This window comes from Amphiura filiformis, chromosome 8 (genome assembly GCF_039555335.1).
Source record: "Amphiura filiformis chromosome 8, Afil_fr2py, whole genome shotgun sequence".
Classification (NCBI taxonomy): domain Eukaryota; kingdom Metazoa; phylum Echinodermata; class Ophiuroidea; order Amphilepidida; family Amphiuridae; genus Amphiura; species Amphiura filiformis.
Window position 1 is genome coordinate 26,694,680 of NC_092635.1, and position 72,089 is coordinate 26,766,768.

The 72,089-nt window shown below is 36.8% G+C and overlaps 2 protein-coding genes across 2 annotated transcripts; both read right to left on the reverse strand.

Moving 5' to 3' along the window:
- Nucleotides 1-6,381: 6,381 nt before the first annotated feature.
- On the reverse strand, nt 6,382-20,182 carry LOC140158877 (uncharacterized). Its single transcript, XM_072182139.1, has 13 exons — nt 20,043-20,182; nt 18,501-18,622; nt 17,568-17,716; nt 17,159-17,224; nt 16,833-16,991; nt 13,494-13,602; nt 12,464-12,574; nt 11,628-11,726; nt 10,671-10,892; nt 9,436-9,527; nt 8,220-8,298; nt 7,318-7,348; nt 6,382-6,898 (listed from the first exon to the last, which is right to left on the reverse strand). Exons 1-12 carry the CDS (start codon nt 20,076-20,078, stop codon nt 7,333-7,335), a joined length of 1,260 nt encoding a protein of 419 aa, XP_072038240.1. The 5' UTR covers nt 20,079-20,182; the 3' UTR covers nt 6,382-6,898; nt 7,318-7,332.
- A 9,731-nt stretch (nt 20,183-29,913) lies between these two features.
- On the reverse strand, nt 29,914-48,998 carry LOC140158878 (centromere protein H-like). Its single transcript, XM_072182140.1, has 6 exons — nt 48,904-48,998; nt 44,862-45,044; nt 44,034-44,144; nt 38,219-38,487; nt 37,209-37,308; nt 29,914-31,662 (listed from the first exon to the last, which is right to left on the reverse strand). Exons 2-6 carry the CDS (start codon nt 45,026-45,028, stop codon nt 31,515-31,517), a joined length of 795 nt encoding a protein of 264 aa, XP_072038241.1. The 5' UTR covers nt 45,029-45,044; nt 48,904-48,998; the 3' UTR covers nt 29,914-31,514.
- Between the last annotated feature and the right edge of the window lie 23,091 nt (nt 48,999-72,089).

The window sequence follows — 72,089 nt, forward strand, 5'->3', positions numbered from 1 at the left end:
GTCAACCTTTAGACAAGAACTGTCCAGCACGAAATGTCCCCATTGCAATTCATCCACGAAAGTTGCCAAAAATGGGGTCATTTTTTGTTTAATTCAACACAGCATAAACATTTTGGAATGTATAGGCCTCACCTGGTACCAAAATGGAGCTAAGAATATTCTCCATGCTGCTAGACTATTTATAAGTTCACAGGTTATTTTGTTAAGTCGCGTGAAATTTTTAAGTGCCAAGTTTTTTACTTCTTTTCTGTGAGTTTACTGTGTCAGTGCACTGTTTTGACCAAAAATTGACTCTTTCTTCTATCCGTGACGTGGACTAGCGCCATCCATTTTAACTCACCAGGCCCAGGAGTATTCTTGTACTATTTCTGGAACTAACAATGTCAAATACATCATGATAGGTCAAATATCAGGGTCGCGAATCTAAATTATAGTAAAAGTTTTGGTAAAACTACCAGCTACTCCCTGATTCTCAGTGACTAGCAGCTACTAGCCTCCAACACATGCATTCATAGCCAAGCATGCGTTGTATGCAGAAACAGATGACTGCAGACATAGTTAGTGGATTGGTGTAATATGAGCTTGCATGTAAGCTGCACTGGACTCTCGCTCATTCAAGGTTATGAGCTTCACTATACATTGTACATGCATTTTGCTAAATAACTTATGTTGACATTTTCAATAAAAGGATTTGATATGTTTTGAATCGTTTCAAACACCAAACCTGCAAAAAGCTCCGTGAAATGAATGGTAACGGCGCATTATTAAGTGGTGTGCTCCCGCTTTGGTAGTATGCGCCCTGATTCCCTATAGCCAGCCCGTGTGCTTTCTATACAAAACATCTATTTTTGTATACGCACTGTAAAGTACGGTAAAGTATGATGTTTTGCATATGCAAAACTACATGTTTTTCGAGTATGTGTTTTTTTGCATATGCAAAAGTACATACTTTTATAAAGTATGTAGTTTTGCATATGCAAAACATCATGTTTTGCGTAAGTATCTGCTTTTGCACGCAGCACCGGTTCAACCATAGACCGTTTTAAATGGTCTATGCGGGGGTCTATGGTTCAACAACATGTTTGACATGAGCAAATGTAATACCGGTATGGGTAACCCCCCCCCAAATAAATCTATAAGGAAAGAGGGGGAAAGACAAGAAACGAGGGGGCGGAATAAGAAGAGGAAATTGAAAGAACTGATGAAGGAAGAGAACGAAAAAACAACAACATTTTATGTCACCAACTTTAAAATCTGGAGGGGGAGGGGGCTATCATTTTACTATTTTGATTAATTTTGAAGTTGAATTTTGGTTTGATGTTTATTTCATCAAAATTTAAAATAAGAAAGCCAACTTGTAATATACATGTATGTGTCATAAGGTAGAATATGGTAAATCAGCACAACCAGAGAAGATGTAACTTCATTACATCTTCTCTGGCCAGTGGCGGCACTACGGAGGAAAAGGGGGAGCATTTACCACCCCCAATATTTTTCTTGCCCCCCCCCCCCACTTTTGAGTCAAAACCCAAAAATTATGCAAATTTCCACTTTTTGTGGCAATTTTATGCAGATTGGGCGATTCTGCCCCCCCCTGAAATTCACCCCCTCATGCCCCCTGTAACAAAACTCCTGGTGCAGCCACTGTCTCTGGCTCAACTCAAACTACAACTAACAACGTTGTGATGATTTTGCTTGCTTGGGTCACATTTCTAAACAGTATTTACTCCTTTTTACTTTCTTTTGCTGGACCATGAAGTCCAGCCTATAGAAGTGTGTGGTGTCAAATGAAAAAAAAAAATTGTTACTACATTCAAACTACAGGGGTGCTCCTCAATACGCACTACTCCTAAAGTAATAGCTTTAAAGTTCAGTGCACCAATTTTGGAGTATTTTTCAAATTAAACATCTAAAATATTTTTTAAAAAAAGAAAACATGGGTTCCACTTCTAAAAGTCTTTAAAATAGGCACCAAACTGGATTCAGCTCTGTGGTGCAACAACCGCTCTAGTTTCCTTCTTCCTTTGTTTCTCGCTTTCTTTTTCAATTATTTCTATAAACTGTTCCCTCTACACAAATTACCAAAATTAGGCGTATCCTATTTTGTGCAGTAGCTGCTAGCTCCCCTTGACAGGCTGCAAAATAATGTTTGCCCAGGTGGATACTTCTTTGGTCACAGTGGTATAAAGTGGTACATTGTTGTATTTACCTCACTAAATATAAACATTGTTGAGCCTTTTTCAAAGGTGTTCTTTGAGAACACTTTGGGTGGATTAATAATTCAAATTTATATAGATCATTGTACAAGATTATCATTCCACAGTAAACAGATTAGTATAAAAGGAGGGTTGACAACAATAACATGTTGGAATAAATTACCTTGTTACTACAATATTTATGAGTTACTTGTACTGACTGAATGAGCTTTGACAAGTGCAAAGCAAAACACTTGAATTTTGTTATGCTCATATTTTTGTGCACTTCTTGTTCTCTAATTCAAAATAAATTTACATAATAATATTAAGTAAATTTATTTTATCCTTTACATAAAATCCTGTTTATTTTCATTATTATGTCACTTTGTTGTTCCACATATCTGTGGTTGTTCATTTGTCCATGGTCTAAGGAGCAAAGAGATTGTGGAGCAGTCCCAGGAGTGGTGTCTCCCCTCCCCAGGGGTGTCTCAGACCAAAATTGAGGTTTGCTTAGGCCAAAAAAAAAAAGTTTGTCTCAAAGCTTGAGCGTGCATTTTCTACAGCCTGTTGGGTGATCAAACAGTTGTAGCTACACTGTATGTCCTTGTTTTGTAACATTAAGGTTAAATCCAGGAGGAAATGTCCTGTCAAAAATGGCAAACAAGCATTTTGAAATTGATTGATTTTGACTGAAAAAATTTAGAACATTTTCAAAATGTTTGCAAAAAATCATCAAATTTTTCGCATATTTTTAAAGCTTTCTGTGATATTTTAGGATCATTCTAGCCTCCAGAAAAAACAAAACAAAATAAACGGCCGACCAACCCTACTTGCAGAGCCATAAAACAGGGTTTTTTTCTTCACCTTATTGTACTTGACACCACACTTGATACCTTCCATAAGAAGTATTTCGACCCACCTTCACGCTTTGTAATGATCTATAATAAAAGCCAAAAATAGTATACGTCTGCCAATCCTGTCAATCAAATTCCCCATGACCTGTGATTGGTTAGTATCAAATAACTAATGAATCCACCCTCTAGCACCACCCTAGTATCTCAGACCTGCAATACTAAATCATGGGCTGTGCGGGTTTGATTTACAGAATTGTAGACACAAACTTTAGGTTTTGTATTTCTGAACTTTTATTATACTTCTAGGGAAAAATGGATTGTTTACCATTAGTCCCCCACCCAATGACCATTGTTAACAAGTTCTCTAGTAGTGGTACTTTTGGAAAAGCATATATTATACAAAACTTTTAAATTTGGCACATTCATACACATACATACAGAAATAGTGACTGCATATTATCTTTCTGAACAAGTTTAGGCAGAGACAAAAAGATATAAAGCACCACTTCCAGACCTCCCTAAAAAACGAAGCAATATGTGCATGATTTGCCTCGTGTTCTTGCTACATGATAAGAAAATATAAATATATATAAATAATGGCTGTTTGTCTAGGATATTCCACTATTAGGTGGAATATAAACACTATCAGCCATTTACAGTTTTTTAAAGAAAGCATCCCATTTGCTAGAGCTCTGTAGTGGCATAACCAGAAAGGGACAGGGACAGAGGGCATTTACACCCCAGTCAGGACTCTGCCACCAATGCTCCCTGGAAGTTTATACAAGTGTTTGTGGCAAACATCACAATTTTACCTGTGTGACACAACCTGGGGAACCAGTCTTTGCCCCCTTGCTGCCACTTGTTTATGAAAAAGCTGTTTATGCTACTGGAAATCTGTTTTATAGGACACCCTGTAATGGTCACATAAAGACATTAAATCATTAGATCTATACTATATCCATCAAATAACATTTCACCATCAAATTTTATTGCAGAAATTTTGATTGCATAAAATAACTTCCGTTTATATATTCTATTATAATATCCATATACTTTGGGTACATAAATTACCTGTACATATATTTGTATATAAAAACATATTTAATATTTTAAAAGGTGTTACTTAATTTGATTACTAGTATACTACAGTGTACATAGATATGAAAAAAATATAACCTTAACACTATCATAATGCTAATGTTTTGTTCTTTTGGGCATGTTGTTATATGTAGCTTACGTAAGTTATTACTAATACTACCAAATAAATTATTAATGCAGAATAATAAATTGGCAGGTTATTGCTAGGAAAAAACTGTTTTATATTCAGCTAAGAATTTCATTTAAAGGCAATGGTGCAGTGACAACAACAATTGTGCCAAAAATCCCGTGAAGCACACATCTTTTTAATTAATTAAACTAAAAACACATAATGCTGTAAACTGTCTTAGCCAGTTTTTTCCAAGACTTACTTCTTTTTTTATTATTGTGGCTACACACTCACAACTGACAACAGTCACTGAGTAGTAAACTTCCCAAAATTCAAAACATAGCATTTCCTGAATAAATGCCCCTTCTATAATATATTAAAGGCCGCCATAATTTTTTCAACAAAAAATTGACCAACATGTAGGAACATCTATGACATACCATGTGAGTAAGCTTAAAACTCCCTGCACAATCACAAAATGGGCATGGACAAACTTATTGTAAACTTCGACTTCCATCCAGTTCACTAACAAATTATAATAGAATTTTCATTAAAGGAACTAAGTAGATCACATTTTGGAATGAAAATGCAATTACAACAGACATTGGTTTTTGAGGAGCTCAACTGCACCAGAGCTCCTACAGCTCTCCTTAAAAACATTTCAGGAGTATGATTTACTGAGCTCCGCACTACTTGAATCCCTATGTTTTAATACAGATATTAAAAGATTGAGCTCCTTGTTGAGCATCTAAGTAAACTCAGGAGAGTGATTAACAGAGCTCCTGCAATTTTCAAAAATGAAGGCCTGTTACAAATGCAATTACCTCAAACAAATGCCCCCCTTAAAAAAAATTGCATGCCCTGGGGCGTTTACTACAGGAAATACAGTGTACAAGGTTGTCCAAAATAAAAACACAACAGATAATCATACAAATTCTCCCTTAATAAAAAAATGCTATATTAGCATCAAAAGAATCAAACTTGTTTAAAACCTAACCCTTTTCTCCTGGTTTCCAGTTATACACCTGCTTAAATATTATTTAATGGAGATATATACTCCAGCATTTAATTTTAAACAGCGCTTTTGATGACCTATAAATATTGCCCATTTGATCATTATATAAATAGCATATTTCTTGAGAAACTACTCATTTTAGAAGGAAAAGTACCTTAATTCTTTAATAGAGCCCACATTTTCATCATCTACAAATGCTTTTGTGTTGTTATATTGCTAAAGGAGATGTGCTCCATATTTTTGAGTCATTTTGTTTTTGAACACATGAGCCACTCTTTGGCAGTCACAATTAATATTTTCACTTGTTTACAGAAGTTTTCTTCTTTTTTCTTATTCATCAATATCTACCACATTCACCAAAACAATCCCATAAATGGACTTTAAAGTAATCTATAGGACTTTGAATTCTTTTTTTTAAAGTGAACTGTCAAGCCAAATAGTAAGACAGCTCCACAGGAAAACAATGCTACAAGAAAACAAATAATTACAAGAAAGTTGTCAAGAATAATGGTATTGTTCAACCTGTCTTATCTAGCCATGATAGGACCAAGCATTGGCAAATATAATTTATGAAAAATCCAGATAAGTGAATGTGTAATTAACAAAACAATTCTTATGGATGATAGCACTACACTGAAAAGATGATATTTCAGTAATAACAATGTGCTGTATACAACACAACAAAGAGATGTTCTTCCCATGCTTCAGAGCATTGAAATATTGGTGTCATGGTAGTGAAAAACAGATCTTGATTTGAAGATTATTTGCCCAGATAAAGTGAGAGATCCATATAAAAGAGGTCCAAATTTAATGAGGTTGGTCAGTGTACAAAGGTACTTACAACCATCTACTTTCCAAGGACATCAAATGTTAAAATAAGGCTGAAACAGATAAAACAGCACTTGCTCAAAATAAGCAAAAATCTTCAAGGGCCATTCAGGCCCTTGGGTTTGAAATGGGTCGAACAAATTGTGACACTTTGTAAGACTAGACTTGCCAACCAAAAACATATAATACCATGGATTGATGTTGAAGGCAACATTAAGTCCATCTTGCTGGCATTTAGACAAAGTTCCATGAGCCCTTTGGGCCCGCAGGGTAACGTAACAACGGGCCGCAGTTATTTTCATGGCCTTTTAGCTGGAGGGCCCAATTTATTTCAAGCACTGATTACGCAGTACCACTGACTGTTTTCTCATGTGATCTGTCAATAATAGTCCACAACAAGTCACTCCCAGATTTCAAATGCTGATGGCGAGCAGATAGTACTCCATGTAAAGGAACCCTGCTTTGTAGTTAAACTGGTGATCACTTAGATGCATGTGGCACATGCTACATATGCTACATGCTTAACCAAATAATACATGCAGATACAAGGGCAAGTGTAAAGAATACCTGTCATCTGGGGCCCGTTTCACAAAGACTTATGTATAAAACTCTATCAAATCAATAGTAAGATTGATCATAAGGCTTTGTGATACAGGCCCTAGGTATTCTGATTTCTGATAGTTGGTATCGCAAAGTTATTCCTTGTGAGTTGTTTATGGCAGTCAATGCAAGGTGACCATTTCCTTTGATAGTACCAACACACACAACACTTGGTCATCTAGTTCTCGGTAAGTAGACACTGTGGAAAGCAACAAAAAAGTAAATTTTTAACATTTGTGATCTTTACTTTCAATCATTGACATAGTATCAATGTTTTAATACGAGTAAGACTAATAATAACAAGTACAAAACTAAATAAAGCTATTTATTACAAACTAATAAATACCTATTTAGATTGGTATAAATGAATTTGTAATTAACTAATAATATTATTAAGATATTTTGAAATCAGGCTAAAATAATAACATTTTGAAAGGAAGTATTGAATAATGAAGGACAAAATGTGGTGTAAACCTAACATGTGTTGCATCATTTTACAGCTTATAATTTCAACATTTCAAATCCCAAAATGGAAATTATCAGACTTAGTAGTGGTTATGCGGGAGCATTTGTTATGACATTAGCAAAAGAGAAAGTGACAAAAAAATGTAACTTTACCTTTTTCTTCCTTTTTCAGTGACAACAGGCCCTGAAATATAATAAAATTTAAAAAATATTTTAAAGTAACTATTATAATAGTCTCTTGATTTAGATTTTCAAAAAATAACAACTTTCCAGTGAATGTATTGTGAACATTGTAACATTGTACTATATAGACCATTTTCCTACCAGCTCAATTTAATTTTTTAAACAAAACTTTCAAAACCCCATGTTGCTCTCCCCTATCTACCAGACCATGACCCATATACCATGTTTGCCTGGTCCATTTTGTGCTTTGAAGCGGATGAAACAGGTGCAAGTGTAGCAAGTTAAGTTCTTAGTGTCATATGGGCTCCACTTTCATATATTACCAATAGTATACATTTCTGAAAAAACAGAAGAAAACTGACACAGCCAGTCTGAATACTATTTCCTGTTTCAAATTAAAATCCTGAATTTTATTAAATAATTTTCCTTTGACACATATCCAGCAGCTTAAGGGTGAGTGTCCACAATGGTGTTTTCTACCACACATTGAAACTCATCACCCAAACATTCTTATTCCAAGTTTTGGGTTAAATTGCTCCAGTAGTTTAGATTCTAGAAGCAAAATGTGTACATCTCAGTGGCCCATAGAACAGCACACGACTTCCATGGGTGTGTACCACCCAGCTACCTTGTTTTTGTTCATCATTCAATGGGGTTACGAGAAGATAGTGAGCTTTCACCTGATACCAAAATCTGCATTTCGACATGGATTTATAAGTGGGGAGATGAGGCTGTCAATCAGGTCACTAACTGTAAACTTTCCAAATATATGGAAGAATAATACACAATTCAGGTTAATATGACTGACCCATTTTACCAACAAAACGACATATTTCAAATTTTAACCCCTATTGAAAATGTATATATCTTACCATGTTGGAGTATGTCCTGATACATACGGCACCATCTTATGACCTTTATGACAGAAATCTCGACATGATTTACACACCCCTGAATAAACAGAAACAGGCAAAAGTTATATGACATCACTATGATAATGAAAATAATGAATGATGCTTCACACCCTAATCTTAACTTCCCAAATACAATCTTGTACCGTATCGTACAAAGCAAATGAAAGGAGCGTAGAGTTTATTCTTGACATATTTTGGTTGCTTGATCAAAAAGCGATTGGCAATATATTGATAAATAAGCTGCAAGTTATGGAATATGGGGCCGCAGTGGTCAGTAATAACCTGCAAAGTGTGCCGAGGCTTGTGTTGTGGATCAACGCATTAGGCATTGTGCCTGTGGGCTAGCTAACACCCTGGTGTTGTATAATTGCTACCATCATTTGACCACTAGCGAGTTTTCTGTCACTTGCTGTTATTGCTATGGACATTAAACATTAATACATATAAGTTCTTAGTGGTATAGTACAGCCACACCTGCTAAAGATCCAGAGGTGCCAGATTCAAATCCCAGTCAAACAAATTTTCCTCCGGATGATTGGATACATTATTTCAATCATGCACACATTGATCTGTCATGGTAATTTGGTCAGCATATTTTGTGCAGTTAAAGCACATTTAACATAACAATGATTTCCATATCAATATTTTACAATAGTCCTCACTCCCAAATATGGTTTCATTTCACCACTCACTACAGTAGAAATTTCAATTGAATGAACACAGCCTGATATAGCGTGACATTTGTTTACGTACACTGCATGATGTATGCCAGCGTGTGCGATTCTGCGTTTGTAACACGGAAGTGTATCCAACCATGGCAACGCACATGTGATTGGTCGTGTGTTCGCGTTGTAGTTTGAAATACGCGAAGTACGATCGCGGTTGGATCAAATTCAGATGTTGAAAGCTGAGTTCATTCAATTGAAATTCCCAGTATAGCATATTCAATAAGCGGGTAAACTGAACATTACCACCTGCTCACCAACACTAATGCTCCATTCTTTGTTTGACACAATGTACCAAGTTTCTAAACCAAGAAAATCTGATCCTCGCATATATTAATTTGTGTCTCCATTGTCTTACGCCCTGCTAGGGTGAAGCATAATAGGCCGCCTCCTTCTTCATTATTTAAGTTTCTAAACAGATTGAAAGTCGCGCCAACACTGTAACTTACAGTTAATCTTGCATTGTTTACAGGTGAAGTAATCCATCTTCTCATTGCCTCCTTGCTTCCACACCTTCACAAAACACTTCTTAGGCATTTCACTGGAATAGTAATAAAATCACACATAATTAGATCATGCACTTCTAGTTTATCATACACATGTTTATTTCTAGCTGCTAGGAATACCATTCATTATCACTTTAACATTCTGATCAATATACTGTATGTTTCATACATGCCTGCATGTGTTGGTTTTGGAAAATAAACACTGCCATTTCATTTATGAATCAATCACGTCACCCCATTTTACTCCCACTATATAAGACCCAACCTATAGTGCAGTGCAGTATAGACCACTAGACATGTGACGTCATTGCCCGGCAGTATGCGTGCGAATTATGGCAATTTCCATTGTTCTTTACCCTGCAGTGTGCATACGCATCATACTTTGCTCAGGGCACATGCATTTTAAATCACCCACAGTAAATATACTACAAGAAAGCCATTGAACAGTATAGTGGTTCATTCAAGCATATCGATAGATCAGCGACCAGTCCCTCGCCTTTGTTGATAAACAATGATGTCAAGTGGTCTATTATATATAGTATAGTATAGTATAGTATAGTATAGTATAGTATAGTATAGTATAGTATAGTATAGTATAGTATATTAAAAGGTCATATCATAATGATCAGCCTTCAGTAATTTGATTTTAAAATCACAAGATCAAGATCAAAAGCAATAGTAATCCTAATGAGCATTCACTTGGTTATAGAGGCCGTCAGCCTTTCGCCATCTTGTGGGTACAAATGATCTGCGTGTTCATGCGTTGGACACTACGCGCAGGGCGCAGCTTGCCACGCAGCTGTTATCACGCATCAACGCGGTGATTTTGCTGTTCACGCATGGAGATCGAACGACCATCGCAGCGTGTACCCACAAGATGGCGGCATATGACGTCACGCTCACGGCCTCTATTGTCACCTGTGACTTGGTGGATCATTTCTGATACCTCATCTAATAAATAATCTGTAGCCTATATAGTCTGTCTCATCTAGAGTTGCGAGTAACACCATGTTGGACATCACAGTGGCAGATTCAAATCACCCACGCTAACCTAAGCCCATGATGCATAGTCACTTGCGTAGAAGGGCACTTTATTCACACTCTGGCAACTCAGCTACAAAATTCATCATGGCATTACTTTCAACTTGTGACGAGACACACTATAGCATATTCAGTACCTTTCTAATTTGATTGGTCCTATAAGTACTATGGAACTTGCTGGTTTGACAGCATATTCTAGTACTGGATAACATCCTGGTGGTAACAAAGTGATGTCCTTTGCTCCTGCTCCAACTCCTCCTTCTCCACTTCCTCCTTCTGCAGCCTCTACTGCCATTTCACCACTGGCAACTCTCTCAATAGTCTGCACTGGTAATGTGCCATTATTCTTTGCAAATGGTCTGTATCAGAAAGCAGGACATCAAGATAAACAGATTTAGAAACTCACTTAAAACAGGTAAAGCTTTGATATATTTAAAACATATTTTACTTTGCATCCAAAATTTGCCCTCGTGGAAAATATACATCCATAGTTACATGATGAGAACTTGGAGCATGTTTTGCTTACAAAACCAATGCAATGACCACAGATTTATAGGCTATTCATACCAGACCTTGTATACTTGCACTTCCATCACTAATTCATTTCCTCTCCAAAATTTCAAAATATTACATACATATATAATAAAGCAGTTTGCAAAGATACAAGCAGTTAGTAAATTATCTGGTGATTGATCCTAACCATCACGATACTACAAAATACTACAGTGCCAAGCTACTGCACATGCATGCATCACACATGATGCGATGATACAAGTCATATATATGCACGGTTTTGTTGGCCAGACCAGTAAAACACCCATGGGTACTGGTCAGCGACCTAGTGCTTGGCACTGGGGGTCTCAGGTTCAAATCCCAGAGGGGGGGGGACAAAACAACTTCTTTGCTCATTTTCTCTTTTTATTCCTTCCTTCTTTCCCTTCCCTTCAGTCAAAATCTCTTTGAGGGTTAGGGTTAAAGCAGGATACTATGTGGAAATATAAGTATGATAAGTGTAGTGCTCCAAATCCATCACTTGCATCCCCAACTCTCTAAACATGTTAATTGTGACACGAGTGAGTTTCACTTGTACCTACCCAACAAGGACATATTTGACTCCATCATCAGGGAAAATAACCACTGGGTCTCCTTCTCTCTGCATTCTATCAATCACTATCTCCTTCAATATTGAAAGACTACAAAAACAAACAAATAAAGTTAAATACAAGTAAATAAACATAGTATAATTTACAAATAACAATTTGTTACTTTAGCATATACCGCAAAGATATGATAAACGGTGCATATGTGCGCTCTTATATAACAGGAATTTTGGGTGAAAACTAAAAGTGCCCTCCTGTAAAGATCCCACCAGCAAATATGAGTATGTACCCTAAAGTTTTGTTGGGATTTTGAGAGGGATTTCTCTATTTTTATGTGAAATTTGCCCAAAGGCAAAGGAGCTCATGTACACCATTAGGAGAAACTTTACTTTATGTGTATTGAACAAACCGAAAGTTTAATGACATCCAGTTTCTTCAGTCACATTATTTAGCTTTAACAAGATTCTTACAATGTACCCTTGTATCAAATATGGGATACTGAAAAGAAGAAACAAGCATAGAACAAAATGTGTCTGCTTTTGGACTTGAAGTACCAAACTTCCTGCTGACTGTAAGAAGAGAATTATTGGTCTCTTGGTGGCAAAACCTACATGGCCAAACCTGACACATGTCCACCAGCCCTCAAAAACTAAGGGCATGGCATCCAGTCCCCTTAGACTTGGCCTTGGTGCCCTTCAAGTTTAAAGCATTCATTAGTATACAATGGCCTTCGTGCCTTTTGCTCAATTATGGCCTTAAAAATGAGTGCCCTTGAAAAATGAATTTCAAGGCCTGAATTGTCCACTGAAGATGTAATGAGTGTAACCTACCTGTCATGGGGCTTGAGTTTGACATCCTTGAGGGTGACTGTCTTCCCATGTAGAACTATGCTAATATTTACTGGTAACAGAGCTGGTGCAGGAACATGCTCACTTAAGTGTCTGACAACAAGAATAACATAAATGATCGTTTAGTAATAGTTGACCAACCTAGTCTGGCTGGCATTATAATGGGCTACCGTAAACGTTCGCCTAATGGCGCACCTGGGCTCCTTTGCCTTTGGGTAAATTTTATGTACAAATAGAGAGCTCTCTCCTCTAAAAATCCCAACAAGAATTAAGGGTATGTGCCCTTATTTGCTGGTGGGATTTTTATGGGAGGGCACTTTTAGTTTGTGTCAAAAATTCCAGTTATGTCAAGGGAGCCCATAGCGCCATTAGGTGAACGTTTACGGTATTTCAGTTGATGGAAGACAAGACCTTAAGCTCCTACACAGGTGTAGATTTCAAATGGCCTCACCCATTCAGGTAACCACATTTCAAATTCACACTCCCTGTGTGGAAGATGAAGGTCATGTCTTCCATAGGGGTGTATGAATTTTAACTGGAATAGCCCAATAGACTCCCAACAGACAACTGATGGGTTACGGTGCCTCTCTCATCTCTGATATTTGTTTTTCTTGTATCAATGAATGTATTAACCCTAACAAAAGCTCTGTGGCTACAGGTCGGTGATCATCTGCACGGCATGCAAGGGGTCCGAGGTTCGAATCCTGGGGGTATCAAGTGACTTCTTTCTTCACCTCCTCTCTTTTTTCATTTCTTCTTTCTCTTCCGATAGCAAAATAACCATGGGTTGGGCATGTTGGGTTAGCGTTAATGTACATGTTTTTCCTAGATTTGGGCCTTGTTTAAGTTAACCTATGTATTGGTCATGTCCAGGGTTCCTGCTACACTGTGTTTGTGACAAGATGATGGAAAACATTCTGCTGCAGATACAATTGACACATGTCCATATAATTAGTGTAACTTGGTAACTTATCTATAGATGTTATACCGATATTGTACAACAGATACTTACTTGTCATAAGATTCAACTAATAGCTTGGTGCATGCTTCCAATTCCTTTTCAAGGTGTTGTCTTCTGTTTTCGCATTCTTGAACACGTGCAGCTGCTGCCGCATCTTGAGCTTTAAAAAAATGAGAAATAAAGGTTGAAACCGTTGAATTGTCATATTCTAGTGACTATTAGCACCATAAGGCCGCTTACACCGACTTGTGTGGTTTACACTTGCACAGAGAAAACAAGAAAACTTGTGTTTCCACTCAAATGTTTTATCTCTTGACATTGATGAGGGAAGGGTGATTTCAGAGTGATTAAAGCACTTGATATGTATGGATGGGCTATTCCAGGTGAATCCACCCCCTATGGAAGACATGAGCTTAATCTCCCACACAGGGGGTGTAGATTTCAAATGGAGCCACCCATTCTGTGAACCCTATTGGAAATTCACACTCCATGTGCGGAAGATTAAGGTTGTGTCTTCCATAAGAGGTGCATGGATTTAAACTGGAATAGCCCCTGGCATGCATCATTGGTGAGTGCAGCCCCATGCTCTCCAACCTATTTGTGCGAACTATTGCCTGGTCCACACAAGTGTGTTTTGCCCCGTCAATTACGACTGTGTTACAATCATATTACTAAATGAGTATTGTGTGTCCCCTTAATACCACTTAATCATGTCATTCACAAATGAAGAAAATTTCCATTGTTGGGGCAGTTCATAGCAAATGGGAATAGGAAATGTCCAGTGTCTACATTTTTTTGTTGTATCAATCCGAGGTCAACATCCTGAAAGACAACACTTGTAAATACCTTTGTGTGTGTATGACCAGAAGTGATCACGACACGATGACGAAGTGCTGATCGTGTGAACTCTCTTATCATTCAATTATAATCATGTCATAATCAGGAAATTATGACACAATGACAAAATAATACTTGAGTGGACCAGGTCTAATTCCTATCATAGTCTTTCACAATCTATACATGTTCTAATTAAGCATTATATAATCATTTGACATGCATGGGAAATCTTGTGACTACCATGATTTGTTGAAAGTGATTTAGTATAATTATGCAGCGAATAATTTTCAAGTTAGATACAACAGCATCGGGTTGAATCACACAATTGGGAAAGAAAAAGGAAAAGAGACAATACATTAATATAGATGTTGTGGCTATACACCTGTTTTAGTAAAAAGCTGCATATATATTGTGTTTGTAACTTTATTAATAATAACATTTTGTCAAAGAAAGTTCAATAGCTATAAATGCCTACATGGAAGGGATTTAAATAGTAAGTTCCCTCCACACAAGTTAGTTCTACTACATGGCATGTTACACATCAAGGATGTACCATATCTGTATCCATGGTCTATGGAAGTACTACCAGAAACTTTATACCCAAAAGTGTTTTTATTACCACAATTTCCTAAGTTCTTTGCCATATCTGTTTGCTCATATTATTGCACAAGAAATTTTAGTAAATTATGCAACACAAGTGAAGATTGAAACAAGTGGTCGATCAAGGCCCTCCCTAAAAGCAATTCAGATAATTGTGTCTGCCCAAACTTTGGACTAACCGACACAGTGAATAATGACAACAATTTTCTCAATAAAAGACCCACCTGCTTAAATTTGAGATTCATGGTAACTTTCTGCCTTTGTAAGAGTTTTATTATAATTCATTATAGATAAGATTATTATTCGGTTATATAAAAAAATTAAAAGGTACTTCCACTGTACAACTAGTATCCAAAGATTGGCAATGCAAAATATTATTCAACTATACATTCACAAAATAAGTTGCAAATCCCTGTTGGATTTTTCTGGTTAGGACTGGTACATCCTTGATGTGGTAGTCTGAGTATATATAAATAGGAATTAGATATTGAGCATGTCGTGGCTGGGGAACTTACGGTCAGGTTGGTTGACACATGGTAATTTGGTCAAAACTGTTCTAAAACATCTTGTTTGAGAAGCTATAACTTGAAAGAATAAATAAGGAACAGAATAAACCAAAACTGTGTATCCTTAGGTAGGAAGGAAAAGAAATATATATTTGACAAAAGATGAAATCTAAGAAAGTCCCTTTTCTTTCTTTGGAAATTTGAATTCACTAAATTCCATGCTGCTGAATTCAAACATTTTAGATGTCATTTTTTGTATTTTTCAATGTGTTTAACCAATGCAACTTATCATGACATGTAATAAATCCTGCTGAAAAATATAAAAAGTGAGCTTGCTTGAACTTCTGATGGACAAAAGAACTTACTGCACACTGAGCTATTTACAATACAAAACAGCAGGAATAGATCACAGCTGTGAGGGTTTAATATAGGTTGCAATGGTATGCCACATATCAATGAATATAGGTTTTTACTAGTTTGTAGAACTTGGGTTACTGTTACTTGCAATAACAAGGCTGATTTAAGCAAAGGATACAGATGCAATGTCATGTGCAATGTATGGTTGCCATAGTCAACACATGTGAGAAGCCACTTGAACTACAGTAACCTGGTCCTGTACATGACTATCATATATGCACCTATATCCACCTCTCATCTAAGCCTCATAAATTCGTCATAAAATTCCCTGGGCCTCAAGGAAGAACAGATGATTAATTGTGTTTTCAACTGATTGAGTGTCCCAGGTTAAAGAAGAAATAAAAGAAACAAACAAAAATAAATGATATCATAAATTACACTACCCGATTCCTATTGCTGCCACCTGCACAACTACAACTTTGCCAAGGAGGTACTTGGCTGGTACTGTGCAGGGGAATACCAGTGCAGTACCATAGCTGATGGGTCCTGGGCAGTATCAGCATTGGTACTGTGTAGGTACTCTATGTGTTGTGTACCAGTCAGGTACCTTGGCGATGGTGTACCTGTGCAGATGGCCGCAATACAAATCTTGTAGTGTATGTGACATGTGGTGAGGCCTTCAGGATTTGGTATAGTTGACTGTTATAACTTATATAACTTAGTTGCCAGTGATTTGCACATACAACATCTACAATCATGGAAATAAGTCTTGGAACATTTTTGTGTCAAGAATTGAAAACTGAAATCCCCTCTCCCGGTGCAATGTTGGGAAATGCCAATGTCTTCAGCAGTTTTCCAAAGTGTTCCAACATTGATTAATGGGGAGAGGGGAAGGGTAAATCATTATTGTAGGTGTCATGTTTGTTCAAAAACAAAATATACATCATTCCCATGCTCATTGCAAATTCTGCACAGAATTACGACAACGTGTACCAAGTGTTCCAAGTACTTTTTTCCAAGATTGTAGTTCACTATGCATTATGAAATTGACAACTAAAACAAAATGAAATACACATGCAATATTTATTACCTGCTTGATTGGGTTGTTCGTCACCCATTGATGAAGTCACTTGTAGATCAGCCAATGCTACCTCTATTGAGATCTCAGCTTCCTTGATTCGTAACTCAAAATCTTTGCGTAACTCTCTGTAGTATAACTCAAATGAGGCAAGCCCCTGCTTCAAGTGCTCTGAAGAAAAAATTAACATAAAATGCAATATTTTTATGTATTTAATTGTTTACGGCTCCCTGATTGTATTATATTGTGTTACATACACTGTATTCATTTCATATACGAGGGTCATTCAAAAAGTTATAAGAGCAGAGTAGAACTTATTGAATAACCCTCATACTTACTTTGAAGGACATCTTCAATGGGTGAGATTTCTCGCTGGATTGTATCGTCAGGATTATTGGCATCACCTGTTAAAGAAATGAAATCAGAAGAAAAACATATGATCTGCAATTGAATTTTGAAAGATATGATTATTTAGATATTAAAAGATGTTCACTCCCTGCACAGGTATGCCACCTGGAGAAAATGTGGTAGAGAGAAACCAGTTCAATAACTTGCACACCATCATATTCACCCATGAGCTAGGACTAATATGATGGTGTGTGCAAGTTAAAACTTGCACAAACCATCATATTCACATGAGCCAGGAATAACTCATGGAAAATTTGACACCTCTTCTGAGTGAGGCCATTATAAACCTTTGTACAACTAAACCATAATACAATATCCCTTTGGCATGTCAGCACCTACCAGTAGCAGCATTTCTAATAAGATTGTTGAAGTAGCCATCTTCTGCTTTGCCTTTCTCTTTGTTTATCATAGCTATAAGGCCATCATAGCCTGAATCCTTAATGAGTTGATTATCTTGTACAGCTGCATTGCAACAAGGACACTTGTGCCTGAAAGTAAATACAAAAGTTATATTATAAGTAATGTTTGATGATGTATGTGTACATCTGTGATCAACTAGACTAGAATACATTATAATTGTTCTGATGGAAGCTGGATTAGCTCATTTTACCCAAATATTTTCTAGAGCATGAATAAAAGTTGCTCCAAGGATGATTACTGTGCAATTCAATTGAATTCATGATACTGGCTGCTGGCTGCAGCATGGGACAATGGTCTGTCTCGGCTCAAGTTGAGGGTAACACCATGTTGGATTTCGCAGCTTGGCAGATTCGAAATACTTACGCTAACCTAATCTCGCAGGACGTATACACAGTCAGTCAGTCACCCACACTGATACGCTGGGAATACAGCTACGTAAACGCAAAATCAAATCTGCCAAGTGCTGCAAAATCCAAAATGGAGTTTAATACTCTCTACTTGAGACAAGACACACTATAGCTGCTGAAGCTTGTTTACTCTCATGTTTGTACAGATGTAGAAGTATTCAAACAAAATATGTTATAGGAATGAGCAGAAACTATTTTTCCATAAAGCTACATGTATTTAAGTTTCTTGCATTTGGTGTATTCGTACAAAGCTTACAACAATGTACATGCTTGAAAACATTAGTTTCATGAGATATAGTTGTGAGACGTAAGTTAAAACATTCTTATACTATCATTAGTTTCACTGTTTTCCATTTTCAGTGTAGAGAGACAGGGCATGGTGAGAATGTGGACCCATGTCTTCAGACTTGGTAAACACAAACCCACCCCCCTCTGGTAAACTTACCTTCTATTGATACATTCCCTGATGCATTTTTCACAGTAGCGATGACCACATGGAGTAATGTACGTCTTGTCAAACTCACACATACAAATTGGGCATGCTAAGAATTCTTTCAAAGGCAACAGCTGTCAGTAAAACATTAACAAAGAAAATCTGTCATCACTTTATTCTGTCTTGACAATTTCAGTCAATATATGCTTAAACTGTAGGCCTAGGATCGTAGATTAAAGCCCTATGATAACATTTCCATAAAAAATAGAATTTTTTTCAAATGTTAGTTTTCACTGTCATGCAGATATGTCTTTTAATTTGGGCCCAAACAGACGAGGCAATATCACAAAGAAAATCGCTATTTATTACCAGCGCATCTATGTCGCCAATGCGAAACACTCATTCTGTTCTTTTAATATGTCACGACTGCCCGCACGCTATGTACGTATTGTGTTATGCACATCGTGTACGCATTTATATTTCCATCATAATATAAATAAACCGACGGTTCCTGCGGTTTATTCAAATCTTGATTTTGACCAAACTTCAGCACCTCAAGACTTGATTTTTGCAGGGTATGTTAATTTACTAAAGTACATTACAATCGTGAAAAAACAGAATTTTGAAAAATATTCAAGGCGTCCTCCTCAGCAAATGTTATAATATGGCTTTAAATAATTGTGTCTGTGATGCGATCAAGCAAAATGAGTTGGATGTCTGTTGTCAGGAATATTTATTTTGAAAACCAATGAATAAATAGTATTCAACTTAATTTGTATTTTATTGTTCTGAGCAACACTAAATTGGCCATAACCCTGGAACCTTAAGTCTAATGGAGTTTTCAGGGAAAAAAGCTCTGACTTAAAATAGGTCATGTGAATAAGATTGAAAACTGACTTTTGACTTTGATCGACATCAGACTCATTTTGCAGGTATGCCAGGTGAATTCAAATTCGCCATCAAACTGCATCATATCAAATTAAAGCCCTTGAGTAAAGAAAGCCAAAACTGAAAACCTTTTTGTCATAGCACTTGCACTTTCCGTAGCAAAGACAAAGTTACATCTTGTCAAAGATTGACTTTCATCAAATAGATTCAGCCAAGAAAACAGCATTTCATTATAGACAACATATTTATGTAGGTTTCCTTGACCTACCTGTTCTTTTAAATTTCTATGTAAATGTGTATTGTGTTCTAAGCGAATTTGGCTGACTAGCAAATGTGTTAATTTGAGGTTTACCTGTAATACCTACATTTTGCTTGAAATTGAATGCATCACAATTAAAAACATTTTTGCTTGACAAATCCATAGAAAAATTAATCACAAGTGACTTGGTCCACTGCTTTTCCAGCTTGAGAGAATGAGGAAATTACTCCAAACGTTCGCCAGAAAAATAAGGAACATCCCATCCCTCACACTATGAAAATTATCGGTCAATACCACTATCATGACTATGTATAAATTTTGATAAGCTTAAAATTTACATGATTTTAAGCTTATTTCATAATTTTGATCTATTGTTTATTGGAACTAATTGTTGGATTGGAACTCACAGGAATAGACAGCGGTAAGTTATCTTCCGTATCCATCTTGATAAATCTCGAGAGTCACTAAATCAAAGGTAAAATCGGCTCAGTTCCCAATCCCAAGCAGAAATTGTTGCAATTTCCCCATTCGTCGCTGTTTATAAACTCATGTCTATTTTTAGAAACAACATCATTTTAACCTTTGACATTTCTCATAGTACGTAACAAAAGGGCATTAGCTCCATACAAAGTAGCCAATCATACTGAACTTCGCAAATTACAGGCGACTACACACAACAGCTGGCTACAGGGCGCCCTCGTTTGTTCTGGAGAGGTTTCTAGCAGACGACGTATGCCACCCATTCATTCAACCATTAATTAGCCTAATTGCATTATTTTGTATTCGTTCGTTCACTCTAAATATAATTAATCTTTTCCACTGTCTTGTCTTTTTGGTTAAAAGTTACTTTGTCTTGGTAACTTAATTTGATTTTAGGGAAAAGCTCAACTTTCAGCCTTCCAGCCTTTCCTCCAGTAGATAGGCATAGGCCTATATTTTGTATTTTAAAAAAGTGTTTTCTTGCAATGTTGTTATGGAAATTTATGATTGGTCAAAAATATATCCACCCATTATCACCTTCTTCTTCTTCTTCTTGGTTGAGTCGGTAGATACAGATTATTAGCTGCAGTTCACCAACTTTTTGGGTCATGGTCGCGGATATGGTGCGTGTCTGACGGTGTCTCTATCTAATTGTTCTGTTTGGTTGACTGTTGAGCCGGTTCTTGAAGCTATCAATTGTGCTTGCCTTGATTGTTTCTTCTCCTGTTGCGTTCCACTCCCTAATTGCTCTTGGAAAATAGCTGTACTTGTATGTGTTGAGTCTTGCATAAATTGGTTTATAATTGCTGCTGTTCTTCCTGGTTCTTGATTCTTTTATTAGCTCCATATGGTCGTTCTTTCAATGATAGAAAAGTCAAAATGATCAGACAACAAATTCATCCACCTGCCCATCAGTGATTCATTTAGGAGCTATCATTTTCTTTGGAAGGGTGTAAAATGTGTAGAGAACTGGGATCATACTTTTTGTTCAAAAATGTGTAGATTGTTATATTTTTTACACAAAAGATGAGAGCATTCTTTCCAAATAGGGCCTAAACTAGGGAACAAAAATATAGACCAGTGTGAAAATTTGAAAACGAAGAAATAGGCCTACAACAAATTTCCTTGTAGGTGGGGTGGACCTTCATTTGAGAAGTCAGAGGCAAATTTTAGCTTATTTTTGGAGCTGAAACCTCCACAAGGAGCTGTGCAAAAAAGGAGGGTAAAAATTTGGGGAGAATATTTTTGCAAGAGAGCTATCAATTTTTGCATGGGTGAAGGGCAGGGTGGGCAATCAATTTTAGACACATTGACTTAGGAAAACATTCAAATATGCAAAATTTACTGATTGCTATTGTTACGAGTTGTACTTGACTCAAGGCCAAAATCACCTTTTACCCGAACTCACACGAATGCACAACACAAATACACTGTTTGATTTTAAGCTAACAAATCTAAGTCTTTAATTGAAAATAGAGTATGCTTGGTACATATAACAACAATTACAATAAAATCACACAATCAGTTTTACTATATCGGTACTTAACCAGCGGTCTTCTTGTTGGTGATTCTAGAGTTCTTGCAATGTTCTGGACGACTGATGTAATATATCCTTATTCACTTGTTCTGCGAAAATCAGCGAAGTCCATCGTACTCTTGCATTTATAAATCCTTGCACATAAAATCCTCATACGAAAATGATGATGCTTCCTCCAATCTCCTTTGCGCTGCTATCTCCACAATATCTCCTTGCGCTGCTTTCTCCACAAATATATCTCCTTGCGCTGCTTTCTCCAAAAATGGTGTTTCTTTCACCAACCACTCTTTTCCAGGGAACAGGTTTCTTTAACACAGCTCCGCTGTTTTTGACAGATCGTGGCCTTCACAAACTCAGCAAACTCCAGCAATTTGACAGAAGAACTTTTAATCCTTTGATGAGGAAGAGCACTTTTGTGTGCTCGCTGTCTTCTTCGTTGCTGTATTAAAATTAGCTCAATTATTGGCTATATAAACTGGTTAAAATGTACTTCTTTTTTTGAAGCACGAAGACCATCACACACATGTGGAGTTTTCAATCTCACATGACATTCTGTCAAGTCCCAACAAAACCTCCAGCTTTTTATATCAGTACTCATGCCAAAAAACCATCATCTATTAATAAACCATTACTTCAATCACATTTTCACAACATTGCTGCAATCTTGGGATTTCCCAAGATTAATTATACACATTCACATTACATCACTTCCTGGGGGTTTTCCTGATGGTGCAATAATGAACTGGGGCTTTCCAAGTTCCAAACATAGCTCTGACTTTGTTTACAATAATTTGGGGAAATTCCAAAACGACTTTCCACATCATTATCTTGCACGTACAAGGGGTTTTCCCATCTCATGACATACTTTCAGCTTGTAAACAAAGTTAAATAATTAAATTAAATTAAATTACTCAGGGCACATCACACCTCCCCTTAAAAGAAGAAAGTTCGAATGTAATGAAAACTTTCTTAAATGCTTTCTTCTTTTACATCAACTTCAACATATTATCAACTTTGAGTATTTAACTCATCATACACAGTGACTACTTGTCACACAAGTTCTCTTTTAAAAGGAATTTTTGTTTATCAGCCCTTTTTATGCAATTCTGGACAGGGCATCAGCCATTACATTGTCTCTTCCCCTAATATGTTTGATGTCCAGATTGTACTCTTGCAAGGTCAAACTCCACCTCACCAGTCTTTGGTTTTTGTTCTTCATCCTGTTGATGAAGGTGAGGGGATTGTGATCTGTGAAAACAAGCACAGGGTATACTGTGGTACCCAAATACACATCAAAATGTAGCAATGCTAATAGCAATGCTAGGCACTCCTTCTCAATTGTGGAGTAATTTCTCTGGTGCTTGTTGAATTTCCTTGAAAAGTAACATATAGGGTGGTCAATTTGATCTTCACCCTCTTGCATCACAACACCTCCACAGCCTATGTCACTGGCATCAACAGTCAACTTGAACTGCTTCTGAAAATCAGGTGCAGTAAGTACTGGGGAACTTATGAGTATTGATTTGACTTTGTGAAAAGCATTTTCACACTGTTCTGACCAAATGAATTTTGCATCTTTCTTCAACAAATCAGTCAAAGGACTTGCTATCTCTGAAAAGTTTGGACAGAACTTTCTATAATAGCCAACCATTCCTAGAAATCTCATGAGTGCCTTCTTATTTACAGGTGTGGGGTATTGCTCAATTGCTTCAACTTTGGCTTTGATAGGTTTCACCTGACCTTGACCTACAACATATCCCAAGTATGTGACTGTGGCATGGCAAAACTCACTTTTTACCAGATTGACTGTCAACTGTACTTCAGACAGCTTCTTAAACAATTGATGGAGTTGTTCCATGTGTTGTTCCCAAGTTTGACTGTAAACAATCAAATCATCTACATACGCTTCACATCCCTCTATGTCTGCCACAATTTGGTTCACCATTCTCTGAAATGTTGCTGGGGCGTTTTTCAACCCGAATGGCATAACTTTGTACTGGTAAAGACCAAATGGTGTACAAAAGGCAGAAATCTCTTTGGCACGGTCTGTGAGTGGAACCTGCCAGTACCCTTTCAAAAGATCAAATTTGCTAACAAATTTTGCATTCCCAATTTTGTCTATGCAATCATCAATTCTTGGAATTAGGTACGAGTCTGTCTTTGAATGAACATTTGCAGCTCTCATATCTGCGACCAATCGGTATGAACCATCAGGCTTGGGAACAAGTATACACGGTGAACTCCATTCACTACTACTTGGTTCTATGATATCATTGTCTAGCATATAATTGATCTCATTTTTGAGATGTTCCATTTTCAATGGATTGACTCTATAAGGATGCTGCTTGATTGGTTTTGTATCACCAACATCTACATCATGAAATGCAGCATTTGTTCTACTTGGCGTATCAGGAAATATATTGTCAAATTTGTGAATCAAATTTGCAATTTGACTTTGTTGATCTTGAGAAAGATGACCTAACTTTGAGTCCAAATTAGTGAGCACATCAGAATTGTTCAATTTTACATTATACTCTTTGTGCTCCAGCTCTCTATCCTGGTCAAATGTGACATCAGAATTGTCATCTTTACTCTTGTCTACATTGGCGATTTTGTCTACATCGGCATGTTTGTCTACATTAATATCAGCATGTTTTACTGTACACACAGGTTTTGGAATGCCACTGTCACTTCTTTCAACATACTCTTTGAGCATATTTATGTGGCATAACTGCCTGCTCTTACGTCTACCAGGAGTCTTGATAATATAATCTACTTCACCCACTTTTGACTCTACTTCACATGGGCCATGATATCTGGCTTGCAATGGGTGTCCTGGAATTGGAAACAGTACTAGAACTTTGTCACCTGGTTTGAACACTCTCTCTTTGGCATGTTTATCATACCATTGTTTCATTTTGGCCTGACCCTGTTTCAAGTTTTCTTTGGCGATATCAGTTACTCTGTTAAGCCTATGCTTAAAATTGGAGACATAATCCAACAAATTGATATCTGATTTCTCACTGAGCCACTTTTCTTTCAACAACTTTAAGGGTCCGCGTACTGTGTGTCCAAACACTAACTCAAAAGGACTAAATCCCAAAGTTTCCTGAACAGCTTCCCTAGCAGCAAACAACAACAAGTGTACTCCCTCATCCCAGTCCCTCTGAAATTCCAAACAGTATGTTCTGATCATGTTTTTCAATGTTTGGTGGAACCTTTCTAATGCACCTTGTGATTCTGGATGGTAAGCACTTGAGGTATACTGTTCTATACCTAATTGATACATGACCTGCTGAAATACTCCAGAAGTAAAGTTTGATCCTTGGTCTGACTGTATGGACTTGGGAAGCCCCACAAATGTGAAGAACTTGGTTAAAGCTTTCACTATTGTCACTGCTTTAATATTTCTCAAAGGTATGGCTTCAGGAAAAGCGTGTTGTGCACATAATTGTCAGAAGGTATTGATTACCTGACTTAGTCTTTGGTAGGGGGCCTACACAATCAATAATAACCCTACTAAATGGTTCATCAAAGGCTGGAATTGGCTTTAATGGAGCAGGAGGTATTTTCTGATTTGGCTTCCCTACTACTTGGCATATGTGACATGTTTTGCAATATTCAGAAACATCTTTTCTGAGAGTGGGCCACCAGAAATGTCTCAGAATTCTTTCATGAGTTTTCTTAACACCCAAATGCCCTGCCATGGGACTATCATGTGCTATGTTAATAACTTCAGTGTGGTAGACTTTTGGTACCACAATTTGGTGCACTACCTTCCACTCTTCATCGGCAGGTACATCAAGGGGGCGCCATTTTCTCATTAGCACACCATCTTGTTTGTAAAAACAAACAGAATTTTGTTCTGCTTCTTCTAGGGTCAATGCCCTTTGATTGATCTCTTTGAGTTCTGGGTCATTTTGTTGCTCCAGAATCAGCTTGTCATGACTTAATGGGTCTTTCATGGTTTCCCCAATTTGTTCATGCTCAGAGGCTGTGTCATTTTGAGGGGTATTTTTATCCCCAGGAGACGGAAGTTGATCTTCTTTCTCATTCAACTTTGACACAAATGTGTCTTCCAAATTGTAGCCTAAGTCATCAATTTGGTTGTCCTCAATTGTTTCTAATGAGGCCTTCTTACTCATTGCCCGTGTCACTGCACATGCAGGAAATATCTCCTCTTCCTCACTATTATCATCCTGTATACAGGGCTTATCTGTGACTATTGGGTCAGGAAAAACCTTCCCCCCTGCCAGATCATTTCCTAGCAACATGGACACTCCCTTGACTGGCAATTCATGTCTAACTCCTATGGTTACATGACCAGAAACCAAGTCAGATGTCAAGTTAATTTTGTGGAGAGGTACACTAATTATTTCCATCCCAATACCCTGGATCAAAGCATTACCTGCTGAACTAGCCTCATTAAAGGGCAAAGTTCCTTCAAGAATCATAGACCGTGCACAACACGTATCTCGCACAATCTTGATGGGCTTTGGACTACCATTCTCACCAAGTGATACTACTCCCTCTAACACAAATGGTTCAAATTCTTCACACACCTTGTCTGTCTCACCTCCCTTTTGTGGGAATTCTTGCTTCTTGATTTGACTGACTTTTTCCTTTGACTCAAGTGACACTGCACATCCCACAGTATTACTAGCAGTTTGCTGCTGTTTTTGTCGCGTTTGTCTGCCTTTTAAGAAATAACACTGGGTCATCGTATGCCCTGGTCTCTTACAATGAGTACAAGTTACTTTGGCTTTAAATTCAGTCCCAAATTTTGCTCTGTTACCTGAACTCCCTGGGGTCCCTCTACCACCAGCACTATGCTGTGAATTAGACTGAGGTTTCACTTCTTGTGCACCCTGATTTGCTCTAGGTTGATTATGGCTGAACCTGTTTGAATAACTTCTATTATGACTAAATCTACTCGCATTCAATTTGTGAGTTAAACCATAGTCGTCCGCCATTGTCGCCGCCTCATTTAGCGTCTTAATTTTGCTAGCGCTTTCATCCAAATGGGTTTTAATGTCAACGTGGACACATTTCTTGAACTCTTCTATAAGAACCAATTGCTTAAGTTGGCCGAAATCATCTTTGACTTCTTTTGAACCAAGCCACCTGTCAAACATTTGTTCTTTCACTCTAGCAAATTCTACATGGGTTTGATCTGCTTGCTTTCTTGAATCTCTGAACTTTTGTCTGTATGCTTCAGGCACCAGCTCATAGGCCTTAAGGACTGCCTGTTTGACTTCTTCATAATTATTACACTTCTCTATTGGTAGAGCTGAGTAAGTTTCCCTGGCCTTCCCCACAAAACTACTTTGTAAAAGTAGGGTCCAATGCTCTGGAGGCCATTTCAAATTTGTAGCTACCTTTTCAAAATGTTGAAAGTACTCGTCAACTTCTTTTTCTTTGAATTTAGGCACAAGCTTTACATACTTTGTAACATCAAAGCCTGACTTTGACTTTGAGGAGAAACTTGATGAGTATTTGTCACCTAGCTTAGCCAACTTCTCTTGTTCAAACTCAATTTCTTTTTCTTTCAAATGTGCTTGAGCTAGTTTTTCCTTTTCTTCCATTTCTAACTTTTGTTTTCAAGTTCCAATTTTGCTACCTTTTCCTTTTCTTCTGTTTCTAATTTGTGGTGCTCAAGCGCCATCTTTTCTTAAGCGTGCTTTTTCTTCCATTTCTAGTTTTTGTTTCTCCATATCTAATCTTTCTTGTGTTTTTTTTAGTTTGCATATCTAGCTTTTGCATGTGCAACTGCAATTGCATTTTCATTTTTTCCATTTCCACCTGAACTTCTAGTTCTTTCAACTTTACTGCATCCCCGATTTCAGTTTTGACCTCTTTTCTCTTGTCCAAAATGGATTCCTCAAAATACTCTTCATCAACCAAAACATCAATTAAGGCATTTTTAATTATTTGTTTTCTGTTGGCTTGCTTTACATCCAATTCATAGTATTTTGCAAATGGTAATAAATCAGGTTTCTTCAACTTATCAAACTTCTCCCAATTTATAGTTTCAAGAAACTCTTCTGCTTTAAACTCTGCCATACTGTACTTTCACTTTCAAGACTCAGTAAATTAATGTCAACTTTTTTACAGTGTATATCCCGGACGAGCCCCCATTTTTTGTTACGAGTTGTACTTGACTCAAGGCCAAAATCACCTTTTACCCGAACTCACACGAATGCACAACACAAATACACTGTTTGATTTTAAGCTAACAAATCTAAGTCTTTAATTGAAAATAGAGTATGCTTGGTACATATAACAACAATTACAATAAAATCACACAATCAGTTTTACTATATCGGTACTTAACCAGCGGTCTTCTTGTTGGTGATTCTAGAGTTCTTGCAATGTTCTGGACGACTGATGTAATATATCCTTATTCACTTGTTCTGCGAAAATCAGCGAAGTCCATCGTACTCTTGCATTTATAAATCCTTGCACATAAAATCCTCATACGAAAATGATGATGCTTCCTCCAATCTCCTTTGCGCTGCTATCTCCACAATATCTCCTTGCGCTGCTTTCTCCACAAATATATCTCCTTGCGCTGCTTTCTCCAAAAATGGTGTTTCTTTCACCAACCACTCTTTTCTAGGGCACAGGTTTCTTTAACACAGCTCCGCTGTTTTTGACAGATGCGTGGCCTTCACAAACTCAGCAAACTCCAGCAATTTGACAGAAGAACTTTTAATCCTTTGATGAGGAAGAGCACTTTTGTGTGCTCGCTGTCTTCTTCGTTGCTGTATTAAAATTAGCTCAATTATTGGCTATATAAACTGGTTAAAATGTACTTCTTTTTTGAAGCACGAAGACCATCACACACATGTGGAGTTTTCAATCTCACATGACATTCTGTCAAGTCCCAACAAAAACCTCCAGCTTTTTATATCAGTACTCATGCCAAAAAAACCATCATCTATTAATAAACCATTACTTCAATCACATTTTCACAACATTGCTGCAATCTTGGGATTTCCCAAGATTAATTATACACATTCACATTACATCACTTCCTGGGGGGTTTTCCTGATGGTGCAATAATGAACTGGGGCTTTCCAAGTTCCAAACATAGCTCTGACTTTGTTTACAATAATTTGGGGAAATTCCAAAACGACTTTCCACATCATTATCTTGCACGTACAAGGGGTTTTCCCATCTCATGACATACTTTCAGCTTGTAAACAAAGTTAAATAATTAAATTAAATTAAATTACTCAGGGCACATCACACTATGCGTGCATCATAATTATAGTCTAGACCATTTTAATATTTGCAAATTGGGTTGGTTCCTAAAAATTTGGATATGCAAAAAGGGGGATTTTTTAGCACAGCAAGGGAGACAAGCATTTTTTTGCAGGCCAAGAGGGGGACATTTTTGGCACACTGTTTGGAAATTTTACCCCCTGCTGAGCCTGACGGATACAGGCAGATTATATTCAGAATTTTGTTTCTCTAGACCCAGAAACTGACAGTAAAATTGTTCACTTGACCTGCAGGATTGGTTGGAAATGACATTCCTTGAATTGACTATTTTGAAGTTCAAATATAAACACTATTTTCAGACATGCATCATCAACACACTCGTAGCATTAAAGACACCAATTTCATACCTGTAGTTGAATTCATGCTTGAATAAGCATACTTTAAATGAAAGAGTTCATTAATTCAAAAGTTAATGCAAAAAGTTAATATCAAGTACTCAATTACAATGCACATTTTTCTGATACTGAGTGTACTTGCTAATAATGGTTACCCAATGCAAGTTTTCCTGATACCGAGTGCCTGATTATAATGCAAGTGCCTGATTGCAACAACCCTATTCTGCTCAGACAGGCGGGGCTGATCATGACCAGAATGCAGACAACTCCAACATGAACAGCAGCGATAGAAAATGGATGCACATACTAATTTTTGCGACATTTTGAAATCAGCAATCTCTCCATTCATGTGTGTTTACTCTGCATCAGGTTAGAACCACTGGGTATGGATAGGCTATGAGTCTGTAGATGATACATGTCAAAATATTTTCCATTGAAGAAGTGCTTCTTGACATTTAGAAACAAATCCAAAGGGTAGTTATTTTTGTTTTACTCTTTAGTCAAGTAAGTTACAATTTAGCCATCATATATGGTTATTTCCAATTTGTTCAATGAAAATATTCAATAAGGGGTCATTACCTATAAAAATTGTAGTAATAGTACAGCAACTGTTACAATACAAATACAATTGGAAACATGTTACTTATAAAATGTGTGGCATTTTATTTTCAAAATTATCTGAACTATATATATATTACATATTATATACATTCCATTGACATCTATTATGTACATGCAAGTAATCTGATGCAACACAAAATGTGCTAGAACAAAGTTACAGTTTATGCATTAAAACAGGAATCCAAATATCCCTTCATCTTTTAATTTTCTTTACTCAAAATACTAAAATAACATTAGTAATACCTAATAAGGTTTCTGTCCATTTTCAGTCAAAATAACAGTTTAATGTGGCGTTCTATGGGGGACATAGTTTCTGAATATGACATTATGTCAAAATGGCTCTGTTGACCTGACAAACACAACAAATTTGGCTGATTCCATCCATTTTAGGTGTGAATTGGGATTTGTGTAAACATTACAAGTATGTCAAAAAATCAGGTTTGAAAAAAATTGACCAGTTTCATATTATTAATATGGCTTTTTATAGTATTAGAGTATAGTTTGAGCATTTTGTTTGAACCTGGTCCCATCAGGACTCAAGCATGTCTCTACATAGTGCGACCCCTTAAACAAACAAACAAGTAGGTATAGTGAAATTTCTGCATATGAAATACCTCATGGGTGCTTGTGATGCGAGGGTAATGATCATAGTACGTCATGCACGGATACCAGTATAGCAGTGTTTTTAAATATTTTTACATCATAAAATGCCATCAAAATTGGTCCTGTGTTCTGATATATAAATTGTAACTGTAAGCGGTTAGAAGAAAGTGATGTAAGCCTACACAAAGTTAGCCTATTGCGAAGACTTCATTAAGGGATTAGACAGCTTTATTCTGTAAGCTGTATAATTATAATCCATGACTTGAAACTAGGCTGTCTTTGCATATACTTACATGAATATAAGCTTAAATTTAACAACTGTATTCTTTCACAAGAATGTGAAACAACTAAATGTTTCAACTAAGTCATAATAGTAACTTCAAGATCATCTATTGTATTGATATAAATGCAGGATACTACACCGTATCACCTCCTTTTGTTAAGAGGCTGTGAATGAGTAAAATGGATAACCTCTATTGCTTGACCGCATCACATTTATAAACCTCAAATCTTCCTCTTTTCCTGAAGAGCATGATGACAGAAAACACTCTCTGCACCTCTCAAACACTTTCGGTGATGTGCATTAAATTAAATTTTGGTGGATATACTGTTTAAGTCTCCATGTTTGACCACTGACAAATCCAATGTGGTACATTGTACTTCCCTTATTGTTATAGTCCAAATATTCAGTCCCAGAACAAAATATTCATTTACTGACATGATCATGCAGTTCTGCGTCTGAACTGTTTCCATTCAAAATCTTAATGGCTAACTGGACAAAAGAAGCACATGGTCCTAATTCATAGCTTTTTAATCCCCTATTCATGCTGCATGAATCATTCTATTGTGGACCATCCTTGTGATACTTGAGTGTTTGGACAACCCAAACAGTTTTGACAGGTCTTTTGTCTACCTCTCTACAGACAAGGATGACAAAATTGTCATCCTTGCAGAATAGGAAAGTAACAGGGTTTGTACACCCACAAAGTGTTATAGTGTATTATGAACATGAAGCCCTATAGTTTGACATGTTGGCCAAGACTGATAACAAGTTCTTTTAATTCTTCATCTTCAGCCCAGTTGACACCGCTCCCAACAACTAAACCCTGTAATATGTTGCGTCCGATGCAGATGTGTGACAACTGACGATCTATTTCTGTATGTCTGAAAAAAAGATGACAGTGAATATAATTATACACTAGGAAGGCATCAGAATAGTCACTTATTAGTCAGAATAGGTATTAGGGCTCATATTGAAATACCCTAGCACGTTTTCACAGAGAAAGAAGGCAGGATTCCCCTCGCTAGGCGCGCGCCTTAGGAAAGCTCGGTCAGGAAAGCGCGCTCCTAATTTAAGTCAGTGAAGTGGCTAATTGCAGTGTTATAATCACACAGGATTTTAACAAAAGAAGGCTAGCACAGGAAAGCTGCAGGATGGCGCACACCTTCCTGTGTAAGGGAATTTCAAAAGAGCCCTTAACACTATGTGTTAAAGTTTGTTCAGCTTATAATTGGCAACAATTATTCAGCTTTTGTTACTGCGGGCGTCAATAAAGTCCCAAACCTATGTGCGCATAAATTCGCATAAGCGTGCGCCTTTATGCAAAGCGCAACTAGCGCAAGTGCTGCGCCCAACTATGTTTAGTTTCCTTCAGGCAGTAAAGTGTGCTTGGCAATGGTCTCAATAACATCATCACATTGTACATCTTGACTTGCATTATGTATAAATAGACTATTTACATGTGAACACAAAGAATGCACATTGATATGCATGCAATGCATGTCTCACACATTATGCATCTGTGCATTGACATCAATGCAACGAGGAAGCCAAAAACCTAACATATCTATATAATGTAAGGGGAAAAAGGGGAGGGTAACAAAGAAATATAAACTCAAAATTGAACATTATTACTGCAAATGAAACCAGAACTACATCATTGTTAATATGCACATTGTTACTGTGCACTCTCAACTAGTTCAACATAATCTATGCATCAACAATAACATGGTCTTGGTTTCTTTGCAAAGATTCTGCAAAATTGCTCTCTTGCAAACAAATTCTTCTCCCCAAATTTTTACCCTCCTTATTGCACAGCTCCTTTTGGAGGACAAGGTAAATTGATTGGGTCTTGAGCCATTTTTTCTTCTTGTTGCACATATCCAGTTCTTATACACAAAAGAGGCAAGGAAGTTTGATTTCAAGTAAAAAACACCTCCAAAACAACCCCCAATTTGTTTGAATTGTCATAACTTTGAGCACAGATAATTAAAACCAATGAGACAGATATGAATTTGGTACAAATTGGAAAGTTTTAAATTCAAACAGATTACGCAGTGCATAGCCTTACAAATTCCAGGGACCTTGGAAATTCGGTTTCCCTTGGAAATGATCTCGAGGCATTCGTTGTCACAGGGCTTCAACCCAACTCTTGCAAAAATATAGGGATAATATAGGACCATTTTGGGAAAAAATATAGGGATAATATAGGAATATTTTGGGGAAAATATAGTTAAAATATAGGGCAAATGATGGGATGTGTACGTAGAATAGAGGATTTTTATCAACATATTTTACACAAAATGAACAATATTTAGTAAATATTATTTACTGTATTTAACAGTAACTGTTTCTTCTTACTAGTGCGCGCATAATTTGCACAGGTAATGGCCTCCTCCATTTCCCTGCATCTATCCACCACTCAAGAAAGCATATGATCATGTGCAATGTATTGGGATAAATGTGTTATATACTTGCTTATATTTTTATAAAATTGTTTTTGTTTCACACAAAAGTGTCAGTAATGCATTTGTCAAAAACTTACTAATTATTTTGTTTTATTAGAAGTGAGACCTTACACTTGTACTTTTGTACATGTAAAACAGATAATACAACAAAAATGTAGAAGGAACATGATTTCAGTTAACATGATGTCTGGAATGACACATGAATTTGTTGGAATATTCTACTGCACAGTATCTTCAAATTATATCTTAAGTATAATGGAAGTGCAGTGAACCTTTTGGTTTTATCACATACATGTAGTAAATTTAAACTAAATTACACTTATTGGGGCCTTCGCTGTTTTAATCTACATCAATGATCTGCCTGACAACCTGTCTTTTGTTGCGAGTGAGATTATTCGCCAATGACTGCATTGTGTATCAAGAAATAAAATCTGCTGAAGATTCCAGGATTCTTCAAAATGACATAAACCATCTCAGTCTGCAACTGGGAAACCAACTGGAAAATGGGTTTCAATCACTCCAAATGCTTTTTAGTGAGAGTCAGGCATAAAAACAAGCCAATCTCATCAAACTTTGCCTGGAACAGACACATAATCAGACTGCCATACATGTAAAACCATGTACCAAACATAACTTTGGGGCTTCTCCAAAGAAACTTGCCCTTGTGTAACAAGTCAACAAAGTAAAAAGATCTTTGTTTGCCCATTGTAGTCATATTGTCAGACAATATGGGATCCTCACCAGAGAAACAATATTGACACCCTTGACAAGATCTAGAGACATGCAGCCACTGAGCCCAGTTTGTCCATAACTATTCAAGACAATTTGGAAACTAAATGAAAAGTGTTTCTGACATGTTGAGACACCTTGAATGGGAATCACGATGCACCAAAGCCATACATGTTATGTCCCATGAAGGAGACTCGTGATATCATACACAGTAACATATTACATCTCATCCAAACCAAGACTAAGAAACTACATACTAGGGTGTCCTCAGGTCATCTTCTAATCTACACCCACATCAGAGCCACAAAAATGACATTGCAGTCAATATATCCACCCTAGAGTGGAACATGCTTCCTGACACCACCAGATGCGGAACAACTCATTTTAAGTCATGCTGGACAATGTGGACATGAACTATCTTACCAAATCTGCCTACATATCAAAATTTTAATTGCCTGCAAAGAGTGCAACCAGTGGCCATGCTAGCCTAACCTGTATGAGATACTAGCCCAACTGTTGGCATTTGGGCATTTTGGGCAGTAGCAAGCAGATGCAGATACAACCAAAGTACATTATTCCCTACTTTCCTATCTGTTCCAATTCCATGCATATAGAGGTTATCCACTTGACTCATGTGTGACTTCTAACAAAAGGCGCTGGTTCCCGTAGTATTCCTCATTCAAACCAATTCAGTGCACAACCTCGGAGTTACCTACATGACTGGCGGGCTATTTTGAAACAGTCATGGTTGCACATGCAGGTACTTCTTTTGAAAATCCTAAAAAAGGTATAGCAGTCGCTGATGGAATATGCAGCTTATAGAACACAAGTGTCCTGGGTAAGATTAGGCCAGGGTTCATTGGAGTCAGTGACATAATAATTTTCTAGCATTACAGAGCTATAGGTAATAGAATAGATAATGGTAAAATGTCACTGAAGCATGTTGGAAAATGTAACAACTCCCGCTTTTTCTCTGCCTCAATTACACATGACCATGACCATATTTAATATGACCATATTTAATATTATAATGTTTGTTTAAAACACATGAAGCAAATGTATAGATATCTATAATATAACATAACAAATCTGTTTGTTGCTCTTCTGAGAAATTTACAGCTTTCTATTCTTGGCACATGTATCCGCCAGTGCATGTAAAAATAAATACATACATTTTGAAAAAAGAAATATAGGAATTATAGGGCATTTTACAACTTTATAGGGAAATATAGGAAAAGTTCAAAAATATAGGAAATATAGGGCCAGTTGAAGCCCTGTTGTCATGGAAGCACGCAATCGCATACTAAGCGTAATTTGACACGCTTCATAGTGAAACGTGTCGATTGCAAGACGCTGAAGATGGGACACAGAATGTTTTTGTTTGTCTCCGCGCAGCGTCCCCAAGGACCCGAATACCCAAAATTTTCTCCCCATAGCTGACGGCACAATTGTATGTGGCAGTCACTCATTCAAATGCATCCTTTTACACAGGTAAAAGAAAAGTGAAGCTGCAATTTTTCAAATCTCACCAAAATTCATTAAAATCATTAATTTCTTGATCATTCCAATATTTCAATTCCATTTTATATCATACTGCAGTGAAAAAGAAACCGTTCATATTAATTTTATACAGTGTGGGCCAAAAACAACTTTACCCAATTTCAGAGGGCGGTTGCTCGAATTGTAGAAGAGCTATTCATAATATTGTTACATATTCTAAATGTATATATTTCTAAAAGTATGTGATGAAGAAATGAAAGCAAAAGAAGCTAAATTAACAAAATGGTGCTAGTTTTACGTCCGAGGGTCAAAAATCACTTTGTCCACACATAATTCAATGGTATGTGTCCGATTGCTAAGTACGCCATACATATGCGTTAGGTATACATGTAATTGGTAAACACGTTTGACTTGTCTTTGAAACATTATGATTGTTTTACATGCATGAAAGAAATACAATCGATTTTTACCCCATTTACTTGTCATGTACTGCTTCACTCCTGTCATTGACCAACAATTAGCATAAAAATCACACAATTACAAAGGTTTTATCTGGCACAATTTTTGAATTTTAAATAGGCCTTCGTGCATTTTGTGACTGCGTGGCTTATTTCTAAATAGGTTTGCAAGGTGCCAAGATAAAGCAATTCACGACACAAGAGATGACTTTTGTGGCAGAGGTATACTTAATCAAGAACAGAAAGCTTTTTGGTAGTGCAGCGTCAATTTCGGATTCGCTTCCCGAACATAAGATCCCAAGCAAACGCTAAACCTACCATAAATCTACATACGAACAACTTTTACAACCTCGGATGTGTGATGAATAGATGTAAAGCACGGAGCGGACGTCCAAGAACTGGTCGTTCAGCTGCAAATATTGCAGCGGTTCAAAGGGAACTTACAGCTAACCCCGAGTCAGTTGTCGACGCAACAATTTGCCGAACATACCACGAATGCAATAAGTTCAATAACTTCAAACTTTCTTGTAGATAACATTTCGTAATGGCAAAAAAATCAGGTCTGAGGTTACTATTGCTTTGTGCATATTTGAAGAGAATTGTGTTTATCTTTGTAGCGTGAAAGCTGCATATCATGACGAAATATCATAGCTTGACATTTAAATTGTTCATGTTTGATTTATTTGATTGTGTTATATAAAATTGCTGAACAAATTTGTGCGTATACTGAGTGGTTCTCGCCATTGCAAGTGATGCGACGAGACAGCTAGTAGGCCTTCGCGTGGACAAAGTTGATTTTGACTCTTTCATTTAAAACTAGCGTCACGTTTTTAATTTCATACATTTTTGGGTAGTTTTTTCACCAAATACTCTAAAGAAGATGTTCTTTACGAATATGTGAAAATAATTTGCAGCATACTTTTCAATTTTGAGATATGAACCTTTTAAATTGGGTAAAGTTGTTTTTGGCCCACACTGTATATTTGATTAATTGGACTCCACCAGGGACTGTCACTGACTTTTGGAATTTCCAGGAGAGCATGAAATAGCTCTTCTGGAGCCTTCAAGGAGAGCTGTTTAGAGCATTTACAATAGAATGTAAGGAGAGAATGACCAAATAAGGAGAGCTGAAAATCACTCTCCTATATCAGATTTAAGGAGAGCAGTAGAGAGTATTAAATTGCTCTCACTCTCCTCAAAAGGCAGTCCTCCACAAGTTATAACCACTCAAACAAGTGGGGACTTTTTTTTTGTTGATGTGTTCATAATACTTACAATCTTTCAGCTTCATGTGAGGTAGATTGCTTAGCTTTGTTTTTCTCATCATTCTTATGTCGCAGTTGTTCCATTAATCCCTGGTTTTCCTTTTTTGCTTCTGTAAAAATCAAAGATTTCAATAGAATAAATAGTATAATAGCAAAAGTGAGTCCATCCATATTGTCAATCAGAGATCTGGGTCCCAATTACAAGTTACCATTAACCGGGCCACTATATATGCCAAATGAAAACAATTCTGTGTTTCATCTGAAGCACTTAGGTATCGCGTACAGGTTGCAATTGCATTTGTGACCCATCACATCGAAACAGACCACCTCACGGCAGAAAGTTTTAGCTTGAAAATGACACCTTACTTGTTGAAATCAGATACAGTTAAAATATATTATGAGGCAAATCAAGCTCAGAATTCTTTTTATTTTCTTTATATTTTCTCATCTTCTTTCATTGTTAATGTGGTCTGTTTGATGTGATGGGTCACATTTATCAAATGCGTGTAGTATATAATGTCACACTCACATTAAAACGATTGCCTCGAGTGCATTCTGAGCGAAAACGAATTGTCAATTTTTGCTCCATGCATGTATCAAGACGGCGGTCAAGTTGGGCTCTCTGTGGGATGTGCAAATTAAGCCCACAAAGCGCTACAAGGGCAAAGCTTTGTAATGCCCATGTTTTAAGACCCAAATTATTGTTCTATCAAGCACCTTCACCTAAAATAATGAATGTGTACACTTTTTAGCCCCCATGCATAACAATTCATCATAAGGTGGATTTCACATAGCATTGCACATACACCATGTATGTATAATTGTTGTTAAATGGTTTATGGATTGATGTGGGGCCGTAGTGGTCAGCGACAACCTGTAAAGTGTGCTGAGGCTTGTGGATCAACGTCTAGGCGCTGTAGCACACTATAAATCACTTTGCTTTTTATAATATGGAGTCTAAGTTCTCCCAAGTCAAATTTTATGGTTGCAACCATCTATATTCATCTATGTAATTCTTACCACTACTCTTTTGCCGAACACCTTCCAATTCTTCTTGCAGCCTCTGGCATGTAGAATTGATTGCCAGTATATCAGAGGAAAGCTCATTCTGTCTTGTGCACAGGTCTACAAACTGCTGTCTTTCTGTGTCCGATACGCTCCCCTCTTCTTCCAGAGGTGGGAAGAGAATATTCAATAAGGTACTACCAAGTTGCATTCTTTGGAGAGCCAGCTCTTTGACGGAATGAAGGCTTGTTTTTTCCACAAGTTCTTCCTGTAACTCATCAACCCTGATAACATAAATAAAAAAGTTAAATGAATAATTATTTATAGAAATGCTAATCACTTGTTGGGAGTGAAATTATACAAAATAATGCATGCATACTGAGATGTTGATGCGTCTATACATGAGCCCGCAGGGGGAATGCATTAGACACATCAACATCTTTCATCAAGTGCATTATTTTGTACAATTTCTCAAGCAACAAGTTGCCTTTATTAAACTATTTCATACACAATCCATGATTTTTGCTATTTTTATAACAAAATACAAGCAAATATAAATCAACCTGCAAGAAAAATGAATGTTTGTTGTGAGGATCCAAGCTTGACTAGACAAGTCTCTCTGCTGCTGACAGATAAACCCTGGAAAGATTAATATATTTTTGCCATGTTAGTAAAATGCCCCACAGACCATAGCACAACCTTTCTGTGAATATGAATTGCGGTATTGGATATTTTCTGTGACTGCACTGATGAAACAGGCAATCTCTGTACTATTTTTTTTTAAAGGCATTTATTAAAAGCGCAGAATTACATGCAAAGACGCACTATTCGCCAATTGCCTGGTTCCACTATATGTGGGTAGAGCCTTGATCTGGCAGCATACATGAATAACAATTGTAATATGCAATTGACGCGATTCCAAATACAGCGCGCCACCAACGACGGCAGTGAAAATGGGCATTTCCCGTGTCTGGGGTCGACATCCTTTTTCATCGACCATAGCTGACCATGTTTGCGATTATTACTCTTAAAACACCATGTTTTATAGTACTTTTTGAAATTGTTTGAGATTTTTTGTGTTGAAGTGAAATATTGCAGTTTGATATTCACAGATGTCCTTTTCTAAAACCCGCAAACTTGATGTTGATACTAGGTGTTTCCTTTTTGTTATACATTTTCCAAAACCGCCCATTTTCCAAAACCGCCCTTTTTTTTTTTTAAACTTTACTATGCTTTTCAGCCCGATACGCGCTAGCCTAGTCAATGCGAAGTAGGCCTAGGCCTCAGTGTCCTTTTTTTATAATGGAAAACGCGTAGGGTTTATTTCGGTTATTAGAATAAATTGTTTTAATTCTTTCTGAATTTATTGTTTGTTCAATTATGATAATAATATAACACCAGCATACTTAAGAACATCTATACTAGGTGTTGCGTTTTTGTAATCGGCCTACATTTTCTAAAAATGTTTTTTTTTTTGCACCTATTTTCTAACGGTCCACCGCGCGGGATAGGTCTACAGCTAAGAAATGTAAGTAAATTTTAAAAAAGATTCTTAATGTCTCATTTATATGTATAAACATTGCCGCTTTTGTTATTATTGTAATTGTTTGATTTGTCTTTATTTTATTTTTAGCCTAAATTTGTATTTTTAATTATATTTTACTATCAAACATTAAAAAATTACGATCAATAAAAAACACTTTGTAGGCATAACCTACCGCATAAAAAATAATATTTATTTTTTGTTAATATTTCAATTTGAGACTTTAATGCATAAGTTCAACAATACCTCATAGCATTATAATAAAGATGAAGAAAGTTTCAAACTGCAAAAGAGTAACCTACATGAATTTTAAAAGATCATTATTTTAAGGCATATCCAGAAAATGGGCATGAAAAAACTTCATAACTTTAGAACCAAGTATGCTAGACCTTTGTTTTCAGTAAATGATAGCCTATTGTACGTGTAATGTACTAATAATTACAGTAACTCAATTGTCAAAAATGCCTCCTTTGGCCCCCATGGACCAGATCGTGTCACAATTAAGTTTTAAATTTGACAATTGTCATGCCTGATTTTAATATTAATATATGTTTCTTTTTCATATTTTATTTTTACTTCCGCTTTCTTGCATGTCATGCCATCTTTATTTCATCTTTCCCCTTTAATAATTCATAACCCAAGGAAATGTACTCTTAATGTAGGCCTATCCCTACTCCCAAATAGCACACGTTGGTTGGAATGAGTTTCTTTTTAGTCATATTATCGGTCGGCACTCGGCACAACATTGAAAAATCAATAAAAATTCCTTTAAAAAAGGAATGTGGCGCCCAATGTGAGCTGGACGGGATATGGTGAATTCCATGGTGATTAGATTTGGTATTATAATGATTTTTTAGGGAAGAGTAGAAGATGATCAAATACGAGAGAAATGCTTCATGGAATGAAGCTTTGTATCAATTTGCGATTATGTGGGGTGGGAGTTCTGTTTTGGGGCCGTTGTAGTGAGGATATTGCTTTGGATATTGAATATTGTTGAATTTCGTTATCAGGGCCTAGGGTATATGATGGATAACTAGAAGACACAAATAAGTAAGCTTCCCCTAGTCATCTATACACTCATTCTTGTCACACGACGAATTTCGACAAAGTCATGTAAACGTAATTTCGTTTTTCACCCGACCTCCGTCCAGAAACAATCCTGAAATGTTGAAAACTTGGGGTCGGCGCACTCATGCCAATTTATAAGGTATAGGCTACTCTGTGTCTTTTGTAGCCAACCATGTGGCTAAGAGAGGCTAGGAAATACTTAAACTAATACAAAACAATCATACCCTCCTTTCATATCAAACAATACCAAGAAATTGACAGGCCTGTTAAATCAAGGGTAAGATCGATCGTTATTCTTCATGAAACGGGCACAGCCCATTTTTATGTTATTAATTCTGCTAAAATTAATTAATAAATAACAAAATTACGCCATAATTATGACTTTAAGTCGGCCATAGAACTCTATTTTAAACAGACAAAATAGCCATTGGGGTTTCTTTCACTTTACCTTGCTAGGAACCCTTCCCAGCAGTTAGGCATATTACAATAAATATTATTTTTGCAAATAAACTTCTGACCTTCAACACAGTCATGTCTTCCAAATTTATTCCTTTCTCTGCTGACCAGGATTGATTTTCGTTAATTAATGTTTTGTTTTTTTATCAGAGATAGTCACCACAAAGATACTGAGCTGTATTCAAGCACATAAACCATTAGTGATTTCATGTTTGGACAGTGGATGTGTTGGTCAACTATAATTAATTGGTGTTGGTTTAAGGATTAGGTGCACTGTGTGCAATCACTATATTATCAATAACCTCAATTAAACAATCATAGTGCAAAATTTGACCTTAATTTGCAAAGTATGAGTTTTTGTACTCACATTTTCAAAGGTCATTCAATGAATGCACAAATGTATTGGGGTTAAAGAACTGTGCCCTGATAGATGAGCATGTTGTAGATTCTTCACACTGTAAACAACTAGTTCATGTGCAAACATGTTCAAAACATACATAATTAGAATGGTCAAATGTCACCGCTCTATCGGGTTCTAAGAGGCGGTAAACTGGTTTAAACCATACAAAGGTCACGGGTTATTTGGTGTTTTTATAAGTCCATTAATTTTGTATTTTAAACAAAGAATATACACACATCATTTTATCCTGTGCATATCAGAAAACAATAATAAAATAAAATCCTAGCATATTGTGGTTTTATTTCTGAGCTGGGCATAATTTTAGCAAAACAATTAAGGAGTAAATCTAGCAAGAGTGAAATTAGAAGCTATTCACAAAGTACATGCCTATATGTGGCCCCTCCGTAGAGGGCGCCACAAAAACTTTTTCGACTAAATATTCAATTGGACAATTTTAAACACCTAGGCCTAGGCCTATACATGTTTTTTAAAAAGAAAAAGAAAATGGGAAAGATTAAACTCTTTCCCATTTTCTTTTTCTTTCTCATGAAATTATAAGTCAACACTGTTACTGTAGTGTAGCCCAACCTTTACGGCATTGTGGACTTTGGCCAAATTGTAAAGGTTTAAATTCGGAGGTACAACATTTCTTGCATATTTTATGATATTAAATAATGGATCAGGCCCATGGATCAAGGCCTCAACCTACAAAATAAAGAGCTCAAATCTGGGGATGGGCTTTATTGGAGGGCCTAGGGGTGAACGCGTTGTTTAGGCCTGCTTCATTTGAGACTGAAGGGGCGAACCGGGACACCCCCCCCACACACACACACACCCACACACCGATTTACGGTGAAGCATACTATACAATAAGGGACAATTTGCAGTTGATGTTTCTGACAAAAACAAGATAACTTAAGGTCTAAATGAAAATGAAAACGTACCTATAGAGAAGGGTATTCTAGCCCGCACCAAATTTATTGAGGGGGTGGAGCCCCCAGCCCCCGATTCATGAGCCTATGTAATTTTGTTGACAGAATTGCACCACGAGAGTTTATTTTAAAAATTAACAGGTTTATTTGTTTTAAATAGTGCAAGTATATATTATTTTCTCCCGACATTATACATTGGGGCCAAAGTGTTTTGTTTATATAGAAGGAAATGGCTTCTAAATTTACGACCTTTCGTGATCATAGAGTAGGCCTACATCATGCTACAAAGAGCGTTTCAAAACGTCACACGAAAATGCTTTAAAACAATTAAAACATCTAGGCTATTAGTATTAGGCCTAGGTTAGGGAAAAAAATAGACAATCGTTCATTCATTCAAAACATTCATGAAAACCAAAAGCTTTTATCTTAATCATGTATCATGCATGGTAATGGGAAAAGTTATCCAAACAAGAAATAAAAAAAAGGCACGCAATTTATGCTTTCAGATTAAATTTCCTGTTTGAAATTGTCTTGCATCAAAAGCATTCCTATTATAGGCCTACCCAAACTCGAAAATCGACATTTTGACATCGGGTTTATAGGCCTAGATGGTCGATCTGAGACATCAACATTTTTGACATCGAGTTAATACCGTAGATGGTTGAATAGGAGAAGAGTAGGCCTACATTTGAAATTCGAAAACGTTTTCATCGTATTAAAAAAAAGTAAATGCTTTACGCTGTTCATGCTGTTAAAATATTGAATATTTCGTTATTCTAAATATTGCATAAGAGTAGGCCTACTTTACTTAAAACAAACAAGGTTTAAAAATTGGGGTTTTTAAAGGATATATGCATGAGGGATTGAGGGTCTAAGTATTCCCAATCATATTTTTTTTAATCAAGTCTATTGCCTCGGGCGCGGATCGGGTTCGGAAAAGTTTGAAAATAAGGGTTTAATTGATGCCCATTTGTGTGGGAATAGGCCTACTGAATAGGCCTAACACTCTGAACATTCACAGAGGTAGGCCTAAACCATGACTGTCGAAATTAACTTTAAAAAGGAGGCAGAAATGAAAAGAAAAAAAATAAACAAATGGTTGAGTATAAATCAACAGCAACACTCGCTTCCGCTTTCCAGGGTCGATGGTTCATCGTCGACGCGTCAAGCGTCATGGATGTCGACTTTTACCCATGATGCTCTGCGCGAAGTAGATCAGCCAGGCGTGATCGTAGGTGGCGCGCTGTATTTGGAATCGCGAGAATATAAGATTGTGTTTCGTAATTCTTCCTTTCATGTCTTTTGCCAGTTCGAGGCTCTCCCTGCATTTGGGCAAACTGTACAATGGGTGAATTTGTTTTAAAACAGCGAAATACATTTTTTCATGACAAGAAAAACAGAATCCCTGTATGCCAATAATTGTATTCCTACCTTCTTTTGACTTCATCCTCCTTATCAGCTTCCACACTCACATCTCGCAACCTTTTTTCTGTTTCACTTGTTTCATAGGCACTCTTCACCATACTAAGCCACTCCTTATACCTGCAGAAAATACAAATGGAATAGATGCATGAATGCTAGGAATAAAGAATTGCACAAGTTACAAACAGTTTGTGGGTGTGCATTAAGGCACTATACATTTAGAGGACTTTCCTTTATGTAAGCATAAACTAAATTATTGTCAAGACTTTATTGAGGGGTTAGACAGCTTTATTCCATAACCTTTGTCTTGATACTAGCCTAACTCTTAGTATGCTTACTTCAAGGTATAACCCATATTAACAAGCATCAACGTTTGTACATTGTATGTTGTGTGCATGTCTCTCTGTATCAATTAATCATGTATCGGTCTGTCTGTATTATGTCTGTCTCACAAGGCTATACTTGTGTGCCTTTTTTTAGTACAAAACATGCCTGTGTGTCGATTTTTCCTTGTGTGTCTAGGCAAGAAAGACCTTGCAGGGGGGCATAGAGGGGGTGTAGATGTCATTTTTAAAGGTATTGAAAAAGGCACACAAGCAACAACCAGTGACAACAACAAAAAAGACACGCAAGCTGTAAAAAAAAGACACACAAGAGGTCCGTCAGGCATCCGTCACGTGTCCGTCGGGTCTAAAAGACACACAAGAAAAGGCATACAAGTCACACAGACACACTGGTAGGGGTGCATGAGTATGTCAGGGGTGGGGGTGTGTGTGTGTCTGTCTCCCATATGTCTGTTTTACTCTCTCCCCATCTGCCTGTCTCTGTGTCTCATACCTTGTCATTTCTGGAATTGACTCCTTTGGTTTAGTAACAAAGTTTTGCAGATGTGTTGATTCTGCTGTTGATGACTGTGAATCCTGGGCTTCCTGGCTGCTACCACCTTCCTTAAAAGTACGACTCAGCTCATCAAATACTTCATTGTGTACAGCTGCTTCCGCCATTTTCAAGATGATTTATCTGTAAATTACATTAAAATTGGATCATATAATTATTTATGATTGTGGTGAAGTCAGTGAAAACTTTATAAATTTAGGCGCCCATATTTTGCTCCCAAGTAAAAAAAAAACTGAGGCGCCAACTCATCGTATTCCAACGGCTCGAAGTCATTCTACAAGTTTTTTAGGCTTACTTCCATTTCCAGTTCCATGATCTCCACACTACTTGTACTACTAGCATCATCAATTAGCTGTTGGATTCCCTGATTTTATTGTTTCATCCTTCTCCTTGTTCTCAAAGTTCAAATTCAAAGTTCTTTTTTATTTAATCATTAATTGATTCTTATTTTGATTTTTATTCTTTTATATTTTTAAGGGTACTACACCCATTGCATTTTTTTACATTTTTTGCATTTTGTGAAGAAATGAAAAAATAAAATTGGATAAAGTAGTATGCAAAATGAAGGGGCAAATCTTCTCGTTCTATTGGTGGCATCGGTATCAATGTAGCTTACATGCTTTTACAGGTAGAAGCCAAAAGGTGGTACATCACCGATGTTTTAAATTCACTTCATTTTGGAGAGCTTACTATTAAACGGATTTCGTAAAAATTTTGGATACATGTTGCTAACGCATTAGAGAAATAATTTTGATATGTAAAATGGGAATAAGTGGTTCTTGATGACTTCATGAACTTGGTGATTTTTAGTGCTCCACACCTATCAACAAACGAACTGGTTAAAATGCTTCTATTTTCAATGTTAAGCTATATTTTGTATTTTTAACTAGTGACATTATTTCACTGAAACCTAATTAAGCCATAGGTAAAAAGTTTCCACAACCAAACTACAGTTATGTTGAAAAAAATTGCATTTCTCTTCACCTATACCATCATTAGGTAGTTTATCGTAAGCTTCATTTTTGTGATTTTGGTACCAAAAATGGATTGGTTTGTCCAATCCATTTCAACTAGACAATCTAAATTGTACTCACCATTTACATCCATTCCCAAGAAATGTTATTCTGTCCATCATAGCATTATATATCCAGTAAAAAGACAAACTAGACCAAATATCAAAATTGATGCCTCATTACAGCTATGTTGATATATCACATGTATTTCAAAATGGATGCCTAAATTTGACCCCAACCAGGTGATTATAACCTGACCTATGATGACCTATAACCTTATAGAAATCTCTTTTCCAAACAACACATGATAGAGGCTATATACGGTAGTATTAAATTTGCTATACCATTCATTGAGGAAGAGATATAGCATGCCTAGTTGATCACAGCCTGAAGATGGTATAACAAAGGATATAATTTATTCTATTAAAGGGGGGTAACCCTATTGGTTTTGGATATGGATTGTCTTTAAAATTACATAATAATATCAAATATCTCCCCCTTTATGCTGCTTTGTGAAAAAAACGAGAGCATTTTCAGCGTAAATGTGAATAAATAGCCAAATTTGCAATCCAATACCTTGTATACGTGAATTGCATTCTGGGTAGGCATGCAACAACAACAATTCCCGTTCAGATGATTTAATGCTGACATGCTGCAATGCCGGCCCGTATTGAACGGAAAATATTTGTTTTGTTTTTGTTTTTTCGTACCGTTTCTGAAAAAAAGGAAACAAAATATATTTCCCCTTGCAATATGTACATTTCAAATGAATATAAAAAAGTTTGGGTTAAAAAAAGAGAAAAAAAAACCTTCCGATACCGGGTTTTGAACCGGTACCTCTCGGTAAAAGAACGGTAGCGCTTAGCCAATTGAGCTATTTCACCAACTGAAATAATGAAGGAATTGTTTTAATTATATACGGCGGACCGTCTCCTCAGCACTTAGCGTAGTCTCCTACACAGCCAGTTTATGTCGGTCTGACACTCGTCGATCCTCGTGATAGCCACATACAGTCTGGCCAGAGACTACACTTAGCGTAGTTCGCTTTTTCTCTTCCCATGATCCGAAGAAATTTTATTGTTTACAAACTGGTAACCTGTAAAACCGCTGTGATTCATGATTTCTCCGAAATACATCGACTTGGAGCGTCAAATTTCAGGATAGTAATGAGAAAAATAGTATCTATTATGTGATACCAAAACCTCATCAACAATGAAAAAAAATCGGGGATGATGCTGTCGATCGGGTTACGGACCTTTAAAGTACTACTTGAATAGAATAAATTATGTTTTGTTATGAGTGATGCACACATACTGAGTTACTATAATCCCATAGTAACAGGTAAACAAAAAAAGTATATAGGGCAAAAATGATATACTAAAATGGTTTAAAAACACTTTGTAGGTAGAGATATTTTATAAGTTCAGGACATGAGATGATGAACATATAAATGTACTTCATAAATTTGCAAGAAAAAAAAGAAGAGGGGTACTGATGAAAATCAGGGTATTAGGCCAAGGAAAGTCGATTTTGAGTTTCCCATCACCCGCCCTCACTTCATTTTCTGACCCTCACTTGAATTCATTATTGTGATTTTCCAAAAAATACCGATAAAAACTGGTTATATTTGCAAACAAAAATATGAATCTCCCTTTATTTTTGTGGAAAAATCAAAATTAAAACATACATATTGCTGTCAACCTTGCTCTTTTTAATATACTTTTGAATCTCATTTGGGCTAAACATCCATCTGCAAGTGAGTGAGCGGCAAATAACAACACATTTTACATGCGTGTTGGTCACATAATGAAAGGCAGAAAAATAATGAATAATGAATAATGAAAAAGTTACCTCACTTGTTTTCAGAAATTATGTGACGGGAAACTCAAAATTGACTGTTAGTGGCCTTATACCCCCTTAAGATAATAAAAGCCCCAAAATTTTGACCCACCTGCTAAGAAGTAAGAATTGAAGTAAATTCCGCAATATTTGTAAATGCAATGTCAGGAAATTGTGCACTTTTTGCATGCTTTCCGTAAACGATCACTGTTTGATGGGGAAGTCCCCAATTGATGAAATTGACACTTTGTTTACAAGTATGCTGGACTGACGATGTGCGGCTAACGTGCGGTTAATGTTTGTTTAATTATTTATCACAACCTGACAATATTCAGTTTTTAATGTTTTAAGTTTATTTTCTAATAAATAATCTATGTTTCCTTTATAAGTATCATTGTTACGATGAATAAAAGCAATTTTAAAGACAAAATCCAAATGATAACCTTTTTTGTATTATTTGTGGCAGCGCATGTTTTAGCTTCATAGCATCAACAACATGTTAATTAAAGAAATGCAGAAGTACAAGTACGTAAATTTGCTGAAGATTGACAGACATTGCGCATGTTTTTGCAGCTGTTTATGACCACGTTTCGGATCGACCAAAACTGACACATGAGAAAAAATATCATAGCGACTGGAGATGGAATATCACGGCGAAAATGCACTTTTATTTTATTTTAACAATCAACATTTGATGAGGTGGGTTCATAGTTGCCGTTCTGATCATGGCATTTCCCGGTATGATTGATCGTGAATTTCAGATGGACGCACAAAAATCTGGACGCAAGTTTTTGCAACTTTGTCAGCAAACTTGCGTCACATGACACACATTTTTTAAACCTTAACGGGAACCCTGACAGTGACTAAAACCCAGGTACCCAGTCCAACCCCGTTGATGTCCTACGCTGACGTGAATTCACTAAACTACAGACATGACAGACAGGCACACATTATCATGACAACAACATGTCTTGGCTGCAGAATTCGGAATACCAGATAAAGAGATATGGCGGGTTTACGAATCGGGACATTTCATGCTTTAAAGAAGAAGAATTTTGAATTAGATGACAACTTCCATGAATTTAATGGTTTTCTCACTACAATTATCTGAATTTTAAAGTTTCACTTACTCTTAATTCATCACATTTGTCTGTTTTTGATAGCCATGAAAGCGTCCAAAAATCAAAACAAGAAGATGACCTTTGACATCAGTATTATAATTGGCTGATCCCCTTTAATTTTTACGAATGTACAGAAGGGATAGGGTAAAAATGAGCATTGTAAATCTTGGTACCACTGAGAGTGTGGCCATCCAATACACCATCCAAATACATTTTTGTTTATCATTTTACCGGGTCATTTTTGTCCCGGATTTTTGTACCCACATACAAACTCATAATAATTATTTGCATAATTTTTAAAAAAAATTAATATAACCCGAGCCGTATAAATACCATTTTTAAAAAGGTAACATACTGTTTTATATACCTCATATATAGATTCCTCTCATCTGATTGGTTAAAAGTGGAGTCATTAAAATAGCTGTGCCCCCATTTTCTATCAAGATGACGTCATAAAACCTCGGTGATGTCAAAACCATGACTATGCCCTCAGCTTCGCTTCGGGCATAGTCATGGTTTTGACATCACCTCGGCCTATAATTTTAACTGTGCCCCTCATAGCAGTCAATATTTGTATATTAGAGCCTTTCCAGGGCGGATAAATCAATGGTGTGGAGATTTAAATAAATTACTGAGCGTACTTCTGCCTTGAATATCTGGTGAATGCCCCTGAATGTGAATGCCAGGTGAATGCCAGGCGAGCAGGTTAGCGCCCTCTCTTTTTTTTAATATTATTTGGTTTTTACTTTATCGACAGTGCAGTGCAAAAGCCTACTTGAGTTTTCAATTTTATGAAATTTGGGACAAAATGAAAATAATATCATATCAATATTAAAAAACCTATTCAGTGATCCCAGCGCAAGTGTATAAAATTAGGCCTAAAATTATTTTTAAATTGCTTAAAAGTGAAGGATAGGCTAATGTCATTCAAATTGTCATTTGGTATTTTTGATGAAATGAAAAATTTGGCAAAAAACGAAGAAAACAGCAGTAGACTTAGCCCCATTCAAATACATGTAGTTAATTTACTACTGTCAGTAGCCCCCCCCCTATACAGATTTATGTAGGCCTAAATGCCTTATTTTGTCTAAAATACACAGCTTTCGGCTGAACCTCTATAGCAGACGTTGTTAGCACATCTATGACAATGAAACAGATACCAAAATAATCTGAATTTTGATGATTTTTAAGATCATCCGGATGAGCAAAGCACTGCAGTGGCGTAGCGTGATAGGGGCACGGGGGGAACGTGCCCCCACCCCCATCCCATAGGAAAATTGCCGAAAAATGGCTTGTTTGCTACAAAATAAAAGTTATTGGTGATGAAAATGTGATTTTTGGCTGTTTAGATGTTTTGGTTAAAGCGAATACAGATATATTACATATTGTAGCTTTGGATGACAATCTCCATAAAAATGTTTTTAAGATGCGGTTGTCCAAAAAGCATTCTCAGGATAAATATTATGTGCCTATTTGAGGTCCCTGACATGTATGACTTCAAAGCAAAATAAAACATGTTTTATATGAGTAGAAGTACAAGTAAGTAATCAGGCAATGGAGTGCATCTTCACGTGGAAATAAGATGAACAATTTTGTTAATAAAATTGTATATACATACAGAAATATGTGCATACGACCTCTTTGATTTTAACTCATGACCCAATTAAAGGAGGATTTCGTGATCCTAGCATCCTCTTTTTATGACATTTTTCAGTAGATATCCACTAAAAAAGCTTATTTCCAACATTTCAGTTGATTCCGATTTTGCGTTTGCGAGTTATACATGATTATGTGTATTACACTGCTCCATAGAATGTGTTGTAATTTCGTTCTGGTGCACCAGAACGAAACTCAAATTTGGCGATATTTTTGCTAAACGAATTAATCTGCAAGAAATATTTGGTACATAAACATTATGTAGCCAGAGGTATCCAGTGGTGTAAAAATCTCAACTTTTTTGGGAAAAGTGGGGAATGAGGCTGTGGATCACGAAATGCCCCTTTAATACGACTTGAACCAACGAGTGCTCACACGATCGTAGTCAACAACCTATGGAAAAGGGTCAATATGAAGGCTATTCTGAACATCGGTTTTATTGTGCAAAAGACACGATGCCCAGTAAAACTGTACTATCTGCAAGCATTAGATACTGATCAAATTATTATTTGAACAAAAATAAAGCGATTTAATCATTGTCAGAAATAAATCTGTAGGCCTAATGATTTCCACATTAATGTGGGCAACCTTTTTAATCAAAACTAGCCTTCTTTTCCATGTTTTCAGACTGTTTCCGCCGTACCAAATCTGTGTAGATAACAGAGATATGATGATGGAGGTAGATCTTTTTGAATGACCATCGGATCAATGGTGTTATATTCTGTAGATAGCAATACTGTATACGTAGTTTGTCAATGGCGTTAATATCTTCAGTAGATAGTACTGCACCTATATAGATGTACATCAGCTGTATATCGTAGTTTATCAACGGTGTTATCTTCTGTAGATAGAACTGCAGTAGTAATATGGTATTTAGAGACGTCCACTTCCGGTTCTGGGTCAACCGAGGTCAAAGGTCAACCGGAAGTACCGCCATTTTGAAAGGTCAACCGGAAGTGATCAACCGGAAGTACCACCATTTTGAAAGGTCAACCGGAAGTGGTCAACCTGAAATACCGCCATTTTGAAAGGTCAACCGGAAGTGCCGCCATTTTGAAAATTTTCAAAATAAAAAATTTCAAAAAAATTTCAAAATCAAAATTTCGAAAAAATTTCAAAAAAATTTCAAAAAAATTTAAAAAAAATTTTGAAAAATTTTGAAAAAAATTTTGAAAAAAATTTCATTAAAAAAAATTTCAAAAAAAAAAAAATTTAGGAAAAAAAAAAAAAAAAAAAAATTTTGAAAAAAAAAAAAATCCAAAAAAAAAATTCAAAAAAAAAATATCCACAAAAAATTCCCAAAAAAAAAATTTCAAAAAAATAAATTCATACATTTTTTCAAACCGACCTTTGACCTGAAATGATCCTCATGGGCATAGACATATCAACCTAGACCTATGACTGCCCATCCCTGACCATGGCAGTAGGTGAAGCCTCGTAACCAAGGTGATTTTGGTCGGGTGGTCGGACGCGGAGAAATAAGCGTTCATGTCTGGAGAGAAAAACGCGCTCCTTTGCGTGATTGTTGCGCCATTATCGCTCGCGTCAAATGCAACATGTTCCATACACGCGAACAAATCTGCTTGCTTGCGTCCGGGTATGCGTCTTTGTCAAAGTCGTTGCTAAGCAGTGTCAGCTTCACTACGCGAACCAAAGTTCTAGGTCTAGGTACTTGTTTGGCTGGGCTCATGGGGGTGTTTTTGTTCTAGACACACCGAATTTTTAAAATAAAAAACATTTTGCCTAATTTGAAACGTCGTATCCTATGGAACGTATCGGCGTCAAATTCGGTATACAGGCTGAGGGTCAAATTACAAACTACCCGCGGGGGTCGAGAGGTCGAAAGATCGATGCGCTTAAAAAATTATTTTGTCTAGGGAACGACCATGCATAATGGAAGTGACATTTATCCCGGAAATGAGCAAATGAGCAGTGAAATGAGTAAATGAGCAGCGAAATGAGCAAATGAGCCGGGAAATGTGCAAATGAGCAGGGAAATGAGCAAATGAGCGATGAAATGAGCAAATGAGCGTGGAAATGAGCAAATGAGCAGTGAAATGAGCATTGAAATGAGCAAATGAGCGGGGAAATGAGCCGGTTCTCCTCTCCCTTTCCATCACCCTCAATTATACAACAAAATGCACAAATGCGTCAAAATGCGTCGATTGCGTGTCAAAATGCGTCGATTGCGTGACAAAATGCGTCAAAGCGTAACGAATCGCGTCAAAAATGCGTCATTGCGTCGTGAAATGCGTCAAAGCGTAACGAATCGCGTCACAAAATGCGTCATTGCGTCGTTAAATGCGTCAAAGCGTAACGAATCGCGTCAAAAATGCGTCATTGCGTCGTGAAATGCGTCAAAGCGTAACGAATCGCGTCACAAAATGCGTCATTGCGTCGTTAAATGCGTCAAAGCGTAACGAATCGCGTCAAAAATGCGTCATTGCGTCGTAAATTGCGTAACGCAAAAGGGAGGTTAGAGGAATGCGTTACAAAAGGGAGGTTAGAGGTTTAAAATTGGGTGTAATAACGAGTAAAAGAGTCGATTATATTTTGTTTCTCTATTTTATTATCGTAATTATTTGCGGGTTAATCATCGCCACCTTCGTCCGTGGCAGACTCATCATCGTCATCATCTTCGTCGTACTGGAATAACCCGTCAAATTTAGACCGATGTTTGGCCATCGTTCTCTTCACGGCTTTGTCTACATCAACACCTTTCTCCATTTTCTCCTCGATATCGTCCGTGATCTCCGTATAAATGTCTTCGTCTTTGAGACGCGCGTGACTTCGTAGAAACGTGCTGTACTGGTCGAAAAAGTCACGTTTGACGGCCCATACGGTCTTCAGGTAGGCCTTTTCCCTAGCCATCTCCGGGTCCATGCCGTCTTTGATGTACTTTTCGTATTTTTCCCTCCTCATATCTTCCGTAGCTTCTTTAGCTCCCTCGTACCATTCCCGATAAGCCTCGTTGTCTTCCAGTTCGTCGTTGTCTTCGTCCGACACTTCACGCTCTTCGACCTCTGAGTCTTTATCGTCGGAATTCATCTCCTCCTCTTCTTCTTCCTCACTTTCCTTGGAGTGTACGTGTCGCTCGTGTCTCTCGAGATCGTACTTGCGCGAGAACGTCCTGCCGCACAGGGAACAAGGGTAAGATTTGAAGGTATTCATGTTGACTCTTTGAAGGCTCGGATCGAAATGACCGAGAGGTTTAAGCTAGCCGGTTTATATAAGCTTTTGCGTTACGCATTTCGTTGCACAATTTACGCATTTTGATGCAATTCGACGCGAAATCGACGCAATTAGTTACGCTTTGACGCAAATTACGATGCAATGATGCATTTTGACGCAATCTATAACGCTTTGACGCATTTCGTCACGTAATTGACATAATTATTACGCTTTGACGCAAATTACGACGCAATGACGCATTTCACGATGCTTTGACGCATTTTGTTGCGCAATCGACGCATTTTGACGCATTTGTGCATTTTGTTGTATATTTGGTGGTGATGGGAGGGGAGAGGAGAACCGGTTTTATCCGGTTCTATATATAGCATTACCCCGCTCATTTCGCAGCTCGTTTACTCATTTCCCTGATCATTGACTCATTTCACTCCTCATTTGCTCATTTCCCCGCTCATTTCATTTCCGCTCATTTGCTCATTTCATTGCTCATTTGCTCATTTCCCGCTCATTTACTCATTTCACCAAAATTGACGCGTTTGGTGCAATTGGCGCATTTGAGGAGAGGTCATGTAGGGATTCAAAGATCGTGTAGGGGCACTCAGGATCGAACCTCATTTCCGGGATAAAGGTCATTTCTGTTTTGCATGGTCGCACCTCTAAGTTTTACTTCGATACGGGGTATAAAACGAAAAATACGATATTTCCCTAGACAAATATTTTTTTTAAGCGCATCGACCTTTTGACCTCTCGACCCCCGCGGGTAGTTTGTAAAACGACCCTTAACGGCTATACCGAATTTGACGCCTATATGTTTCCGTAAAACGGTCGATAGTTTTAAAATAGGAAAAATTTTTCTTATTTTAAAAATTCGGCGTTTCTAGAAAAAAACAACCACCTGGGGATCATTATGGGTCAAAGGCAAAGTTCAATTTTTGAAAAAAATTTGAATTTGTTTTGAAAAATTATTTTGTAATTTTTTTTTTCAAAATTTTGTGCAAAATTTATTTTTGAATTTATTTTGTTTGATTTTTTTTTAATTTTCAAAATATGCTGCATTTCCGTTTGACCTTTCAAAATTGTGTAACTTTTTCGGGTCAAAGGTCGATTTAAAATAAAATGTATGATTTTTTTTTTTTCATTTTTGAGAATTTTTTTTAATTTGAATTTTTTTGGAAATTTTTTTTGAAATTTTTTTTTTGAAATTATTTTTTTGAAATTTTTTTTTGAAATTTTTTTTTTTGAAATTTTTTAGGAATTTTTTTTTTGAAATTTTTTTCTGAAATTTTTTTGAAATTTTATTTTTCGATTTTTTTTTTTTTTTTTGATATTTTTTTGAATTTTTTTTTGAAATTTTTTACATTTTCAAAATGGCGGTATTTCCGATTGACCTTTGATCATTTCCGGTTGATCTTTTGACCCGGAAGTTGACCTCGTGACCTTTTGGACTCTTAACCTTTGACCTCATGACCCATGGCCCTGAAGTGACCCAAGTTGACCTTTGACCTCGATTGACCTTTAACCTCGGTTGACCCAGAACCGGAAGTGGACGTCTCTAAATACCATCTTACTACTAACTGCTGCACGTAGTTTATCAATGGTTTTACCCCTGGGTTTTTACTTTCTGTAGATAGCAATGCTGCACGTAGTTTATCAACGGCATTATCTTCTGTAAATAGCAATGCTGTACGTAAGTTTGTCAGTGGGGTTATCTTCTGTAAATAGCAATGCTGTACGTTATTTATCATTATGTTATGCATGTTATGGATACATGATTAATTTGTCGATGGTATTATTTTATGTGGATTATCAAGTAGTTTATCAATGGTGTTATCTTCTGTAGATAGCACTGCTGTACGTAGTTTATCAATGGTGTTATCTTCTGTAGATAGCAATGCTGTACGTAGTTTATCAATGGTGTTATCTTCTGTAGATAGGCCCATCACTACTTTACGTTGTTTATCAATGGTGTTATCTTCTGTAGATAGCACTGCTTTACGTAGTTTATCAATGGTGTTATTTTCTGTAGATAGGCCCATCACTGCTTTACATAGTGTATCAATGGTGTTATCTTCTGTAGATAGCACTGCTTTACGTAGTTTATCAATGGTGTTATTTTCTGTAGATAGGCCCATCACTGTTTTACGTAGTAGTTTATCAATGGTGTTATCTTCTGTAGATAGTAATGCTGTACGTAGTTTATCAATGGTGTTATCTTCAGGCTGTAGATAACACTGCCGTTCGTTGTTTATCAATGGTGCCATCTTCTGTAGATAGCAATGCTGTACGTAGTTTATCAATGGTCTTATCTTCTGTAGATAACACTGCCTTACGTAGTTTATCAATGGTGTTATCTTCTGTAGATAGCAATGCTGTACGTAGTTTATCAATGTTGTTATCTTCTGTAGATAGCACTGCTGTACGTAGTTTTTCGTAATTTAATACGGAATAAAGCACAATTCACTGAAAAAAGCATTTTCTGACAAATCAATTGATTTTACCACATGCGTATGAAATAAATATCGCCTACGACCATTATGCTTAGCGGCAATGCCGCGTGCGCGTGTGGGGTTGTTTACTTGCGCTTGAGTAGGGCATACGCATATCAATATACGCGCTAATTCAAATTCTAATTTTTTTAATCATCGATTCAAGATCCATCATGCATCAGGCATCAGAAAAAATACTTTGATTAAAAGTTGCACCAATTGATACATGTGACGCCTGGAATAACATACTGTCAATCATTACGATACTTTGTAAACGTACTTAGGGATCTAGGCCTAGTGCGGAAACAGATGGAAGTTACAGGTGAGTAATAGGCACATAATATTTTCTGTAAGATACATGAGTAGGCCTAAATAACCATTCAAACAATTTTCCTTTAGACCACCCTCGCTATATAGGGACTAAATTATTACTTTTGCATCAAGGTTTACTTTTGCATCACGGTTTACTTTTGCATCAAGATTTAACAGTTGCTTAACACTTTGAAGTCAATGTTTGGAAGGAGAACAGGGCTTCAATAGATGAGGGAAATTATGGGGTAAAAAGCAAGGTCAAGACAACATTTTGAAAACAAGTGAAAACGGCTATTTTGCTAGGAAGTTTTTGTGTCAAAAAACAATTAAAAAAAATATCGCAGACGCAAGGAACATATCTTCATAAAATCAGCATCACTTTCGTCACATAAAAAGATGATTAGATGAGTGGAAGTGGCAATGAATTTGTGAAATGAGGAAATATTTTTTTACGTCGTGTTTTTTTGTGAAATTCATCATCTTGAATAAATGCTGAATTGCGTCACGCAGTAAAAACTGTCAACGCGCTTGAAAATGCTTGATACACGAGCGTAAATCACCGTCAAAACGAGCGTATATTAAGCGCTCGTACTACGCGAAAGTTTTGGCGTTTGTATCACCGGTTTTGAATTCAGCTCTTTTACGTCAAAATTGCGATAAAAACGTGGATTTTGGAACAAAATAAAGCTTGTTCGACTAAATATAAGGTATGTTTGTAAAACTTAAAACATGTTTAATCTTGATGCAACAGTTTAATGTAATGATAAATTCGCAATTTTAAGCTTAGGGCCTATTATACTTTATAGCTCGGGTGGTCTAAAATAAAAGATCGTTTATTCTGTTTTTATACTTTTTAGATGCTACCGTGCCATCTGAGCATGATCGAGTAGACTTGCAGGTAGGTCTATTCGATGATAAGGATGGTGATGGGGTGAATTCTTCTTGCGACTGGTCTATGATGTCTTCAGATTTATTGTCAACATTTTGGGCAGCTGACTGTAAGTACGGAATGAATGAATGAATGAATGAATGAATGAGTGAATGAATAAACTTAAAGTAGGCCTACATGTTTTTAGCTATATACAAACCTATACCTTTCATTTTGTCGAACAAGCTTTATTTATACGAGTGGATATTCATAATACGTAGTGGTACCGTAGATAAATAATAGAAGAGTTTAACTTCAACACTACACTATTAGACAAGATATCATCAACATCTGCTGAAGATGCTAGTCGAACTATAAAAACGTCCCAGGTGAGCGAATTCCGGAGCGAAAAGTATAGTGTTGAAGTTAAACTCTTCTACCCAGCAAACACAAAACGTTTTCGACATCATTCGCAAAAGGTTATAAAAGGTTGTCAGAAAACGTTTAAATGTCGGGCTATATAAAGGGTACATTAATGGTATAAAACGTTTTCATAACATTAAATAACATTTGTTGGTAATTTACTGCACAGCAAACACAAATGTTTTATAGAAAACATTTAAATGTCGGGTTATATAAAGGGTATAAAAACGTTTTAATAACATTCCAAAAACGTTTTTAAAAACTTGGTACACATCATTCTAAACAGAATGGTATTTTGTGGTTGAAAAAATATTTTGTGTTTGCTGGGTAGGTAAATGAATGAATGAATGAACAACGAACGAACGAACGAACGAACGAATGAACGAAGATCTTTAAAATTACTAACTAATTTATTAAATTAAATTTGCATCAAGGTTGAATTTCATGTTTTTGCTATAATATACAACATACCTTTCATTATATTGAACAAGCTTTATTTATTTTGTTCAAAATTGTTGACGTAACAGAGCGGGATGCAAAACAGGTTTAAAGATCGCCAAACGAATTGATGAGTGAATTGGGTGATAAGAGACGGTGTACAGGCTAAATATCATTACATTTTGGAGATCTACTGTTGCACTTTTGATTTGGTTCGTATGTTTACTTCGTATTGGAAGCATTTTTTTGGCATATTTTATTTAAATCTGCAAGATTTATCTCAAAATACACACAGCTGATGTTCAGAATTTGCATCCATCTACTTGGCCCGAGGAAGTAGCCTTGCCTCGATTCCCACCAGATCCATCACCTCCTGTCGAATATGTTCCTCCTCTACACGACTATGAACTTGGTGACCATGATGATGATGATGATGATGATGATGGCTATGAAGAAGAAACACTATACCGGTTTTATTACTCCAGTCATCGTCAACACAAGAACTACAGACGTGAAGGCAGAAGAACCAAAGGCAAGGTGGTATCGCCTAGAAAACCTCGAGGTGAATTTGGCGCAGAAAGGCTCATTTTTCGAAATCGCGATTTCCAAAAGTTTCAAGTTGACCCAGATGCAATCATTTTATGGCCTGAATGGATGTTAACTGAAACAGGTTTCCAAGGTGAGCATCTAATTTCATTTAGCTGGACACACATAGGGCCGCCTCCCCCGGGGCCTCCTCATTCATACCAAGTATTTCTCTTTCCCCATCTTTCTCCAATAGTCCCTGATTTTCAGAAGCCGTGGGCCTTCCGTTTTTTACTATAAACAAATTTCAGTTTCTTTCACTATTCAATCTGGACTACGTCGTTTACATTGTTATATTTTATTTATTTGCGTTGTTTTTGTTATTCGTGATGAAGAAGATTTTGAGGGTAATGAAAGTCAAAACCAAACTCTAGCTCAATGCACTACGTATCGAAATGGATGCTTTATAGGTATCTTGGCAATCTTTATTTGACAAGTTTGTTTCTTTATTCTCTCCAAATTGCAACAATTAATCATTTTAATTATTTTTGCTTTCTTTTCAGGTTTCAGAATAATCGGAAAAGTACCCGTTGTCTTTCACAGCAGACGACAATTCGTCATTGACATAGCTGGTGATAAGGCAAAATCATTTGTTTGTGAACCAAACAATATTAGAAAAAGTGAGGGCGCTGACTTGATCGCCGTGACAGACAGCAGCGGGGACAAGGAACAACCAATGGGAAAAATCGAAGGAGGGGATTTCAGTATCAATTTTGTCCCTTGGAAGACATGTGTGGTGTAAATGAAAGTGCTATGAGGAATGTCGATGTCCCGCCCCGTTGGTTAAGTTGAGAACCTATAAAAGTGAGAAACGTGCGACCATCATGGGCTAAGAACGGTTCAACTTGGAACTTTTTGATCTTAACCCTTATAAAAATGGTCCTATAATTACCAAAATGTTCTGTAAACTAACCTGTTTTCTTGGTCAGGTGGGGCAAAATAAAAACTTCGGGAGAAAAGATGAAAACAAATTTTCGGTTGCATCATTTTGACCCGGTATTATCGGTCGGATAAATGCTTATAGCGGTTTTTTTAGATCGACTGTACATGTAAAGGTCTTCGAACTTTATTGGGACAATGTGCGCGCGTATATAGAGAGCAAAAATTTGGTATTTTACGCTATTTTGGCCCATGATCGAGTTGAACTTTGGTGGGAAACAGGCTCCTTGCCCCTCAAGTTTCTTTTCCTTTGTCTTCCCGATTTTCTCTTTCATTTTTAAATAACCCGTTTAAGAAGCATTTTGAGTGAGTGTTCCATAAAGAGAACCAAAAGGTTCTAAGTCGAACCCGGTCGCCTCCTGTATTTAGTGGGAAACACGCGGGGTTTTCGTTCCAAGGTGCATGGTAAATCATATACCAACAAAAACACTTTTTGCCCGCTTTTGTCGCACTAAGGTTTTCGATACTACCACTTTCCCATTCATAATGGACTATTCCAGAAAATAAGTTCACACCCGTATAGGCCTACCCCCATCCCGGACCCTAAAGGAGTAAAATGTCAAAATAGGAAAAGGAAATGTCTGAATTTCCAGGTTTGCTTCCTGAAAACGACTGGAATTCCATTTGCCAATGTTACTGTAAAAAGCTTGGCAATGCAATGTAAATTTTATAACAAATCAAGGAATTGTCGGAAATGTGCCCCTAAATTTAGGATTTTCGACTGTGAACTCATTTTGCTGAATTCTTTCATATTTAGGCACTTTGAAAGTAGCCTATGGATTTCCAACAATCATGCAATGATTGGACAAAAGTCTGGAAATCCAAACTCCTCATAGGCATGATGGTGGGTGTGCATCTATTTTCTCGAATATAGCCAAAGGAAAGAACTTCCGCTCTATAAAAAACAAGCCTACATAAAACAAGAAGCGTAGGCTCAAATAGAACGTGATTTCTTATCATGAAAGAACGTTATTCCGATACGATCATATTGAGCAAAGAGTGAATGTAGCTTAGTATGTGGAAAATACACCTTGATTTCGAAAATAGAAAATAAGATCAATCATGTCTGTTTTTTACAATGTGATACAATTTCACAAAAAATGCTAAAATAATAAAATTATTTTTTCATTATTTTAATTTTATAGCGCGAGTGATTCCACTCCGAAATAGAGGTTCGGCCGCCTTTGTATAAAAATGCGTTCTATCACAAAATAGTTGGTCGTGTTTTCTTGGTTCAAGAATATTCGTTTCATGTTGTTGTTGGTTATTGTTAATGCTGTATGTTCACAGCAAACATAAACCGTTTTACAGAAAACGTTTAAATTATCGGGTTATATAAAGGATATTAAAAGCATTCACAAACATTTTTTTTTCAAACTTGCTAGAAAACATTCGAACATTATTGGCCTATATTTGAAATTTGATAAAATATTTTACGAAAATGTTTTTTGCGGAAAAAAAAGTTTTACATTATGACAACGTTTGAAAAAACATTTTTATGATCTTTATAATAATAATTATAGGCCTAATCCAAAATATATTAAAACGTTAATTGACCAAAACCTAAAACGTTTATTTGGCTACACACGTTTTAAATGCATTTTTATCTTTGGTGAGGTATATTCTGTTGATCATGTTGATATACTTCATGCTGCTTCTTTTTCTTCTTCTCAAGTTCTTCTTTTTTTCTCAGTCAGGTTCTCAACAACCAACGGGTTAATTGACCTTTTCAGTACTATCCCATAAGCCTTTGCAAGTAGACCTGAGATGTCGTCATTTGACGTCACGCCGATGCTCACATCGTTTGTTTAGAGGGATTTAGAGAACATCGCTGCGCATATTTTCAAAGCCGTGAAGTGCGCAGTAACGATGTTCGCATCGGTGTGACGTCAAATGACGACATCTCAGGACTACTCGCAAAGGCTTGTGGGATTTACCGAAAAGGTCAATTCACTTTTTCGATAATTCCCATAATCCCTTGCGTCATCGTCGACGACAACGTTGTCTCGGTTTCATTTCCGACTGTTTTCGGGATATATTGAAATGGTATACAGAAAATGGTTCTTCATAAACCAAAATTATCATCATACCGGTAATTACTATAGGTCCAGTGCCAATCCGGTGAAGCTATTATGCAAAGTTAACCGTTTATAGAGCCATAGAACCTTTTAGGCTAGTTACAGAACCGATGAAGGTTACATAATAGAAGACAACTTCTAGAACCCTTTTTTCTGAGAGTGTATATGAATAATGTCTGCTACACATCATGTTCTATTTAATAGATTTGTTACATGCAAATTGATAGATATCTGTAAAGCAAATTAATAAATGTTTAATCAGGGTCTGAACCGAATGCGGTAACTTTGTTTTAGTTTGTTTGTTTTCCCTTTTTCTTATATTTTTGGCCATCTCCATTGCAAATGGATTCGGCTCTAACGTAGATAACGTCGTATAGGTGCTATGTACAGAAAAAACGTTCACACACGCGACACGCCCACAGGTAGCGCCTATAAATGTTATCTTCAGTAGATAGCACCTTGTTGAAAATACAGTGTTTTATGTTAAAGTATACACTTCCGACTTTTTACATGGATGACACATTATTTTAATTGAAAAAAAAAACACGGTTTTTTATTTTCTCCAAAAATGAGCATTTTGACCGAAATTTGACCTCACAGATGAATTTATCAAGTCTTTGCCATTCTAAAATGTATACTTTTTTTGGACCAACAATCTACCAGTTAGGCCTATGACACCCAAAAGTTTCTATAAATTCCAGGGCTAAGACCACCCTTCAGTTGTTATGCACTGGTGGACGAAAAATGGCACGGAAAATCAATTTTGAAAAAAAAAAAAAAAACTGCTCATTGTTTCAGAAATTTGCGATGCTAATTGGATTCCTTGCATCATTTCCTTTCTGAATATGTATACTTATGTGCATATCATCACAATGTCTAAAATTTTCCATTTAGAGCGACCTTGCGTGCCCCCTTAAAACTGCTATCTACTGAAGATAACATTTTGGCATAATTATTATAGACATCAATGGAAAGAAATCATTGACCTTCGTACGGTAGCCTATTTAGTATAATTATACACATGCGCTGTACATACTCGTACCCGTACAGAACAACTATGGTTACAGGGGTTCTAGGACTTGTAGAAAATTGCAAGAACCACAAAATGGTTCTTTCTGGTATTTACATAAACCTGTTCATGTCTAAAATGGTTCTTTCTGGCCTTTGCAGAACCCTTTCAGGTTTTGCATGTACAGGACAGCTTAAGAACCTTTTTAGGTTCTACTAGAACCCTTTATAAAGAGTGTGGAAGTGTTTTGTAGAAAGGACAAAGTTACTGAAAACGTCCAAAAACGTGTCATTTGCAGCTAGAGAATTGTGCTATCTACTGAAGATGACACGACTGTCATGTTGACGAAAGATCTACAAAATTAATAAAAATCTAGTGCTTTTACAGAAAAAAACATTTGGAAGTCTTTTGTTGAACCCCGAGGTTAAAACTGGATCCAGAAAAGGGGTTTCAAAACGTTATTATTCACCAAATCGACGCAGTCATGGAATGTAGACGATATGATTTGTAATGTTTAGCTTGTGTTGATTGTTTATTGATTTCAAACAAATATTCAGTGTCATGGTAACCATAGCAACGGACAAAGTTTGACAAAACTTTGCCTGATGGGATCGGAAATGCAACAACACAAAAAATGTAAGATCAAACGACTATTCTTGTTTGGGTTTAAGGACTTGTATTCCACCAATTTTGATAACAACGACTTCTGGTTGATCTCTTTATTATGATCTTTATACAACACTTGGGGCATAGTAATCACATATGCCATCGGGACATGTTTGGAACTCTGGAGTCGAGCGTCAAAAAACGCTTTTGTGAGAATACTTCTTTTATATAATCATTATTTCCCGCCAAGGAATAGGTAAAAGTGTTTTATATGATTCGTTGTGTGTATGCATGAGGATAACAAGCATTCAACAAGTGGGGCTAGCAGGGTCGGCCGGGCGGGATGACGCTGAATACGCCAATGTCATGACAGTCAAACTATCGGAAGTCCCCTAGGCCATGATTACTGACAGTCCCATTGCATGCATGGCACAAGCCTTGGCCTGCTGCTGCCATAGAAAAACTCAACCGCGAGTCTTTCTGTAGGAACTCCTAATACACCAGACTTGTTTGTAAAGTCCTAATATTAGAGCCCGCCTTTCGGGTCGAATTTTGCCCCGTATGATATGTATGAAAAGTCCTATTGAATGGCATTCTGTAAATAGAAAAAAAATTTATTAATTGGCTTATTTTTGGACTGAAATAACATGTTATTTTGACCGAAAGTTGAAAAAGCACATAATAAATAAGATTGATTTTATTATAATGCTATGGGCATTCGATTTGGTCCCCAATAAACATGTTTTAAAAAAGGACTTACGACTCCGCTACGCCACTATGGTGTATCACAGCGAATGCAAAATGGCATTATGCCCCAAACCCGATATACGTGCCCTGCAGAACAAAATGCAAGCTATGAAATAACACATTTGGCCTATACGTCAGAACATTGGCCCAACATTTTTCCGGAAAATGCTAATTTCGTATTGTTTTTAGCAAAATTTGCACACACACATAAAATACAGAATTTGGAAAATTTACCTTAATTTTGAATAGAAACAATATCAAAGACTTTAAGTCAAGAAAAGTAGTATATTATGTTTGGATATCTTTATTGTCAAATCTGATATATTTTTGGTGTATGTTTGTTGGAATCTCAGTCGCGCAATCATCCCCAACCAATACAAAATTAAGACCAACTCCCCGGGCCACTGGTCCATGAACTAGAGAGTATAGGGATTTATTGTGTTATCGGTTGTATGTAAAATAAATTACAGCATAAAAGAGCACAGAGCGCTGAAACTTAATGCTTGTGGACGTCTTGTCAAATTTAATTAATGATAATTATAATATACCGAATAGATCTTGGTGACCCAAAATCGACAACATCGTGCACGACTGATCGTGTGAAATTTGATTTCCGATCCCTACGGCATGGCACATCCATGGTCTGATATAGGTGAAGTGACATTGCTGCCTTTTATTATATCGCACCAGCATCTTACCCCCCACCCCCCCCCACCACCACAAAACTATGATCTCAAGGAATTCAAAAATATTGCATTGCCACTTTAAAAAAAATTAAAATTGTGACAATACTTTGGTTCAAAGAAACTGCTCTCTCCCTTTAATAAGATAATTTCTCAGAAACAATGGCAGCTATATTGCGTTCCTTTTTCGCAGACAATTACCGTTTTTGCTCTTTACTATGAGTATGAGCTATAATACTCTCATTTCCTAGGTACAGTTCAATAACCTCTATTAACTATCGCAGCAAAAATGTTGACCTCAATTAATGGAGTATGAGCTTCTGTCTCCAATATATTCAAAGGTCAGTCTGTGAATATATAAACGTATTGAGGTTAAAGAACTGTGCCATGGTAGATGGTGCTATCGTCTGTTGCCGATATTATCGTCTGCTCCATTTAACCTCCTTAGCGCGGGATCCAAACGGCAGATCAAATATAGCAAAAGATCGTGACCTTATAGATTAATTTGCTTGAAAAAGGGCATCCTTAAGAAAAAGAGTTTTTCCCTGTATGGTATCTCAAGATTAGGTTCAAGATCTGGAAATGAACACGGTTTGTAAGATGGACTCAATTTGGGATTGATTGCATCCATGTCATACGACACACACTTGTGAGACTTAAAAACTAATGTTAATATAATATTTCGGCAATAAATACCGAATTCTCATCTCCAATTGCTATAGATATTATGTATGAATGAATAAGCTATAATAAAGTGATGATAAAAGTAACGTTTAAAAAAATTAATAATATCATCAATCCTCAATTCTTGAGAACGATGACAAATATCTCTTTGCAAGCATTTGGTCAAATTAATCACCCTTTCTCCTAGTTTTCTTGTTATTTATTGTTCACAATAATTATCGTTGCCTTAGGTAATACGTAAACCACGATTGTCGGTGGTGGGCTCACAACATCCTAATTTGTGAAATAGGTTCTAAAGCTGAACTCGATTTGACCCGTCGGTCTGTCTTCATCGATACTAATCATTACTATAATCGTTATACAATCTCAATTTTGCTATTTTATCGTACAAATTCCAACACCAATTTATCTAATTCTTCATCAACAAACAAGTTTATTGTAGACATTTTTTTCTAAAGTTGTGAATAAAACCAAAAACAAAACCTCACATTTTTAAAATTAACACATACTAAAGAGCAAGCAACTTTAGTCATACTCACAGAGCGGTTTCTTTATAAATATATGAAAACACAACCTCTACATGTTTTTTTAGTCTTTCATTTTCTTTATAAAGTAGTCAAACAGTGTAAAAGTAACATTAGAATTAATACTTTCACATAGTAAACCCAACAATCTGAAGTGACCTATTCCCGATTCAAACACGCGATCTTACCTAATTACCTAATTTGACAACAAAGATGGAGAGGGGGGGGGGGTGTATATGCCCGTTTTATTACATAATGCTCCTGTCAAGTTGCCAGTTGTCCTACCGACATCATAATATGCCGAATTAATGACACTGCAAAATTGGTGCCAACTTAATGACACTGTCGAAAGTATGATTTGCCGAATTGACGACACCGCCAAAATGATTGCCGCAATGATGATTTCCGAAAATTTGATTGTCGAATTAAAGGCCCTGCTAAAGTGATGATTTGCCGAATTGATGGTACTGCCAAAATAACAGTTTACAGAATTTATGGCACTGCTAAAATGATGGTTTACCAAATTGGTGCACGGATGAAATGATGGTTTGCCGAATAGATGGAATGGCACTACCAAAATAGTATGCCGAAGGTTACAATGATAGGACTGTCAAAATGGTAATTTATAATTTTTATGCTGCACTGCCGAATTGGTGGTTTGCTACAAAATGATAATTGCCAAATTGACGCGACGGTACGGCCGAAGAGACGATTTGGCGATTGATTTAATTGTAGTTTTGCTCTGCCGAAATGGTGGTTTGCCGAATTCATGGCATGGTCTGGCGAAATTAGGTTTTCCCGCACCGATGGTTTCCGAATTGATAGTACTGCCAAAATAACGGTTTGCCGAATTTATGACACTACGTAGATGATGGTTACCGAATTTATGGCACGACTGAAATGTGGTTTGCCGAATCGATGGCACTACCAAAATATATAGTATGCCGACTGTCAAAATGATAGGACTGTCGAAATGATGAGATTTACAACATAATACTACACTGTCGAATTGGTGGTTTGCTACTTTGATAGCACTGCCGAAATGATCGAAATGATGATTGATGGCATTGTTGAAATTATAGTTTACCGAATTGATGGCACTGATTGCGGAAATGACGGTTTGCCGAATAGATGCCACTGCGCAGATGATGGTTTACCAAATTGATGGCAAGGCTAAAATGATGGTTTTCCGAATTGATGGCACTAAGAAAATGGTATGCCGAATGTCAAAATGATACCACTGCCGAAGAGATGATTTGTAATAGGCCTGTAATACACTACAATGCTGAATTGATGATTTGCTACGTCAACGGCACTGCAGAAAAGATGACTGCCGAATTGACGGTATGGTCGAAATAACGAGTTGGTGAATTATTTGCACTGTCAAAATTATGGTTTGCCGAATTGATGGCTACAATTATGGTTTGCCTAATTGATGGTACTGCGAAATGATGGTTTGTCGAATGAATGGCACTGGCGCAATGATACTTTGCCATATGACACTGTCAAAATGATAAGAATGTCGAAATGATGATTTACAATATTATACTACAATGCCGAATTGGTGGTTTGCTACTTTGATGGCACTGTCAAAATGATGATTGCCGAAAAAGTACGGCCGAAGGGACGAATTTGGGGCGAATGTTTTGCACTGTCAAAATGATGGTTTGCCGAAATGATAATGGTTAAAATGATGGTTTGCCTAATTGATGGTACCGCAAAATTACGGTTTGTCGTATGAATGGCACTGAAGAAATGATATTTTGCTAAATTGATGGTATGGTCCTGGCGAAATGATGATTTTCCTAATTGATGACATGGATGTAATGGTGGTTTGTGGAATTAAAAGCACTGCTGAAATGAAGGTGTGTCGAATTGATGCTATGACCAAAATAGCGGTATGCCGAAATGATGGTATGGTCCGACGAACTAATGTTTAGCCAAATTGACGGCACCGCTGAAATGACGGTTTGTCGAGTTGATGCTATGATTTGCCAAATTGATGGCTCTGCTGAAATTACGGTTTGTCGACAACCACCAGGATTTAAAAAAATGATGGTTTGCCGAATGAATGGCACTGGCGAAATGATGGTTCGACGATTTAATGGCAATGCCGAAATGATGTGTTTCTAAACAATTAAGCTGATGGTACGGCCGAAATAATAGTTTGTTACGGCACGGCTGAGATGATGGTTTGCCGAATTTGCAGCACTGCTGAAATGTCTGCCGAATTGCTGGTATTGCCGTAATGTAGGTTGACCAACTTAATGTACTGTCGATATGACCGCAATGTGATGGTTTGCCGACATCTCTTGTATTGAAACACACACGAAGATATTAGAAGCATCATTTGTAGTATTTCTTTACATGCCGTCGGTAAAGTTTCTTACTGACATGCCGATAGTGTGTTTGTTTCGACTACCAGTTCAAATATTACATATTGATTGACCTTATTTGATTTAAGCAAAAAGAAATACATTTCTTAATAATTTTATGCTATGCGTAATCTATATAGCGAATGTTAAGCAACGTGGACAGGTTACCATCCTGATTAGGATCAGTTGAATGACAGCTTTAACAATACGTAAAACTTCATTAATTAAACCATGTATAACAATTAAATGAACTTGACTTGAACTTGATGCTACCTGACACTATTGCTAATTTTAACTCTTTTCGCGTATGCGGTTATCAAGTAGTACCGAGAACAAGTTACTGATATTAATCATGTTAATAAAGAACAAATAAAACACGGATTAGATAAACAAACAAAATATGATCATTCACCCGTAAGCATGATAATCACGAAGATACATTTTAAATAATAAAACAATCCAATTGTATAATTGGTTTCTAGCATGGAAATATGTATATCTGCGACTGACTCAATCATGCAAAATATTAATTGATAGCCCGGAAGCCACCACCCCTCTCTTCTTTCATTTCCCCCTCGCCCTCTTCACATCTCATGGTTTTTAAAGAAAATGCCAATATTGACCAAATAAACCAACCAATGATTTGACAATGAATACGCTCAATGCAGCCCCCTGGCAGACGGAAATGTTACCCCAAACCCGGCCACCTCAGTATAATGTTCTTATAACCTATTAAGTATAAACGCAATATTTTTATTCGGGTCAGATCGGTGACACAGTTACAACAAACTAGGTTTCACGCATTTCATTATGGAAGTATAAAGCTAATGCCAAAAATAATAAACAATTTTCAAAGAGCTATTGGAGTAAAATTCACCTAGGTAGTTTTTGCTGATGTTATGATTTGTGTCATGCAACGCCAAACCATAATACGCCTGCATTGTGAAAGTCCTCTGTAAATATTATTAAACTGCCTCTTCAAGCATTAGACGATTAAAGTGAATTAACAAACGTTATGAACGATAGAAAACATGAGAGGGAGAAGAGGAAAGAAGAAGGACAAGGCAGGGCGGGAGACAGACAAATGAATTCGATTAGACAAGGACAAAGACGGAACACAGACGGAAAGCTACAAGCTGTATCAAAATGATTGGTACCCACCAATTTTCATCGATAATTGATGAGCCTGACACATAAAAATTCAACATAAGATTCAAATAATTTGTAGAATAATTGTAAAACAAGTCATAAACTGTACATTCTGAACATTTCAAGGGTATCCAATGTTGTATTTGGAAGAGGCAGGCTTTAAAAAAACCCCATCAAAATTGATGGGTACCAATCATTTTGATACACCCTGTATAAGACTTGTATTGGAACGTCGTACTGGAATTTCGCGTCGGATAGGGGAATGATAATACTTAACATAGGACAGAGAAGGGGTTACGTCGATACAATCTGATTGCCGAAATCAGAACAAATACTATTGCTGCCGAAATACAAGAGACTCTGGTGAATCGCCAATTGGCAGGGTCTGGTGTGCCAGAATGCTAAAATCTGTGTAATATTAATATTAAATACTGTAAACATTCGCCGAATGGCGCTATGGGCTCACTTGACATAAGTGGAATTTTAGACACAACCTAAAAGTGCCCTCCCGTAATTTTCACCAGCAAAATAAGGGCAAGGAATCTTAATTCTTGGTGAGATTTCAGAGGAGGGAGCTCTCAATTTGCACATGAAATTTACCTAAAGGTAAAGGAGCCCATGTGCGCCATTAGGCTAATCTTTACGGTAATTGCAGAGCCATTCTCATGTGAGCTAGCGTGCACGTACGGTCCCGGATTCGATTTCAGTTAATAAGTCATGGAATTCAGTCTTTTTCGGTTCCATTGGGTTCATTAAGAGATAAAGCCCGGATGAAGGCTGCATGAAAGTCCCGGCATTGTCCTCAGAACAGCTTAGGTCTATATAGCATGAATAGCGACAGTAACTTGAAAATGGTGTGGAAGAGCTAGGTCCTGAAGCTCGCTGACATCCAGCAACATCCTTAGCATACTTGTTTACACTCATACCAAGACCCTAGAAGGCCCCATAGAAGGCAAGCTTCATTAACCTGTCAACCCAAGGCTGGGATCAGTTCTGGACTGAGATAAACATACACTATAATAGTGGTCCCAGATGAGAGTGGGACGAAGTAAACATATGTAAGAGCAAGGGTATGCCTATTATGTTGAATTTCTTTATACATGTAACTTTAATACTTGCGGCAAACCTATAGCAGGGAATAGAAGGGGTTTGGGACATGGTAGAGCATGTCTTGGTCTTTGAACGTTTTTACTTTAATTTTAGACATATAGGTGTCCTATAGGTTACCCAACGCAGTTTGACGTCAGTTTTCATGAAACAGAAACCACATCATCTGAAGTCAGAAAATGTCTCCAAACATTTCCTTATATACGCCTTCGTTGATTTATCCCACGATTACGACGACAACGACGACGACTTTGACGGGTTAAAAGTCTGACCAAGCATTGTGTTAAAAATTGTGATAATTTTGAGGTTCTATAACTTTGGATAATTGTGGTTAACACATTACCGCTATAGCATTGTATACGGGGTAAAAAACTTCAAAAAGACTTGACAAAAGCATTGAAAAACGTCTTGGTTGTAGCAGGTACCCAGAATGCACAGCCGCAGGGAGAAGAGATTACTCAAATGTCACGGTGTATTTCACATTTTTTCCCTTGGTCAATGCAGATTGACAAAAATTGTACAAAACATTACAATACTGGGATTACGTTTCCGGATGATGCGAGTCTGTGCCTTCTGACGTACAAACATGAGGTGAAAGATTGGGTGTTTAAATTATTGGTGTATGCCATGTAACAACACCCGGAAGATATTGATGCAAAAACAAAATCAGAAATGAAATCGTTATATTATAAGGTCTAAATTATATGGAAAATTACATCCGAATATATTTTGTTTTTTGGTAGATATTAATGATTTGTTGCAAGAAACTTAACTTGAAGAGGGTCAAATGCCGAAAAATGGCAATTGTTACAAATATATCGTGATCTATGATAAAAAACAACCAGTTGTCTTAATAACTTAATAAAATTAAAGATTCTGTAGGCTTTTTTGTCATACATTGTGTGTTTATTATAAAATCACAAGAGTCTGGTCACACTAGAATCATGAATGAATCTTTATTTTTCCATATTAAGCAAAATACATAATTCGCATTGAAACATAAAATGATACAAAGGCAATTATAGAGGAGATGGTCAAAAGGCAATAAATCCAGCATTGACCATCCCTTAAATTAAAACAACAACAACAACAACAACAACAACAACAACAGCAACAACAATAACAAAGTATAAAGCAATGTTCACAAGCCCGCTCGCTGACTGTTCGAACCCCGGACCTGCGCTTGTAGGTCTATCGTCACTTCGTCAGCCGTTGGCGTCGCGAGTAAATTTTGAAGCATTTACTATTTATTTAGGGCGTGAATGTGATTTTGATTATAATTGTCGCTTTGACCTCTGATCTCATATATTTTGTGAAGCCATGTTGACTGACATTTC

Coding starts and splice junctions, on each gene's coding strand:
- LOC140158877 (XM_072182139.1), bottom strand. CDS start 20,078: ATGGATACGGAAGATAACTTACCGCTGTCTATTCCT. Junction 18,623..20,042: donor ACTTACCGCTGTCTATTCCT/GTGAGTTCCAAT, acceptor TTTTACTGACAG/CTGTTGCCTTTGAAAGAATT. Junction 10,893..11,627: donor GTCAAATATGTCCTTGTTGG/GTAGGTACAAGT, acceptor TTTCTGATACAG/ACCATTTGCAAAGAATAATG.
- LOC140158878 (XM_072182140.1), bottom strand. CDS start 45,028: ATGGCGGAAGCAGCTGTACACAATGAAGTATTTGATGAGCTGAGTCGT. Junction 44,145..44,861: donor TCAATTCCAGAAATGACAAG/GTATGAGACACA, acceptor TATTTTCTGCAG/GTATAAGGAGTGGCTTAGTA. Junction 37,309..38,218: donor TGTTCGGCAAAAGAGTAGTG/GTAAGAATTACA, acceptor TGATTTTTACAG/AAGCAAAAAAGGAAAACCAG.